General features: G+C 47.2%; 7 protein-coding genes across 7 annotated transcripts; 4 read left to right on the top strand and 3 right to left on the bottom strand.

Moving 5' to 3' along the window:
* Positions 1-16,309: 16,309 nt before the first annotated feature.
* LOC123115490 (pectinesterase inhibitor 8-like) lies at positions 16,310-17,046 on the bottom strand. Its single transcript, XM_044536637.1, has one exon. It carries the CDS (start codon positions 16,967-16,969, stop codon positions 16,442-16,444), a length of 528 nt encoding a protein of 175 aa, XP_044392572.1. The 5' UTR covers positions 16,970-17,046; the 3' UTR covers positions 16,310-16,441.
* Positions 17,047-17,782: 736 nt separating this feature from the next.
* Positions 17,783-18,884, top strand: LOC123110169 (glutathione S-transferase 4). Its single transcript, XM_044530641.1, has 3 exons — positions 17,783-18,039; positions 18,148-18,196; positions 18,332-18,884. Exons 1-3 carry the CDS (start codon positions 17,890-17,892, stop codon positions 18,799-18,801), a joined length of 669 nt encoding a protein of 222 aa, XP_044386576.1. The 5' UTR covers positions 17,783-17,889; the 3' UTR covers positions 18,802-18,884.
* Positions 18,885-32,500: 13,616 nt separating this feature from the next.
* Positions 32,501-33,237, bottom strand: LOC123115489 (pectinesterase inhibitor 8-like). The gene has a single exon (XM_044536636.1). It carries the CDS (start codon positions 33,158-33,160, stop codon positions 32,633-32,635), a length of 528 nt encoding a protein of 175 aa, XP_044392571.1. The 5' UTR covers positions 33,161-33,237; the 3' UTR covers positions 32,501-32,632.
* A 736-nt stretch (positions 33,238-33,973) lies between these two features.
* LOC100037646 (glutathione S-transferase 4) lies at positions 33,974-35,075 on the top strand. Its single transcript, XM_044530640.1, has 3 exons — positions 33,974-34,230; positions 34,339-34,387; positions 34,523-35,075. Exons 1-3 carry the CDS (start codon positions 34,081-34,083, stop codon positions 34,990-34,992), a joined length of 669 nt encoding a protein of 222 aa, XP_044386575.1. The 5' UTR covers positions 33,974-34,080; the 3' UTR covers positions 34,993-35,075.
* Positions 35,076-36,073: 998 nt separating this feature from the next.
* LOC123110168 (uncharacterized) lies at positions 36,074-39,089 on the top strand. The gene is made up of 6 exons (XM_044530639.1): positions 36,074-36,624; positions 36,722-36,787; positions 36,897-36,943; positions 37,072-37,743; positions 37,885-38,383; positions 38,594-39,089. Exons 1-5 carry the CDS (start codon positions 36,499-36,501, stop codon positions 38,267-38,269), a joined length of 1,296 nt encoding a protein of 431 aa, XP_044386574.1. The 5' UTR covers positions 36,074-36,498; the 3' UTR covers positions 38,270-38,383; positions 38,594-39,089.
* A 7,884-nt stretch (positions 39,090-46,973) lies between these two features.
* LOC123115488 (beta-1,2-xylosyltransferase XYXT1) lies at positions 46,974-52,836 on the top strand. The gene is made up of 4 exons (XM_044536635.1): positions 46,974-47,489; positions 50,967-51,056; positions 51,428-51,565; positions 51,638-52,836. Exons 1-4 carry the CDS (start codon positions 47,330-47,332, stop codon positions 52,834-52,836), a joined length of 1,587 nt encoding a protein of 528 aa, XP_044392570.1. The 5' UTR covers positions 46,974-47,329.
* A 1,776-nt stretch (positions 52,837-54,612) lies between these two features.
* On the bottom strand, positions 54,613-57,174 carry LOC123114570 (alpha-1,3-arabinosyltransferase XAT2-like). Its single transcript, XM_044536073.1, has 3 exons — positions 57,171-57,174; positions 56,037-56,129; positions 54,613-55,966 (listed from the first exon to the last, which is right to left on the bottom strand). Exons 1-3 carry the CDS (start codon positions 57,172-57,174, stop codon positions 54,789-54,791), a joined length of 1,275 nt encoding a protein of 424 aa, XP_044392008.1. The 3' UTR covers positions 54,613-54,788.
* Between the last annotated feature and the right edge of the window lie 12,807 nt (positions 57,175-69,981).

Here is a 69,981-nt window from a genome sequence, read left to right as displayed (position 1 = left end):
TGACCAAAGAAAAAAACGTGCCGCGGATCGATGAGGTGGCACAATCCAAACCGTCCCTCCCTCTCCCTGGCTGATGGGCATCATCTATAGGCGCATTCAATTTCAACAGCTACTATTAACTACGGAGTGGAAGTTGGAGCGTCAGTTTCTCACGGTGATTGGCTCAAGCCCCTGCCCACATCCTTAGGGTGTGTTTGGTTGGAGAACGAGGTGAAATGGAATGTCATGGTTCCATTCCATTAGAATGGGTCGGTTCCGTCTCTGTATTTAGTAGTGACAATTATGTGGAATGGAACGGTTCTGTTTTGGTGTTTGGTTCAAGAGATAACATGGAATGAATTTGAATCAAAAAGTTATTTTAAATAGGAATTGTGAGATTACCTCTCACATATAGCTTTTCACATTTGAAAATCCATGAGTTAAGTAAACTTCCAATATTTTCAGAAATAAATATACTGTTAGTATTCTAACTGCAGATAACAAAAGTACATAACCACAACAAAGAGTAGAGTGTAGATAAGCAGAAAGAGGGAGCTTCCAAAACTGCTGTTATGGCTGGACGGAGCTTCGCCGCTGATTGTTGCTCGCTGCCACACAACCAAGAACTTGCACTGCTGCTACTGGAGAAGGCCTGTGAGCGGAGTAGGAGCACAGCTGTGTGGTGGAGGAGGAACTCGATGGTGCTCCGCGTCATGAGCGGGGAGGTCCAATCGAGGAGGCCTTGCTGCGCGTCCTCGCCTTCGCAAAGCACAGATGGAACAGGTCCTCCAGCAGCTGGTGCTACCCGCGCCGGCCGCCGGCGACCGCCTCCCAGGCTGCCGCCTTGCCGCCGATCTACAACTGCACCTCAGATCGGGAGGGATGTCCTCCAACAGCTGGTGCCACCCGCGCCGGCCGCCGTCAGGCGCCTCTCCGGTTGCCGCCGCCTGCCGGTCTCCAGTTGCCGCCGCCTGCCGGTCTCCAACGAAGCCTCGGATGGAAGAGGGAGAGAGACGAGGGGTGGCGGCGCTGAGTGCGGGTCGTGGAAGGGTGGGTGAGAGCGAGAGTCGCGAGCCGTTCCCTGTCGTTCCACCGATTTGGAGGTATTGGTTCGTTCCGCATATTGAGCGAATATACCGTTCCTGGGAACGAGTGGGTTTCAATTCGTTCGATGAACTGGACATATGAATGGGCACTTGGAATGGAACCGACCCATGCCGTTCTACTTCATGACTGAAACCAAACACACCCTTAAGCACCCACGCCACAGCCATGCATGGGACGGCTGGCATTATTAATTGAGATGTGTACCTAACCGGGTGTATTACTTTTTACCTTTTCTCTTTTTACTTCTCTTTTTTGCTATCACCTTTTTTTCAAGTAGGTGATACTACTTGATTCTTTTTCAAGGGCAAAGTCTTATCAACTATGGCTAAGCTCACAGATGCGCGTCTTTGTGTTTTTTTTTCACTTGCTTGAATCGCAACGCGGTCAGGTCCTCATCCTCGTCAGCGTCGTCATCATAGTCGCCTATTCCATACATGATACATGCCTGCAAAGATGCAAATACAAGCAAGCAGTGTTTACTTCTTCTGTATATGCCTTACATACAGGATTCTCCTCCCATAATGATTAATCAATCGTGTTTTTTTTACTATACTAGTAAGTAAAGGGAAGTGAGGAATTTTTTGCATCAGAGGACAGCACGTATGGATCCATCCATCATACAGTGGCAGTACTACTAGTGTGTATACACTAGTAACAGACTAACAAGGAAGGCGTTCATTCATTAATTTGGCATAAAAGATTGCAGCGTTCGGTGGCTAAGGAAGATGACTCGCTGGTGCAGTAGGTAGAGGCAAGAGGCATCTCTGACCAAAAAAAAAGGTTTAGAGTAACAGAACTATGTGGATGCATCCTATCATAAAGAACAGTAACATCACTTCTTAAAGATAGCTAGAATGCAAAGAACATCATTAAAGAATCTATAGAGTTGCCCCAGACTTTAGTTATCACGGGTTATGCTAGTGAGCTAGCTGGTTGAAGGTGCATTCACACATCATTTTTTTTTTTCTATTTTCAGTTCATTAGAGACCATTGCCTCAATATAAAATGAAATAGAAGATCATGCGTATGAGTCAGCCATGTGAACTATCAATATGTAAGGCCTAAATGACATAAACATAAGCAGGAACCCACTGTGAACTTTCGGTATGGAACATTGACTAATTAATGTGTATCATCCTGATTGAATATCTATCAGAAGAGCAGTACACTAGTGTTTTGCATACACTGAAAATTATACATATCCATCGGAAGGGTCTAGCTCTGAATGTTCTGTCCAGAAAAACAGCATGGATGGAAATCTGAAAATGCAGCAATGTACTACTCCCTCTGATTCACAATAAGTCTTGCAGTTTTGACCTAAGGTTGAACTAAACTTTAGTTCAAAACTGCGACACTAAATTTGGATCGGAGGAGTAGATAACACACATATCTTGTAGTGTAACACACATATCCAGTGACCAGCCTAGTTCGGCGAGAAGGATCTCCCATATGGCGCATATTTGCAGGACAATTCATGGAAGCATATTATCCTTTCGGTTCCTCACCCATATCTCGGAGTATTACACAATTCCTGGAACCATGGGAAAATCCATATATACGCAGCCATATAAATGATAGCTACTAGAATAATCACACCCTACTGAGAGACTAGCAAGTGAGTGGGCAGAGGTAGGTGCTACCTGCTGGGAGTCATTACCAGCAGGCACCAGGGACCACGCCGGTCAGGCTAGAGCTCGGGTCCTCATCCTCCTCGGCGTCGTCATCATCGTCGCCTGCTGCATACATCATCCGTGCCTGGAAACAAGAAAATACAAGCAATCAGTGTTTATTTCTTCTCTAGTGATGAAATACTTGAACACAGGGGTACATGTATGCTTTAAAACTGAAAATTACAAAACTGCAGCTGTTCTTTAAGTCATTTTGTGATGACATCATCCAGAGTCTAAACTGATCCGAGTTCACCATATGGACGATTTTAGTTGATTAAAACATGGCTGTTATGTTTAGCGGGTAAACTGTAAAAAAGGTAGTTGATTTGGTCAAAGTTTTTATGTTATACTCCTTCCGTTCCTAAATATAAGTCTTTGTAGAGATCCCACAAGGTGGACTACATACGGAGCAAAATCAGTGAATCTAAACTTGAAATGCATCTATATACATCCACATGTGGTTTATAGTGGAATCTCTACAAAGACTTACATTTAGGAACAGAGGAAGTAGGTTCCTACTATAAAGATGTGATGCTTCTATCCATGTCCACCTACGGGTCTCAAAGTTTTTGGTGGGCATATGGAGGAATCTGCCAAACAACAAGATCAAACAAACTCACTGAAATCAGTTAGCAAAACCATAGGCGTGCCAATACACTATTATTATCTATCATTTATTTTTCTAATAATTTCTGCCCAGGTTGAATTTTATCAGGCCATATTATCTGATTCGCATTTTTACCAGTGGTTCGATTCGGGATGTGCAGTATAATTATACGTATGTTGCAAGAAGAAGGCAGATATGATGATTAATTGAAGTGTGTCATCTCTTTAAATTGGGCAATTTATTTACTGGGGCAAGAAAAAGCTTGAGGCTCGACACACATGGACGGAAAGAATGAAAGAAATCTCAATCTTTGAGGCTCGGCTCGACACACACACATGGACGGGGAGAATGAAAGAAATCTCAATCTTTGAGGCTCGGCTCGACACACACACATGGACGGGTGTCAGGACCAAACTATATTTCTCTTCACGGTCTAGGGATTTGAGGGAAAGAGAAAGGGGAAAATCGCCCAGATCTGGGAGTATTTGTATTAGCTATATGTTTTCTTAGCCTTCACAGCAATTCCATGGAAGATTCAATGTCCAGGCCAGCCACAACCCAGCTGCCTTTTATAGGTGGAAAGCGATCCCGACAACGGGTGAAAAGTAACAGTAACAACTGAAACGGTACAGTGACAATCCAACGGCCTACGACGAAGCGGTAAAGTGAGGTGCGATCTTCACCGTCCATTAACTGGATCGTTTACTCTCAGAACTAGCTACAGCTAACTGAAGGAATAACGCCCTGCGCTGTAGTCCTGACATTGCTCCCCCCTTGAGTGTCGACGTGTCCTCACGGTGTTGCCGCTGCTTCCCGCCAGGCACGAGTGGTGGTGCTGAAAAATTCCGGAAATGTGTATTTGATGAAGTCAGCGTCTTCCCACGTTGCCTCTTCAGGGGGCAGGTTTATCCACCTTATGAGCCATTGTACCACTGGTAGATTCTGTCTTGGCACTTGGCGCACCTCCAATACTTCTTCTGGACCTGTTTTGATTGTCCCATCTGCATTGACCAGAGGTAGGTTTGGGTCAGGAATAGTTTTCTGACCAATGTGTTTCTTCAGCTGGCTAACATGAAACACCGGGTGGATTTGCACATCTCTTGGTAATTGCAATTTGTATGCAGCTTTGCCCACTTTCTGAAGAACCAAGAATGGACCATAATATCTGTTTTGGAGTTTCAGTGCTCCTCTGAACCCAAAAGCAGCAAGTCTATAAGGTGCCATTTTTAAGTAAACTGGATCTCCCACTTGAAAGCTTCTTTCCACTCTCTTAGTATGAGCATATTTCTTCATCCTGTTTTGTGCCAGCAACAAATTATCCTTAAGTTGCTGCAAGATTTGCTCCTTGGCAGTTAAGAAGTCTTGTGCCTCTACATCATCAGGCCCTGGAATTGCTAGCAATGAAATGAGGGGTGGGGGAAATCCGTAAAGAGCTTGAAATGGGGACATTTTAATGGCTGTGTGGTATGTTGAATTATACAAGAATTCTGCTAATGAGAGCCAAGATAACCACTTGGTTGGAGCAAATGTAGTCATACATCTCATGTAAGTCTCCAAACACTGGTTTACACATTCAGTCCGGCCATCTGTTTGTGGGTGATAGGCAGTACTGAATCTCAATTCCACTTTAAGTGCTGAGAATATATTCTTCCAAAGCTGACTGGTGAATATTCTGTCTCTGTCTGAGATGATCAGTTTTGGTGGTCCATGCAATTTAATTATGTTATCCACAAAAGCCTGGGCTACACTTAGCACTGAATAAGGATGAGAGAGAGGTATGAAGTGGGAATACTTAGTGAATCTATCCACAACTACCATTATCACATCTTTTCCTTGAGATTTAGGCAGTCCCTCAATGAAGTCCAAGGAGATATGTTGCCAGGCCATATCAGCCACAGGCAGAGGTTCTAGTAAACCAGGCTACAAACAAATTTCATGTTTTGCTCTTTGACATAAGGGGCAAGCAGCAATGAAAGCTTCTACAGCTGTTTTCATACCAGGCCAATAAAAGATGCTTTTGATCCTATGATATGTTGCTCTTCTGCCTGAGTGGCCCCCTATAGGAGAACTATGCAGAGCAGCAAGTAGTTTATCCTTTAATGCAGGTGCGTTACCTACATAAATCTTCCCTTTGTATCTGATTATGCCACATGATAAGGAGTAGTCGGACAATGAACTATCCTTGCTTAACAGCAATTTCTCCAACAGTTGCAAACTATTAGGATCTTGCTGATAACTGCTCACTATTTCCTCTGCCCAAGCAGGAGTGGCTGCAGAAATAGTCATGCATTTAGGAAGAATTCTTGAGAGAGCATCAGCCACCTTGTTTTGAATGCCCTTTTTGTACTGAATAGTAAAATTAAATTCCAGCAACTTCATCATTAGTTTGTGTTGGACTCCTTCAGTGATTCTTTGATCAGTAATGAACTTTAAGGATTGTTGGTCTGTTTTAATGATCAACTCCTTCCCTAGCAAATAATGTCTCCATCTTTTGAGTGCTTCTAAAATTGCTAAGGCCTCCTTTTCATATGTAGACATAGCTGCATTTCTGGGACACAAGGATGAGCTGTAGAAGGAAATTGGTCTGCCTTGCTGCATTAGTACAACTCCAATTCCCTTACCTGATGCATCAGTTTCCAGTATGAATGGCTTGGAAAAATCTGGCAGTGCTAACACAGGAGCAGAAGTTAATGCTTGTTTCAATTGTTGAAAGGCTTTGGTATGTTCAGGTGACCACTGGAAATTCCCTTTTTGAGCAGATCATGCAGAGGTCTGCATATTTCACCATAGCCCTTGATAAACCTTCTATAATATCCTGCCAGACCCAAGAAGCTTCTGAGTTGAGTTTTGTTCTCAAGGACTGTCCACTCAGCTATGGCAGATATCTTTTGTGGGTCAGTAGCTACCCCATCAGCAGAAATCACATGCCCCAAATATTCAACTTTCTGAGCTGCAAAAACACATTTTGACATTTTGGCAAACAGTTGGTGTTCTCTTAAGAGATCCAGAACCAACTTGATATGTTCCAAGTGCTCTGTGAGGTTTCTACTAAAAATCAATATATCATCAAAGAAAACCAACACAAATTTCCTCAAATAGGGACCAAATATGGTATTCATTAACTCCTGAAAGGTGCCAGGTGCATTAGACAGTCCAAAGGGCATAACCAAAAACTCAAAATGTCCTAAAAATGTTCTGAATGCAGTTTTATGGATATCTTCAGGTGACATTCTAATTTGGTGATAGCCTGACCTTAAATCCAATTTTGAAATATTTTGCCCCATGCAATTCATCCAAAAGATCTTCTATAACAGGTATAGGAAATTTGTTTTTGATTATAAGAGCATTCAGCTTTCTGTAATCAGTACACAATCTCATAGTGCCATCCTTCTTTTTAACTAACAGCACAGGTGCAGCAAAAGGACTTTGGCTGTGTCTGATGAGATGTGCAGCTAGCAACTTTTTGATCTGCTCTTCCATCTCTTTCTTTTGGTTTTGAGGCACCCTATAAGGTCTGACTTGTGGAGGAGATGCTCCAGCAACCATAGGAATTTTGTGATCCAAAGCTCTATGAGGTGGCAGGGTTTTAAGTTCTTCAAACAGATCAGCATACTGCAACAGTAATTTATGTATTTGTGGAGGAGTCTGAAAACCCTTTGGTGCATCCATGAGTATGTTATTGATTTGACACAAGAATACTTCAGGTCCTTTATCCAAAAACTTATCCAATTTCTTAGCAGGTACTTCTTTCACACTAGCTGGATAGTAAACATTGCAGTTGACACAGTCTGCTTGCCTCTATGTGTAAAACTGAATTGTTGTGCTGGAATATCAAATGAAACAGGGCTCACAGCAGTAAACCACTCATATCCCAAAATTGCATCATGACTTGGTAGCGACAGTGTTCTGAAACTGTGAGTGAGTGTCATTTTGGAGATCTGAAACTGACAATTAGGGATGACTGAAGTAGATGTTAATATTCCTCCTCCAACCACTACAATTTTTCTAGGTTTGACAGGCAACAAATTGCAGTTTGCCTTAACTGCAAAGTCCTGATTAATGAAGGAGGTGGTGCTGCCAGAATCTAATAGTGCCACAGCCCTTTTTCCATTGATATGAATGATTACTGTAGGAGTTGGAACTGCTAATTGTTGCCCCATAGCAAAGGCACAAATGAACATAGCCTGATCTCCTTCACTCATTTGCTCTGCTTGTTTTTCTAACTGTTGTTCCTCCACATCATAAGTGACTTGTTCCTCCAGCTCTTGTTGCATGGCCTGAATGTTAGGGACTAACTTACACTTGTGACCATGTACCCACTTATCTCCACACCTCCAGCATTCTCCCACTTTCCTGATTTTCTGTGCACTGTTAACAGGCATTTCAGTGTGTCTAACAGGAATTTGTTGCTGGGTAGGAGGAGCAACATTCTGTTTTTGGATAAACCCTCCATTGCTCTTCTAATAGTAGTTGTTATAAGGAACTGAAGTCCTTTTTTCATTTGCTACTACAGGGGGCTGACAAGGTTCTACATCTTTAGCTAACAATATGCATCAGTCAGAGTTTGTGGTCTCAATGGCCTAATTTGGAACTTTATTCCCTCTCTCAAGCCATTGACATAGCACCTGACAAACCAAGCTTCTCCTAACTCTGGGTTTTCCTCTTGAACATCAGTCATGAGATCCTCAAAAACTTTTGTATATTCTGACACAGTACTATTGGACTGTTTAACTGAATTGAACTTCTCAGTTAAGTCATATGATCCTTGTGCAGAGAATCTCTTAATAATTTATGTGCAAAACTCTTTCCAAGTCACTTTCTTCTTAAGGAGTCCAGATCTTCTAAGCCAAATATCTGCTTCACCCATGATGTATAATTGTGCCAAAGAAACTTTATATTCTTCTGGTGCACCAGACATTTGGAAATATTTATTGCACTGCCTGATCCAACCCACTGGGTCCTCACCTTCAAACCTAGGGAAATCCATTTTAGGTCCTTTTGTTAGAGACTTCATGAACTGGCACTGCATATCCTGTTCATAAGTTCTTGCATATCCTTGCCACAATTGCCTATCTCTGTTCTGCTGATAGTGTTGCTGAAAAGCAGGAGTATAAGTGGGTTGTCTGGCTGTCATTGGTGTGCCCAAAGGACTCGATTGCTCCTGTCTACCTTGTTGTGCAAACCCTGGAGGAACAACTGGTTTACTGGTTCGGATAGGAGGTAAATTATGTTGCTGCAGTTCTTCTAGTTGCCTTGTCTTTTCTTTCTCAGCTTCCAATTGTTTCCTAAGTTGCTCTGTTCACAGTATTTGGTTTTGCACCTGTTCCTGTGAGACTGTGGGTGATTTAGGTCTCTGCTGAGAACTGGAAGGAACATCAATTGTACTTGCATTTGTTGGTGCTTTCACTAATGCTTGCAACACTAAATTGATTGTTGACAGCTGTTTACCCAAATCCAGCACCACTTGCTCAACACTGCCCACCTGCACCGAGATATCTCCCCGTTTTGAACTGATGGAGTGAACATCATCGTGCAGTTTCGCCATATCTGCCTGCATTTGTGCCTGGTCTTTCTGCAGGATCCCGAAATCTTCCCGGAGAGACAGCATTTCCTGCAGATCCACCTCATCAATGGCCTTGGCGCGCCCCATCTCCTTGATCTGGAGCAGAGGCAAGGAATTTTACCACTGGATGACCCAGCAACCCGTGCTCTACTCCCGATCCTTCCGCCACCGCGATCCGCGCCCCCAAGGTACACCGATCAGCACTCAGACGCGGAATTTTACCAGTTAAGCAAGGTGCTCAACCAACCGCTCTGGTTCGACTGATCTGCACCCGAATAACTCGCCGCCGCCAACACCATCGTCAATCGCCGCCGCCGTACGCCGCCTGCAGAGTAAGGGTGGGAATTGGGTGGGTAATCGCTAGGAGATGGACGATTTCGCCCACTAGAAGTTGTTTCCGCCGAGAAATCACTAGCTACTGGTACCAATTTGTCAGGACCAAACTATATTTCTCGTCACGATCTAGGGATTTGAGGGAAAGAAAAAGGGGAAAATCGCCCAGATCTGGGAGTATTTGTATTAGCTATATGTTTTCTTAGCCTTCACGACAATTCCATGGAAGATTCAATGTCCAGGCCAGCCACAATCCAGCTGCCTTTATAGGTGGAAAGCGATCCCGACAACGGGTGAAAAGTAACACTAACAACTGAAACAGTACAGTGACAATCCAACGGCCTACGACGAAGCGGTAAAGTGAGGTGCGATCTCCACCGTCCATTAACTGAATCGTTTACTCTCAGAACTAGCTACAGCTAACTGAAGGAATAACGCCCTGCGCTGTAGTCCTGACAACGGGGAAGAGGAAGGGCAAACCAGATCTTGGAGTCCTTGAGGCCAGGCCGCCGCATTCATGCTGGACCGGCGGCTGCAGGATGCGCCGGCAGGTTCCTGGCGCTAGGTCGCCATGGCGGGCGCTAGGGTTTCGTGCTCCTCCTGCCATGGCCTCGGTGTGGAGGAGGAGACGAATCTGCCGTGGATGGAGGAGTTGGCCCCGGATGGGGAGGCCGATCCGCGACCAGCAGCCGCGATGGAGAGGAGGGGATAGACCCTGGTGGTCGGAGATGTGGTGGTTGGCAACGATGTCGCTTTGGATGTGGAGGAGGAGATGTGGTGGTTGGCGGCGGCGACGGGGGTGGCGCTTTGGATGTGGAGGTGGAGGTGGAGTTGGGTGGGAAGCGGAGCAGGATGTGAGATTTCTTTCGACCTTTTCATCTCCTCTCCCGCTTTCTTCCCATTGGTCAATAACACGCTCCCATGGATCGCTCCCACGGATCGAGCTCTGCGTAATCCATCTCAGCCGTTCAACTCTTAGCGATTCGACGGCCCGCTCCTGATCAATCACGCATGGTTCATTTTTCTTTGTTGTTTGCTTGGTCAATTACACAATTAATACGGTCTCATAGATCGATGCTTTTCCATTGGTCTGCCGCGCCTCCCACGGATCAAGCCGTTTCAAATCGATCCCAGCCACCCAAAACCTACCCATCCAATGACATGCGGCATCTGAAAAAAAAACAATGGTTTGCTCGGTGGAACGAACTCGATGGTTTGTTTCATGCTTTTCCTCTTGTTTGTTAGCTGCTTGCTTGGTCAGTCACCCGCATATCCCATGAATGGATCGACGTATTTCGATTGGCCGCTTGCGCATCCCACGGTTCGAGCGCTCTCAGCCGCCCAACACCTAGTGATCCGCGGCCCGTGACGTGTGTGCTTAGTTTCATGGTACATGCAGTCAGTACTACCCGTCCGTCCGGGCTGATTTGGTGGTTGGCTGTCCAGGTTTATCTGTTGGAAATATGCCCTAGAGGCAATAATAAAATAGTTATTATTATTATATTTCCTTGTTCATGATAATCGTTTATTATCCATGCTATAATTGTATAGGAAACTCAGATACATGTGTGGATAATAAACGATTATCATGAACAAGGAAATATAATAATAATAAATATTTTATTATTGCCTCTAGGGCATATTTCCAACAGATAAACCTGGACAGCCAACCACCAAATCAGCCCGGACGGACGGGTAGTACTGACTGCATGTACCATGAAACTAAGCACACACGTCACGGGCTCACCGAAGCATCGGAGAGGAGGAAGGAGAAACCATGAGGAGATGGGAGGAGAGGAGGGAGGAGGAGCTCACTGGAGAGGAGGGAGGAGGAGCTCACCGGAGAGGAGGGTGGAGGAGCTCACCGAAGAGGAGGGAGGAGGAGCTCACCGTAGATGAGGGAGGAGGAGCTCACCAGAGATGAGGGAGGAGGAGCTCACCGGAGAGGAGGGGGGGGGGGAGCTCACCGGAGAGGAGGGAGGAGGAGCTCACCGTAGATGAGGGAGGAGGAGCTCACCGGAGATGAGGGAGCACCACTCCCACGGTGCGCCATTAGTAGTTTTGAAAAAATTAAAAAAAAAATTACTAATGGCGCACCTTGGTCGTGGTGCGCCATTAGTGTCTACCACACTAATGGCGTACCAACACATGGTGCGCCATTAGTATATAGTAATGGTGCACCACATGTCTGGTGCGCCATTAGTGTCAACTCCATCTATAGCCCTTTTCCTAGTAGTGTTGGATGTGGTTGATAACGGGATCACATCATTAGGAGAATGATGTGATGGACAAGACCCAATCCTAAGCCTAGCACAAAGATCGTGTAGTTCGTATGCTAAAGCTTTTCTAATGTCAAGTATCATTTCCTTAGACCATGAGATTGTGCAACTCCCGGATACCGTAGGAATTCTTTGGGTGTATCAAACGTCACAACATAACTGGGTGGCTATAAAGATGCACTACGGGTATCTCCGAAAGTGTCTGTTGGGTTGGCACGAATCAAGACCGGGATTTGTCACTCCGGTTGACGGAGAGGTATCTCTGGGCCCACTCGGTAGGACATCATCATAATGTGCACAATGTGACCAAGGGGTTGATCACGGGATGATGTGTTACGGAACGAGTAAAGAGACTTGCCGGTAACGAGATTGAACAAGGTATCGGCATACCGACGATCGAATCTCGGGCAAGTACAATACCGCTAGACAAAGGGAATTGTATACGGGATTGATCGAATCCTCGACACCGTGGTTCATTTGATGATATCATCGTGGAACATGTGGGAGCCAACATGGGTATCCAGATCCCGCTGTTGGTTATTGACCGGAGAACGTCTCGGTCATGTCTGCATGGTTCCCGAACCCATAGGGTCTACACACTTAAGGTTCGATGATGCTAGGGTTATAAAGGAAGTTTGTATGTGGTTACCGAATGTTGTTCGGAGTCCCGGATGAGATCCCGGACGTCACAAGGAGTTCCGGAATGGTCCGGAGGTAAAGATTTATATATGGGAAGTCCTGTTTTGGTCACCGGAAAAGTTTTGGGTGTTATCGGTAACGTACCGGGGCCACCGGGAGGGTCCCGGGGGTCCACCAAGTGGGGCCACCGGACCCAGAGGGTAGCATGGGCCAAGTGTGGGAGAGGACCAGCCCCAGGTGGGCTGGTGCGCCCCCCCCCCCACAAGGGCCCAAGGCGCCTAGGGTTTGGGGAGGGGGCTCCTCCACCTTACTTGGGGGGGGGGGCAAGTTTCCCCCTCTCCCCCCCTTGGCCGCCACCCTAGATGGGTTTTTGGGGCAGCCGCACCCCTTGGGGTGGGAACCCTAAGGGGGGCGCAGCCCCCTCCCTCTCCCCTATATATACTTGAGGTTTTGGGGCTGCCAAACACATGAGTTTCCACCTCTCCCTGGCGCAGCCCTACCTCTCTTTCTCCTCATCTCTCGCGGTGCTTGGCGAAGCCCTGCTGGAATACCACGCTCCTCCATCACCACCACGCTGTTGTGCTGCTGCTAGACGGAGTCTTCCCCAACCTCTCCCTCTCTCCTTGCTGGATCAAGGCATGGGAGACGTCACCGGGCTACACGTGTGTTGAACGCGGAGGTGCCGTCCGTTCGGCACTAGGATCTCCGGTGATTTGGATCACAACGAGTACGACTCCTTCAACCCCGTTCTCTTGAACGCTTCCGCTTAGCGATCTACAAGGGTATATAGATGCACTCTCCTCTCTCTGGTTGCTAGTCTCTCCATAGATAGATCTTGGTGACTCGTAGGAAAATTTTGAATTTCTACTACGTTCCCCATCATTATCCGCATGAGATAGTTCACCGGTTTCCGATTGGTCGATCACGCCTCTCATGGATCCATCTCCTCTATAACTCATCCCGACCGTCCACTCAGATTCAGATCATACGTCCCATGGATTGATGCTCTACCAACTGGGAGGTGGGTCAATCACACGCTCGTGGATCGATGGTTGTTGATTGGTTAATCACACCTCTCACACGGATCGCCTCCACCTTCTAGTCGATCACACCCGCATGCTAGGTCGAGATGGTATGCACGTCATGCCCACATGCCTTGTAATAATAAGTTACACAAGATTGAATAACTTATATCTCATGTAACATTGATCATGTACTCGTAGTGGCGTACGCCTAGAGCTTCGTCCTAGAGAACTCATCGACAACCTCCTCATGCTTGTCAAAAAGAAGTTGGAGATTACTATTGTCGATGTTGAGCTCAGCCTTGAGATTGTGGGCGTGGCCGGCAAGCGCGTCGCTGAGGTAGGCCTCGAGAACGTAGAAGAATTCACTTGGCGAGAAGTGCTCGATGATGAAGAATAACTCACTTGGTTGGTCACTGCTCTGTGCTCCATATGGTGTGCTCCCATCTATCATAGTTTCGATCACAGTCTAACGTGGTGGGCACTTCAGCGCTGCTGAGGTCCTACATGTTTTGACCAGATACATGACGTGTGGGTCTCACATGTTTGTTTAACACCGTTTATTACTACGTCAACCCCACATTTCACTATGAGGACCAGATAGTGGGCGGCGGTAGGGGGCGAGATGAGGTCGCTAGTGGGGGTGGCGTTGATGTCAGAGGGTTTAGAGGCTGGCGGCTACCTGAATGTACTGGTAGAGGGGAAGAGAGCTAGCTGGGATGAGCGTCGATATTTTAGGGTCACAACTCTCTCTATCTCTCTCCCCCCTCTCCTTCTTCCTCTCTCCCTCTCCCGCTCTTTCTCTGTCACTCTCTCTCCCTCTCCCGCTCTTTCTCTCTCGCTCTCTCGCTCATTTTTGTTTGAACTTTAGAATCGATCTATGCCTCGATAGGATATTCAGGTGGGATGGAAATATATTCGGGAGATTTAAAAATATGGCTACTCGATTAAGACTGGAATAATGATTCATTTATCACATGTGATTTGTTTATTTCCCAAATTTCCACTCAAATAATATTAACATCATTGTGCTATCTACGATAGTATATATTTGACTCATATATCTCGGTAAAACACGATGATTCCTTGGTGTTAAACATATTATTCTCTCACTTGTGAAACATGCAAGTCCATACTACAATTCTTCAATGTGCAAGCGTAAGAAAGTTCTATTCATAGAGAAATCATCTTAACTAGTTGCGACATGCGTCGGAACACTACGATCTGATTTCACATAATATAATAGCACGCACGATTGCAGTATTTTGTAGGTATGGGTCTTGGCCATTCCAAGATTGAATAACTTATATCTCTTGTAATAGAATCCTATTCCCGCCGTGTCGTACGCCTAGAGCTTCAAGCCGGAGAACACGTGGGTAACCTCCTCGTGGTCGTCGACAGAAACCTAGAGATTACTATTGTCGCCGTTGAGCTCGGCCTTGAGACTTGCGGGCGCGGTGGGCAAGCGCGTCGCTGAGGTAGGCCTCGACTATGAAGAAAAACTCACTTGACTAGAAGTGCTCGACAATAAATTTTAACTTTATTTTTTGTTTTGCATGTGGTATTTTTTTCCAGGAATGTCATGACATATTGTTAGAATGCCAAAAATATCCCATGTTACCAAGAAAATTTTGGCCTAGGATTTGCTTTATTTCTCGCTCCGCCACTGAACCTGGGTGTTGTGTCCGTGCTATAATCGTTGTTCACAGCGAGTGTTAGTCTTCTTATACTTATAATTCTGCCTTCTCTAAAGCTATGGTACGCCTAACCGTACTATCAAAAAAAAAATAATTATGCGCGGTAAAGGGCTTCGAGGGCCAGCCCAATAAGCAAATGCAATAAAAGGCTGGGGTGTGTCCGTGGACGGCGATCGTTCTTGACCCGGTGTTCTCGAGGGCATGAGAGCCCACACAAAGGTACAACTGAGTTTACTCTGATGCCAAAATGTCAATGCTCAATCTCAAGAATAACCTAATCTGGAAAAACTTAAGAATAATCTGGAATTAAACCTTCGGCAAGGAAGAAAATTGTTGTGATTTTATTAGGGCTGGAATTCGAGCCGAGTCGAGCCAGCTCGGCTCGACTCGCTAGAGCTCGTTTCGTTAACGAGCTAGCTCGACTCGATTTGTTACTATAACGAGCTCAAACCCAAGATTGGCTCGACTCGTATAACTCGCGAGCTGGCTCCTTTAGCTTGTTAGGCTCGTTTAAGATATAAACATAAAGCCCTCAAATATGATAAAAATGATTATGTATATATTAAACATATATATCACTATACAATTGTAATTTTCTTGTAACGCGTGAGTCATCTAGGAGGCTAGGCCTTCAACTTCTCGGCCTTGGGTTGTGTGCCTGGGACGTAGGTTGTTTAGTGGCTGATCTTTCTTTGTATTAGGAGTGGCTGATCTATTGTATCGAGCCTAACGAGTTACACGAGTACTCGTGAGATTGGCTCGTTTAACTTGGTCTACAAATGATCTTAAACTAAAGCTCGGCTCGACTCGTTATTCTTCGAGTTCGAGTCGATTCGAGCCGAGTCACGAGCTACTTGTTTAGTTCGCGAGCTTCGAGCTTTTTTTCCAGCCCTAGATTTTATCATGAAAAATGAAACATTGTGATGACTACCACCATAAAAATATATTTTGGTTCGGTCCATTTGCATAATTATGTAGTACATTTAAGAACAAGAAAGACGACACTGCAAAGATAGACATTTTGGTAATGTTTATATATGTGCAATTATATAGTACATTTAAGATCGAGAACAATGCCAGAAATTGGGTCCCTGCCAGCCGGAAACACTTAAGTGCCATTATGTTGAGAGAGCGGTTTTTTTTGTATCGGTCTTTATTGGATTTACCTCTTCTTTGCTCAACTCATCTTATTTTAGTGACATAAGTGTAGTCCATTGAAAGGGTATAAAACAATTCTTTGGTTACCTTACAAGCAAAATAGATATAGCACATTGAAAGGGCATAAGACAATTCTTTGGCTACGTTACAAGCAAAATAAATATAGCACGTTGAAAGGGTGTGCGAAATTTAATGCGCGTTTTTTTGAAAGAGCAGAAAGCAAATCAAGATGCATTGAGAACTCTATTAGGCATGTAATTAAACCCACAACTAACGAAAACATGTTTTATTCCTTGCATGTACCTTACAAAGGTTCAGAGTAGTAATCGCTACAAGTTTGATCCGACCTCTAAACTCTGCCACGATTTGGATCCATGATGCTATTCATCACTTGATAAGGTTAGTGATGGCCGTGCAGACTATCGCTGTCTGCACGGAGTAGAGGCTACGTTGCTTGAGAGGCGACGGGACGGCGACCTTAACAAAGGCATCATCGCACTGGTGCGCCAGGGAGACGGCCTTTGCGGCCTCCTCCTTCCCCGCGGCGTAATTTCGGCCGTTGATCTCGTCGTAGGCTCCGGCAAACGTGAACTTCATGTTGTCGTACAGCCCCTGGCATTGCCCAAGGGTCACCTTCGTCTTGGCATCCATGCCCGGCTTCGCTAGTAGGCGCTCGATGTCGTGGATGGTGCCATAGGCGTTGTTGACGCCCATGTTAGCCGCTATCTTGGCCAGGCCCCATGTGTCTGCGTCGGAGCTCTGGTAGTGCTTGCTCAACTCCGACACGCAGAAGACGTAGTTGACATGCGCGTCCTCGTCGGCCGCCGCCTTGCAGGTTGTTTCCACGGTCGCGTCGACACCGGCCAACATGAGAAGGATGGCGGCGGCGACCATAAGAGCCGCCGGTGGCCTCATGGATCTTGCTGGTTGTATGTGGATGGGGAGTGATGCTAAGATTGGGTAATTTTGTTTGCGCCGCACAATACCATTTGGAGAAAGCCTACAAGGATGTCTATTTATAGGCAGGGCACCCTGAGGATGAGCACAACTATTTACAGGTTACAGCTATATCTCGGATATTTTTGTCAAATACTAATATTTATTTCATTTATTTAGGCTAGTAATTACGATATTAACTGTCAGTTACATCTTGTTTTTTTTCTTCTTCTAGAAACGTCAGTTACACATTGTAAAAATGGCTATGAGTTACACAGTTTTTCCATGGATGGGCTTAAGCCCGACCCAAAAATCCTACGCCTGACCCCGGCCCAAATAAAATGGCAGTTTCCTATTATAATTGCAAAAAAATGTGCTTCGGCTGTAGTGTGCATTGTTTTTTAGCATCAGTACAGACACAAGTGTTTATATACACACGCATACACTCATCCCTATGAACGCACACACGCACACCCTACCCCTATGAGCGCCTCCGAGAGATACCACTGTGGGTTGGGGATACAACTGTCCACCTAACCATCTCAATGGGTAGTTGAGATGGTTAGGTGGTGTTGGGTTCGCGGAGTGTGCATTGGTTGGTGGCTTGTTCACGTGGTTGGCTTCCTCAAATATATTTACTTGGCACGATGGACCAATTTTGCTCACCTACCATTGGATTGCGCTGCACACGCAAGCAGTGACGATCGGCGTCGCCTAAAAAACAGAAGTTTGACTGCATACAGGGAACCCCAATACTCCCAGCTAGAATATTGTTTTGGATTTGGATTGGACTGCCGGCGTGCTAAATGAACAACAGTGCTACTAGTGCTCGATGATGAAGTACATAAATGGACCCATAGCAGTGCACTGCAAACACAGAGGGAGAAGAAGAAGAAGGGATGGAGCCTATGAAGGTGTACGGCTGGGCGGTGTCGCCATGGATGGCGCGGGTCCTCGTCTCCCTGGAGGAGGCCGGCGCCGAGTACGAGCTCGTGCCCATGAGCCGCAACGGCGGCGACCACCGGCGGCCGGAGCACCTCGCCAGAAACGTACGTGTGCTCCGCTAAGCTTCTCCATACCTGGTTCATCTTTGCTACTTGAGCTCTGTTGGAAGCAAGAAACACTAACACTACTGTTCCCTTCCAACCATTCCGCAGCCCTTCGGTGAGATCCCGGTGCTCGAAGACGGCGGTCTGACGCTTTACCGTAAGCCTTCATGTTTTCTGTTTTATTTTTGATTCAGTAGGCATATTGTTTTTCTACCAATTATTAAGCAATTTGGTGGGCGTGATAAAAAAACCCGAGGGGTACTGATTTCTCTCCGCAATTTATTTTCTTGAGAATCCCGCGCCATTGCAAGGCATATTCTCCGCAAACACAAGCCCGGGCTTCTAGGAGCAGGCAGCCTCGAGGAGTCGGCGATGGTGGATGTATGGGTCGACGTGGATGCCCACCAGCTGGAGCCCGTACTCAAGCCCATCGTGTGGAACTGCATCATCAACCCGTTCGTCGGGAGGGACGTCGACCAGGGCCTCGTCGATGAGAGCGTCGAGAAGCTCAAGAAGCTGCTGGAGGTGTACGAGGCAAGACTGTCAAGCAACAAGTACTTGGCCGGGGATTTCGTCAGCTTCGCCGACCTCACCCATTTCTCCTTCATGCGCTACTTCATGGCGACGGAGCATGCGGTTGTGCTCGATGCGTATCCGCATGTGAAGGCATGGTGGAAGGCGCTGCTGGCAAGGCCATCGGTCAAGAAGGTGATAGCTGGCATGCCTCCGGATTTTGGATTCGGGAGCGGGAGAATACCATGATAAAGCATGCTTGTTTGTCTATGATGCTCTGATTATCTTTACTGAACCAACGGAAAATAAAGTAAGCAAGATATTTATGTGTAGGGCGTGGATATCATATGGCTTGTTACACGAAACAGAGTTTTCCCCGCTTTCTATGTAAAGTAAACATCACCGAACAATCCGATGCAAACTCACACCATCACAACACAATATACACACCCAAGCCTGGGACAAAGGCACTGAAATAGCAACACCACCCATACAACTCCAAGCAAATATCAAGTGTACAAGAAGCACTGCTAAGAAGTTGTCCAGGCACTCAAACGTGGACAAGCCACTGCAACGAGATGGAGCCGAGCATGACGAACCCTAGCCTCCAAGGCGGTGCCTTTAAGAAGGAAACAACAGCGGAGTGCCACCGCCACCTCATCCAAAGATTACCCACCCCCCCTCCTTCCCCACCCCCCCCGGAGAACCATGATGAACAATGAGTAAATGCGACGACGCCTTCAAGAAGGGGACGGCGCCAGAACGCCATCGCCGCCGGCTTGACAAGTCAGAACAAGTTTTCACCCCGGCCATTACTCATCAGCACCAAGACATGGTACGGTCAACCGCACCACCGCCATTGAAAGCCATACCCCTTCCACCATGCTGCCCACATGGAAATGGTCGTCCGAAAGCGCCTAAGCTGGGTGCTCCGCCCACGAGCACCCACTAGTAGAAAAATGACCTAATGTTCAGCCCTTCAGTCCCGGTTTATAAATTAACCAGCACTAACGTGACCATTGGTGCCGGTTCTAATGGCTATGCATTAGTCCCGGTTCGTGTTGAACCTTCAGTACCGGTGATGGGGTCACGTACCTAGGGTAGGGTCATTGACCTGATCTAAGTACCTTACCCAAGGACACCCTTAGAAGAGGTCGCCTTCCAGTCGACCAACGAGGGACTCACTCGACTAACTTGAAGGACTCGACCACGAAGACTCACTCGACCACCAGAAGGTCAAGAGGCACTCTACACTGCAACGGCCTGTAATTAAGTAGACTTTATGGTAGTAAAGACACTTTATGTGGGGCGTTATCAGTAACGCCCCGGACTTAACTCACCTTAAACCCTCTCCTACGTGGGCTGACTGGGGTCCCGGCGCACTCTATATAAGCCGCCCCCCTCCACAGGTAGAGGGGTTCGGCACCTTGTAACTCATATACTCATAATCCACTCGACCGCCTCCGGGCTCCGAGACGTAGGGCTATTACTTCTTCCGAGAAGGGCCTGAACTCGTACATCCCTTGTGTTTACAACCTCTCCATAGCTAGGACCTTGCCTCTCCATACCTACCCCCCACTCTACTGTCAGGCTTAGAACCACGACAGTTGGCGCCCACCGTGGGGCAGGTGTTTTAGCGATTTTATGGAGAAGTTGCGATTCTTCCGAGTACTTTCATCATGGTGTCTGCTGGAGTTTTGGTCAAAGGTCGAGAGATCTGTCTCGGCACTCTCACCTTCATCGCCGACGACTCCGCCTGGCTCCAGGAGGCTCCACTCGACGTTGATGCGCTCCCCGTCCGCGGTGCGACGCATTTTCGCGCACGTGTCCGCAGTGTTCTGCTGCGACAACCGTCGACCCCGTATCGGACGACTCCTCCATTGTCCACCCTCCCGGTCTCCCGCCAGCGCAAGCGCTCGGGCCGGTCGAGGCTTCAGCGGTGGGTGAGGCACGCGGTGGCTCGCCAATCGGCCACCACCCAAGTTGCGGCAATCGAGCCCGACGAATCTCTCTACGGCTTGTTCGATCTGTCGACTGGCTTCGTAGAGACTGCAACCGAGTGCGGTAGCAGTGATCCAGCGGCGGAAATCTTGATGGTCGACGGACCCCGCAGTCCCCCTGGCTTCGCCCGTGATGGTGGAGCAGGTGACGGAGGCGACCCCGCACGAGGCCACGAAGAGTACCAGCCCGAGCCACTCGACTCTCTGCAAAGAGAGGAACTTCGCCGCAGGAACGTGGATGCTCTGTGTAATCCCATCGCAAGAGAAACCCCCGAGGTTCGTGCCTTGGAGGAGGCGCGTCTGGCCAATTTGGCCGAACGCACTCGACTGGAGAATCTTCAGCGAGCACTCGACGAGCGCGCGCGGCAACGAGTTCCCGACACCAGTCGACGTCAACTCTTCCCGCCGACTCAGGTATATCGAACCCCAATCCAGAATTTAGCAGCTGCGACCCGTATAGCAGAGTCCATCCAGCCTTCGCAGTCGGAAGCTGGCAGAGGTTTGCTGCAGATCAGGGATCTGCTCCGGGCAGCAGGAGATCAGAATTCAGCCGTGTCTCAGTCGCGCAACAGAATTCACAGTCGATCCGTCACTGCGAATACGGTTCAGTCGGCTCACAGCCCCAGATCGCCTCCACGGCGTGAAGGGCGCGAGAATCGGCGAGATCAATATGGCGACCGACTCGACCGAGATGATAGGCGTCGAGTGCCCAATTCCCCTCCGAGGGGTGGGTCTTACGCTCCTCGGTAGCAAGATGATAGGCGTCAGTACAGTACAGGGCGAAGGGTTCCAGTCGACCCCAGAGAACCAGGCTTCGACGCGCGATCCATTATCGTGCAAGGTTTGGTCGACTGGAACAGAGCCCATCGAGGCGGACTCGACAGAGATGCACCCACAAGCAGTCGAGTGCATGTTTCTGGTCCTGAATGTTTCAGCAGAGCTATCAGAGCCGCAGTTATCCCTCCCAATTTCAGGTTGGCAACAGGAGTCAGCAAGTTCACTGGTGAGTCTAAGCCTGAAACTTGGCTTGAGGACTACCGAGTGGCAGTTCAGATTGGTGGTGGGAACGACGAGGTGGCCATGAAGCATTTACCCCTCATGCTGGAAGGTTCTGCCAGGGCATGGTTAACTCAATTACCGCCTAGCAGCATTTACACTTGGGAAGATTTGTCCCAAGTGTTCATCAGAACGTTTGAAGGAACTTGCAAGCGACCAGCTGGACTGACAGAGTTGCAAGTCTGCGTGCAGAAGACCAATGAGACTCTCAGAGAGTATATTCAGAGATGGATCACTTTGCACCACACTGTGGAGAATGTGTCTGATCATCAGGCAGTCTGCGCCTTCAAAGATGGCCTCAAGAACAGAGAACTGAGTTTGAAGTTTGGTCGAACCGGTGACATGACCTTGAGTCGGATGATGGAGATTGCTACCAAGTACGCCAACGGCGAAGAAGAAGACCGACTCCGAAGCGGCAAGCACAAGCCGAGTCAGTCGGAAAAAGGAAACACCAGTCGGAAACAGAAGCGGAAGGCTGAACCGGCAGCTCCAGGAGAGGCTCTGGCCGTGACTCAGGGAAAGTTTAAGGGGAAACCAAAAGGATCCTGGAACCCCAAGAAGGTAAAGGATAAAGAAGGGAACGACGTAATGGATATGCCATGTCACATCCACACGAAGAAAGACGAAGAGGGGAATATCATCTACCCGAAGCACACCACTCGCCAATGTCGACTCCTGATCCAGCAGTTTCAGGGAAAACAGTCTAAGGACAAGGAGAAGGAGTCGGACAAGGCTGAAGACAAGGAGGACAGTGAGGAAGGATATCCGCATATCAACTCCACTCTGATGATCTTTGCAGATGTGGAAAGCAGGAGTCGACTGAAAGTCATTAACCGAGAGGTGAACATGGTTGCCCCAGCAAAAGCAAATTATCTGAAATGGTCTCAAATACCCATCACATTCGACCAATCTGATCACCCGACTCATATTGCCACCCCTGGGAGGCAAGCTTTGGTGGTCGATCCAGTTGTTGAAGGCACTCGACTGACAGAAGTGCTGATGGACGGTGGAAGCGGGCTGAATTTGTTGTATGCAGACACACTGAAAGGAATGGGCATTCCGATGTCCCGACTGAGCACTAGTAACATGAGCTTTCATGGAGTTATACCAGGGAAGAAAGCCGAGTCACTCGGCCAAATAGCTTTGGACGTGGTGTTTGGTGATTCGAAACATTTTCGCAAAGAAAAGTTGACGTTTGAGGTCGTGGATTTTCAGAGTGCATATCATGCCATTTTGGGGAGACCAGCTTACGCACGGTTCGTGGCTCGACCATGTTACGTGTACCTCAAATTGAAGATGCCCGGCCCCAAAGGAGTGATCACTGTCACCGGTGATCGGAAAAAGGCAGAAGAGTGCTTTCAGAAGGGCACAAAGATTGCCGATTCCCAGGTGACAGCGGTCGAGTTCGAGGAATACAAGCAAAACGCAGATCCGAGTGACTTGCTGCGATCAAAGAAACCCGCCACAGAGTCTGCATTCCAGTCGTCCGGTGAGACGAAGCCTGTTCACATTCACCCGACCGACCCCGATGCAGCTCCGACCCGCATCTCCACAACACTCGACCCAAAATAGGAAGAAGCGCTCATCCAGTTCCTCCGTGAGAACTGGGACATTTTTGCATGGAAGCCCGCTGACATGCCAGGTGTTCCCAGGGGACTGGCTGAGCATCGCCTAAGAGTCAACTCGTCTGCAAAACCAGTCAAAGAGCATCTTCGGCAGTCCGCCGTCCAGAAGAGAAAAGCCATTGGTGAGGAAGTGGCTCGACTGTTGGCGGCAGGATTTATCCGAGAGATATACCACTCCGAGTGGCTCGCTAATGTCGTCATGGTTCCTAAGAAGGACAAGTCGCTCCGAATGTGCATTGATTTCAAGCACATCAACCGGGCCTGCCCGAAAGATCATTTTCCTCTCCCTCGCATAGATCAAATTGTTGACTCGACCGCGGGATGCGAGAGGCTGTCTTTTTTAGATGCCTACTCTGGGTACCACCAGATCCGTCTGTACGGACCCGACGAGGTAAAAACAGCTTTCATCACTCCATTCGGGTGCTTCTACTATATCACCATGCCATTCGGCCTCAAGAATGCCGGAGCCACATTTATGCGAATGATTCAGAAGTGTCTACTCACTCAAATCAGTCGGAATGTGGAAGAATATATGGATGATATCATTGTCAAGTCACGAAAAGGTTCCGACCTGCTCGCTGATCTCGTCGAAACATTTGCCAACCTCAGAAGATATGATATCAAGCTCAATCCATCAAAGTGCACATTTGGAGTTCCTGGTGGCAAGTTACTCGGTTTTCTCGTTTCCGAACGGGGAATCGACGCTAACCCAGAGAAGATTGGCACTATTCTCCGAATGAAACGCCCTGTGCGAGTGCACGATGTCCAGAAGCTTACTGGATGCTTGGCCGCATTAAGACGATTCATTTCACGACTCGGTGAAAAGGCATTGCCTCTTTACCGACTGATGAAGAAGACAGACAAGTTCGAGTGGACTCCAGAAGCTGATGCAGCGTTTGCCGAGCTAAAAGCTCTGCTCTCCACCCAGCCGGTGCTTGCTGCTCCAATCAGCAAAGAACCTCTGTTGCTCTATATCGCAGCCACAGGACAAGTTGTCAGTACTGTGCTTACGGTCGAGCGGGAAGAAGAAGGAAAAGCTCTCAAAGTTCAGCGCCCAGTGTATTATTTGTCTGAAGTCTTGACTCCATCCAAGCAGAGATATCCTCATTATCAGAAGCTTGTGTATGGAATATACATGACCACAAAGAAGGTTGCTCATTATTTTTCTGATCATTCCATCACAGTCGTCAGTGACGCTCCACTATCAGAGATTTTGCACAACAGAGATGCAACTGGTCGAGTGGCCAAATGGGCGATTGAACTTCTTCCCCTTGATATCAAGTTTGAGGCAAAGAAAGCCATTAAGTCCCAGGCAATAGCAGATTTCCTCGCCGAGTGGATTGAACAACAGCAGCCGACTGAAGTTCACTCGAAGCATTGGACCATGTTCTTTGATGGCTCTAAGATGTTGAATGGTTCCGGTGCTGGGGTTGTCCTGGTTTCCCCCACAGGAGATAAGCTCAGATATGTGCTCCAGATTCACTTTGATTCCTCCAACAATGAGGCAGAATATGAGGCCCTCTTATATGGGTTGCGCATGGCCATTTCACTCGGCGTCCGTCGCCTGATGGTCTATGGCGACTCGGATTTAGTGGTCAACTAGGTGATGAAAGAGTGGGACGTGAGAAGCCCAGCCATGACTGGATACTGCAGTGCAGTGAGGAAGCTGGAAAAGAAGTTCGAGGGGTTGGAGCTCCATCATATACCCCGACTGAAAAATCAAGCAGCTGATGATCTAGCAAAGATAGGTTCCAAGAGAGAAGCCATTCCGAGTGGTGTGTTCTTGGAGCATATACACACTCCGTCAGTCAAAGAAGATCCTTTCACCGAAGAAACTCCACAGCCCAAGAGTGCCACAGATCCGACTGAGGTTGAAGTCCCAGCGGTGGTCGACTTGATCATGGAGGTCTTGGTGGTCATTCCCGACTGGACAGTTCCATACGTCGCGTATATCCTGAGAAAAGAGCTTCCGGAGGATGAGGAAGAGGCTCTACAGATCGTCCGTCGATCTAAGGCCTTTACCGTAATCAAAGGACAATTGTACAGAGAAAGCGCGACTGGAGTTGGTCAGAAGTGCATAACACCAGAAGAAGGTCGACTCATCCTCAATGATATCCACTCGGGAACCTGTGGTCATCATGCGTCCTCTCGGACCATCGTGGCCAAAGCATACCGAGCCGGATTTTACTGGCCAAAGGCGAATGAGATGGCAAAAGAGATAGTGGATAAGTGCGAGGGATGTCAGTTCTACTCGAATATGTCGCACAAGCCTGCGTCGGCTCTGAAGACCATCCCACTCGTCTGGCCTTTCGCAGTATGGGGACTGGACATGGTCGGTCCTTTGAGAATAGGACGAAGTGGCTTCACGCATGTACTAGTGGCAGTCGACAAGTTCACCAAGTGGATCGAGGCTAAACCAATCAAGAACCGTGACACCGGTACTGCTGTTAGCTTCATCAGGGAACTAATATTCAGATATGGAGTCCCGCACAGCATCATTACGGATAATGGGTCGAACTTTGACTCGGAGGAATTCAGAGATTTCTGCAACTCCCAAGGCACACGGGTCGACTACGCTTCAGTCGCCCATCCGCAGTCGAATGGACAAGCAGAGCGAGCTAATGGACTGATTCTTAAGGGATTGAAGCCCCGACTGATGCGTGATCTCAAACACGCGGCTGGAGCTTGGGTCGACGAACTTCCCTCAGTGCTTTGGGGGCTGCGGACCACACCTAATCGGTCGACCGGAAGAACTCCATTCTTCTTGGTCTACGGAGCTGAAGCAGTCTTGCCGAGTGATCTTCTCCACAATGCTCCTCGAGTTGAAATCTACAACGAAGCAGAGGCTGAACAAGCGCGGCAGGACGCAGTCGACCTTTTAGAGGAAGAAAGGGAGATGGCTCTGATCCGCTCGACCATCTACCAACAAGATTTGCGTCGTTTCCACGCCAGAAATGTGAGAGGTCGAGCCTTCCAGGAAGGAGATTTAGTTCTCCGAGTGGATCAGCACAAACCACACAAGCTTGCTCCTTCTTGGGAAGGTCCCTTCATCGTCACCAAGGTTCTCCACAATGGGGCGTACCGTCTTTACAACGTCGAGCATAATATCGACGAGCCCCGAGCTTGGAACGCGGAACTACTCCGCCCATTTTATACTTAAGTTTTATCACTCGGATGAGTTGCAATAAAGTACTTCTGTAGTTCATGGACCTCAAAATAATAGTGTCATAGTTCCTCCATAATTTCTGTCACTTTTTATTTTTGTCCAATAAAATTCCCCTTCAGTGGGTGACTTAGCCGCGAATCCGTTTCGCCTAAGTTTGTAAAAATCTTACCGAGTGATGAGCCAGACTCCCACTCGGAGGCTTAGCCGCGAATCCGTTTCGCCTAAGTTTGTAAAAATCCTACCGAGTGGTGAGCCAGACTCCCACTCGGAGGCTTAGCTGCGAATCCGTTTCGCCTAAGTTATCAAAATCCTACCGAGCGGTAAGCCAGACTTCCACTCGGAGGCTTAGCTGCAGTCCAAGGACTCGCCTAAGTTATAAAAATCCTACCAAGTGAAGAGCAAACCTCTCACTCAGGGGCTTAGCTGCAGTCCAAGCACTCGCCTAAGTTACAAAACTCCTACCGAGTGAAGAGCAACCCTCTCACTCGGGGGCTTAGCTGCAGTCCAAGCACTCGCCTAAGTTACAAAAATCCTACCGAGTGAAGAGCAACCCTCTCACTCGGAGGCTTAGCCGCAGTCCAAGCACTCGCCTAAGTTATAAAAATCCTACCGAGTGAAGAGCAAACCTCTCACTCGGGGGCTTAGCTGCAGTCCAAGCACTCGCCTAAGTTACAAAAATCCTACCGAGTGAAGAGCAACCCTCTCACTCGGAGGCTTAGCTGCAGCCCAGTGCTAGCCTAAGTTATCAAAATCCTACCGAGTGGTAAGCCAGACTTTCACTCAGGGGCTTAGCTGCAGCCCTGTGCTCGCCTAAGTTGTAAAAAATCCTACCGAGTGAAGAGCAACCCTCTCACTCGGAGACTTAGCTGCAGTCCAAGCACTCGCCTAAGTTATAAAAATCCTACCGAGTGAAGAGTAAACCCCTCACTCGGAGGCTTAGCTGCAGCCCAATGCTCGCCTAAGTTATAGAAATCCTACCGAGTGGTAAGCCGGGCTTCCACTCGGAGGATTAGCCGCAGCCCAGTGCTCGCCTAAGTGGACTAAAGAATAAGTCGATTGCAGTAAAGGCGCCTTGCTTTGAACCTGCAAAAGACATTTCGAGCCAAAAGCAATCGTATTCAAACACCAAATTCGAGTTTGAATCGATATCTAAAAGAACCGAAAGTGCTCAGGCGTTAAGCCTGTTAAGGTTTATCGGTTACAATTTCACTCGGCATACCGAGGCAAATTTAAAGCGTCGAGCCAGAAGAAGTTTTTTACCCCTCCTGTGGAGGGCTGGAAGGTGCAACGAATTCATCAAGGTTAATTCCGTCGGCGATCCGAGTGGCAGCCGCAAGGAAAGTTTCCATAAAGGACCTGAAGTCGTGTTTCTTGGTGTTGGCCACCCGAAGGGCCGCCAGCTTCTCTTCTCGCGCATCTTTACAGTGGACTCGGGCCAGACACAGAGCAACATCTGCACCACACCGAGCCGAGGACTTCTTCCATTCCTGCACTCGACCAGGGATCGTGTTCAAGCGGGCCATCAGCGACTCAAGGTCATTCTGAAGTGTCTCCTCAGGCCAGAGCGTCGAGTCGATGCGAGATGTGGCGGCCTTCAGCCTTGCGAGATAGTCCACGACAGCTGCAACACGAGACTCCAGTCGGAAAACATCCATGGCAACTTCGTCGTTCACCGGAGAATTGACGGGGTCGAGGTTTGGCTCCAGCCGGCTAGTTTCTTCTTCAAAGTTTTGACAAAATTCTGCAAGGATCATCACTAAGTCAAGGGGATGGTCGAATGGAAAAACCACAATTGGAAATGTTTGCCGAGCATAGAGGTTTACCTTCAAGCATAAGAAACAGCTTCTTGGCAAGACCACTCAGGAAGGCCTCCAGATCATTTTTCTTCCCAGTCAACTTACTGACTTGGTCGGTCAGGGCAGCTTTATCAGTTTTTAGTCGACTGACCTCCTTGTTGGCGATCCCAAGAGCAGCTTTCAGATTGGTATTGTCTTGTTCAAGCTTGGTGACTGAAGCTAACTTCTCGTCAGCAAGCTTGATCTTCTCAGCTAGTTCGAGGTCTTTCTTCTGTTGGGCCTCCCTTACCTTACCTGCAAGTTACAGCAAGATCAGATTTTAAAACAAGCAAGGGGAAAAGCAGTCGTCAGGGTCTCACCAAACATACCTTCGGTCTCCTCCTTTGCCTTCGTCAGCTTCTCCTGAACCAGCTTCAAGCTCAGCTCGAGTTGAGTGTGCTTGTTTTCCAGCTCAGAGTAGCGAGCCACAAGATCACAGGAGTTCTGCGAAGAACCAATCGACTAAATGTCAAATATAATTCACTTCCGAGTGAAAAAGGAAAAATCACACGTTTCTAAGACTACAGCCGAATACAAGCATTCGACTGTAGTCTCGGGGACTACACCCAGTGGGTGCACTCAGCGTGCCCCCACTAATCCTGTTGAAGACAAAGTCGACCAGTCGACCTCAAAAAAAAAGAGAGAGATGTATTCTTTAAGACTGTAATCAACTGCAAGCAGTCGACCACAGTCTCGGGGACTACACCCAGTGGGTGCACTTAGCGTGCCCCCACCGGTTTGTGAAATCCAGTCGACATAGTCGACTAACAGAAAGATTGACATCATAAAGCCTAAGGCCGACTGCCAGCAGTCGGCCTTAGCCTTGGGGACTACACCCAGCGGGTGCACTCAGCGTGCCCCCGCTAACACGGAGTTTAATCGACACACCCACTGGGTGACTACTATAAATTCCGGAAAGGAAAAGTTTTTGGTAGCATATCCAACAGAACAAACGGTGGTCGACTGACCTGAACATTGCTTTGGAGGGCAGAACTGGCGTCATAAGCTGCCTGGCTCGCATCCCGGATGGTCTTCAACTGCTCCATCATGATTCCCGCCTGGCGTATTGCCTCCTTCGCCGCGCCAGCTTGGTCCTCTGGGACGTGGTGCATCGTGAAGAGGGAGGGCTGCTGAGCACTCGTCAATGGATCTGCGAAGGACACCGTGTGTCGAGTGGTGTTCTCTTCCTCCGCAATCAGAATCTCAGGCGCCGTCACATCCTGGGGCACCTTGCTGGCAGACGCTTTCCTACTCCTTCTGCGCTTCAGCGGTTCCTCATCCTCATCATCATCAGGGAGATTGATAACAGCGTTGGGTGGAGCTTCGGAGAAGAATCAGGATCAGAGATCGCGAGTCAGTCGACTAAAAACGGCGTTAAGAATATAGTACCTGGTTTTGAAGTTGCTGCGTCCTCCATCTCATGGTCATCAGCCCGGGCTGAGGTCTCAGAAGTAGCAGCACTGCAACTCCAAAGAATCAGTCGACTAACTTCAGCGTCAACCAGAGACAAAGTTCACACAAAATAAGAAGACTTAAGCAGCACGATTACCCTGATATGGTGGGGATGGACACCTTCATCTTCGGCAGGAGCTTGATCAGCTTCGACGAGGCCGCCCTGGGTTGCTTCGGCGCCTTTTCAGTCGGCACTGGAGAGGTGGTCCGAGGGCGTTTGGTCGACTGAGCGGCGGTCGCAACCCCCTTACCACGTTCAGTCGAAGGGTCGTGGACAAGCTTCGACCGCCTTTCCGAGCGCGGTGGTACGACCTCCTCCTCCTCTTCTTCCTCGTCTTCAACGTCATCTTCATCATCGTCATCATCGTCATCGTCATCATCATCCTCTACAACGTCCGAGTCCCATTCCTCCTCTTCCTGGCTCTCGCCCCCACTCGCCTCACCCTCCTCAGTCGGAGCTTGTGCCCCATTGGGCATCGAATACATCTCGGTGAGGGCCTAGCAGATATCAAGACAAGGATCAATCGACCAGTCGGCAGGATAAACAGAAATGAATGTGACAAGAACACAGTGGAGAGCAGAGCAAGCGTACCTTATTTGGATCGCTGTTGTGGTCGAGTGGAGGAATCCTTCTGGCTCCGCGTGGGTTATCCTTGTTTCCAGTAACGGCTACCATCCATCTTTCCAGAGTGACATCGTCGACTGCTTCTGGATGGACTCGAGTCTCGTCTTCAGTCCCACAGTACAACCACATGCAGTGACTCCGGAACTGAAGGGGCTGGATGCGACGCCTAAGGAAGACCTCCACGAGATCCATGCCCGTCACTCCCTCCCGAACCAACTGCACCACGCGCTCCATCAACATCTTCACGTCAGCTTTCTCCTCCGGAATCAACTTCAGAGAGGAGGGCTTGTTCACTCGGTCCATGGTAAACTGAGGGAGTCCACTCGACTGCCCCGGTGTCGACTGGTCCTGGCAGTAGAACCAGGTCGACTGCCAGCCTCTGACTGACTCGGGAAAGGTCATGGGCGGGAAGGTGCTCTTGTTCCTCACCTGGATCCCCAGACCCCCACACATTTGGACGACTCGGGTTCTTTCATCGCCTGGGCTCGCCTTCTTCACGGTCTGAGAGCGACACATGAATATATGCTTGAACAAACCCCAGTGCGGTCGACAGCCCAGGAAACCCTCACACATGGACACGAACGCGGCAAGATAGGCGATAGAATTTGGGGTAAAGTGGTGGAGCTGCGCTCCAAAGAAGTTCAAGAAGCCACGGAAGAAAATACTCGGCGGCAAAGAAAATCCACGATCAACATGGGTGGCCAAGAGTACACACTCACCCTCTTCTGGCTGGGGCTGCCATTCCTTCCCCGGAAGCCTCGCAGCTCCATGAGGGATCAAGCCCTCGTTGGCCATGTCGAGGAGATCTTTTTCTGTGATGGTCGACTGGATCCAGTCTCCTTGGACCCAGCCCTTCGGCAGGCGGGATCTGGACGAAGACCCGCCGCGGCTGGTAGATCTCCCCTTCGCCTTCTCCGACGCCGACGCCTTCTTCGCACGTTCCAGCGCCGCCGTCTTCTCCTTGGCCATGGTTGCCGGCGAGATGCGCGAGGGGAAGTTGTGCGGGGGGCAAGAGCGAGCGCGCTGGACGGAGACGAAGGGAGCAGAGAGAGAGAGAATGCTGAGGCACAGTACAAAAATCCTCACCGGGCGCATTTATAAGGTCCTTTCCGAGTGGATGACAGGTGGGCCCGGTCGATCTAATCATATCCAGGAACAGTTATGCAGACGGGATACGTGGCGAAGAAAGCGGCGCGGAGATCAAGGCGTCTATGTCCCGTCCCATCTGAACGCCACGGTCCGCTCCGCTTTGCGCGCGTCCCCAAATTTCGCATCCCGCAGAATCCGCGAACAGCAGATCAGTCTGTCAGACGCGGAGTTTCCCGCGATCCGTCGCTCGGGGATCGTCGAAGTCCGAAAGATCACTCGACGAAAGAAGAGAATGGATCGAGTCGACTGAAGACAAGTTGCTCACTATAGACGAAGAGATTCTTTGGTCCAGAACAACGCACAACCAGAGCGCAAAGGTTAATCGGAAACGACATCAACTCCTTCCTCACTCGAAGCCTCAATCCATTCGGGGGCTAATGATGGGGTCACGTACCTAGGGTAGGGTCATGGATCTGATCTAAGTACCTTACCCAAGGACACCCTTAGAAGAGGTCACCTTCCAGTCGACCAACGAGGGACTCACTCGACTAACTTGAAGGACTCGACCACGAAGACTCACTCGACCACCAGAAGGTCAAGAGGCACTCTACACTGCAACGGCCTGTAATTAAGTAGACTTTATGGTAGTAAAGACACTTTATGTGGGGCGTTATCAGTAACGCCCCGGACTTAACTCACCTTAAACCCTCTCCTACGTGGGCTGACTGGGGTCCCGGCGCACTCTATATAAGCCGCCCCCCTCCACAGGTAGAGGGGTTCGGCACCTTGTAACTCATATACTCATAATCCACTCGACCGCCTCCGGGCTCCGAGACGTAGGGCTATTACTTCTTCCGAGAAGGGCCTAAACTCATACATCCCTTGTGTTTACAACCTCTCCATAGCTAGGACCTTGCCTCTCCATACCTACCCCCCACTCTACTGTCAGGCTTAGAACCACGAGGGCATAAGACAATTCTTTGGCTACGTTACAAGCAAAATAAATATAGCACATTGAAAGGGTGTGCGAAATTTAATGCGCGTTTTTTTTGAAAGAGCAGAAAGCAAATCAAGATGCATTGAGAACTCTATTAGGCATGTAATTAAACCCACAACTAACGAAAACATGTTTTATTCCTTGCATGTACCTTACAAAGGTTCAGAGTAGTAATCGCTACAAGTTTGATCCGACCTCTAAACTCTGCCACGATTTGGATCCATGATGCTATTCATCACTTGATAAGGTTAGTGATGGCCGTGCAGACTATCGCTGTCTGCACGGAGTAGAGGCTACGTTGCTTGAGAGGCGACGGGACGGCGACCTTAACAAAGGCATCATCGCACTGGTGCGCCAGGGAGACGGCCTTTGCGGCCTCCTCCTTCCCCGCGGCGTAATTTCGGCCGTTGATCTCGTCGTAGGCTCCGGCAAACGTGAACTTCATGTTGTCGTACAGCCCCTGGCATTGCCCAAGGGTCACCTTCGTCTTGGCATCCATGCCCGGCTTCGCTAGTAGGCGCTCGATGTCGTGGATGGTGCCATAGGCGTTGTTGACGCCCATGTTAGCCGCTATCTTGGCCAGGCCCCATGTGTCTGCGTCGGAGCTCTGGTAGTGCTTGCTCAACTCCGACACGCAGAAGACGTAGTTGACATGCGCGTCCTCGTCGGCCGCCGCCTTGCAGGTTGTTTCCACGGTCGCGTCGACACCGGCCAACATGAGAAGGATGGCGGCGGCGACCATAAGAGCCGCCGGTGGCCTCATGGATCTTGCTGGTTGTATGTGGATGGGGAGTGATGCTAAGATTGGGTAATTTTGTTTGCGCCGCACAATACCATTTGGAGAAAGCCTACAAGGATGTCTATTTATAGGCAGGGCACCCTGAGGATGAGCACAACTATTTACAGGTTACAGCTATATCTCGGATATTTTTGTCAAATACTAATATTTATTTCATTTATTTAGGCTAGTAATTACGATATTAACTGTCAGTTACATCTTGTTTTTTTTCTTCTTCTAGAAACGTCAGTTACACATTGTAAAAATGGCTATGAGTTACACAGTTTTTCCATGGATGGGCTTAAGCCCGACCCAAAAATCCTACGCCTGACCCCGGCCCAAATAAAATGGCAGTTTCCTATTATAATTGCAAAAAAATGTGCTTCGGCTGTAGTGTGCATTGTTTTTTAGCATCAGTACAGACACAAGTGTTTATATACACACGCATACACTCATCCCTATGAACGCACACACGCACACCCTACCCCTATGAGCGCCTCCGAGAGATACCACTGTGGGTTGGGGATACAACTGTCCACCTAACCATCTCAATGGGTAGTTGAGATGGTTAGGTGGTGTTGGGTTCGCGGAGTGTGCATTGGTTGGTGGCTTGTTCACGTGGTTGGCTTCCTCAAATATATTTACTTGGCACGATGGACCAATTTTGCTCACCTACCATTGGATTGCGCTGCACACGCAAGCAGTGACGATCGGCGTCGCCTAAAAAACAGAAGTTTGACTGCATACAGGGAACCCCAATACTCCCAGCTAGAATATTGTTTTGGATTTGGATTGGACTGCCGGCGTGCTAAATGAACAACAGTGCTACTAGTGCTCGATGATGAAGTACATAAATGGACCCATAGCAGTGCACTGCAAACACAGAGGGAGAAGAAGAAGAAGGGATGGAGCCTATGAAGGTGTACGGCTGGGCGGTGTCGCCATGGATGGCGCGGGTCCTCGTCTCCCTGGAGGAGGCCGGCGCCGAGTACGAGCTCGTGCCCATGAGCCGCAACGGCGGCGACCACCGGCGGCCGGAGCACCTCGCCAGAAACGTACGTGTGCTCCGCTAAGCTTCTCCATACCTGGTTCATCTTTGCTACTTGAGCTCTGTTGGAAGCAAGAAACACTAACACTACTGTTCCCTTCCAACCATTCCGCAGCCCTTCGGTGAGATCCCGGTGCTCGAAGACGGCGGTCTGACGCTTTACCGTAAGCCTTCATGTTTTCTGTTTTATTTTTGATTCAGTAGGCATATTGTTTTTCTACCAATTATTAAGCAATTTGGTGGGCGTGATAAAAAAACCCGAGGGGTACTGATTTCTCTCCGCAATTTATTTTCTTGAGAATCCCGCGCCATTGCAAGGCATATTCTCCGCAAACACAAGCCCGGGCTTCTAGGAGCAGGCAGCCTCGAGGAGTCGGCGATGGTGGATGTATGGGTCGACGTGGATGCCCACCAGCTGGAGCCCGTACTCAAGCCCATCGTGTGGAACTGCATCATCAACCCGTTCGTCGGGAGGGACGTCGACCAGGGCCTCGTCGATGAGAGCGTCGAGAAGCTCAAGAAGCTGCTGGAGGTGTACGAGGCAAGACTGTCAAGCAACAAGTACTTGGCCGGGGATTTCGTCAGCTTCGCCGACCTCACCCATTTCTCCTTCATGCGCTACTTCATGGCGACGGAGCATGCGGTTGTGCTCGATGCGTATCCGCATGTGAAGGCATGGTGGAAGGCGCTGCTGGCAAGGCCATCGGTCAAGAAGGTGATAGCTGGCATGCCTCCGGATTTTGGATTCGGGAGCGGGAGAATACCATGATAAAGCATGCTTGTTTGTCTATGATGCTCTGATTATCTTTACTGAACCAACGGAAAATAAAGTAAGCAAGATATTTATGTGTAGGGCGTGGATATCAAATGGCTTGTTACACGAAACAGAGTTTTCCCCGCTTTCTATGTAAAGTAAACATCACCGAACAATCCGATGCAAACTCACACCATCACAACACAATATACACACCCAAGCCTGGGACAAAGGCACTGAAATAGCAACACCACCCATACAACTCCAAGCAAATATCAAGTGTACAAGAAGCACTGCTAAGAAGTTGTCCAGGCACTCAAACGTGGACAAGCCACTGCAACGAGATGGAGCCGAGCATGACGAACCCTAGCCTCCAAGGCGGTGCCTTTAAGAAGGAAACAACACCGGAGCGCCACCGCCACCTCATCCAAAGATCACCCACCCCCCCCTCCTTCCCCACCCCCCCGGAGAACCATGATGAACAATGAGTAAATGCGACGACGCCTTCAAGAAGGGGACGGCGCCAGAACGCCATCGCCGCCGGCTTGACAAGTCAGAACAAGTTTTCACCCCGGCCATTACTCATCAGCACCAAGACGTGGTACGGTCAACCGCACCACCGCCATTGAAAGCCATACCCCTTCCACCATGCTGCCCACATGGAAATGGTCGTCCGAAAGCGCCTGAGCTGGGTGCTCCGCCCACGAGCACCCACTAGTAGAAAAATGACCTAATGTTCAGCCCTTCAGTCCCGGTTTATAAATTAACCGGCACTAACGTGACCATTGGTGCTGGTTCTAATGGCTATGCATTAGTCCCGGTTCGTGTTGAACCTTTAGTACCGGTTCGTGGCACGAACCGGTACTAAAAGGGTGGTGGCAGGCTGACGCCAGGCCGGGGCCCCACGAGCCCCTTTAGTCCCGGTTTGTGACACGAACCGGGACTAAAGGTCTAACCTATAGTGCCGGTTTGCATCACAAACTGGGACAAAATGGGTCTGCCCTTTAGTCCCGATTCGTGTCTCAAACCGGGACTAAAGGTCCCATTTTCAAACACTAACCCCAACCCCTGATCGCCTTTTCAGTTTTGTAAAAAGTAAAAGAAAATGATAAAAACTTCAAAAATTAAAATCCTTCGTCATGTAGTTATGTTACTACATCTACTAGTTAGGAAAATTAAAAAACTTAAATTTGGACATGTTTTGCAAAAAAAAGTGTTATGAAAATGTAAAACGACTATATCTTTTGCATACTATATGTTGTATTAGTACTGTTGGCTATGTACTAGTACTACTGTGCTTATCCCGATACCTTTTTGGTACTGTTATCCAAGCTTTGTTGCAAACTTGTAACTGCTAAAAATTTACGAGTCCCTTTTGATGCCTTCTGTATTTGATGGAGTTACTTTAGTTTTTCACAAATATGCTTCTAATAATAACTCCCATGTCCATGTTCTTTTCTTGCACCTGAATTGTATAATACTGCACAGTATTATTTTGTGTCATCCTAAACTTTGTTTTTCATGCGGATTCTGCAAATTTTCCATCTTTATCAGGATAATTCTGCACGCTGTTGGATCTTTGAAAAAAATCAACTTAAAGAAGCTCCCGTGCACACAAATTTCCCAGAGCTAAAAGAATCAATAGATGTAAAACTGCGACTCCTTGACTCCTTGTTGACCTTCGCCTTTCTCCTGAATGTGTGAGCTTGTATCATACTAACTGGTATATCAAATGTTCATGCAGCTCTCAGTAGTATCTCATCAATGCTTTGGTCTTACACTTGCACCTGGAGAAGTAATGATTGCTGTGGTATGCTGTAGGTTGTTCCTTAAATTTGACATATGTTGCTCAACTGCGAGTTTTGCACTTGAGCTTATGTACATAAGCTACACCAATTGATGGATATTGTCTCTTTCAGGTCCGCAGCTTGGATCCAAATATGCTAGATCAGATGTATCAAGCCAGGTATTATTTATGAGCTTAGTATAGGAAGTACCGGAGCCTTGTAATAGAAAAATCTTCATGTATTGACTGCTTTGAGATAAAGGTTCATCAATTCATCATGGTAACATTTTGGTGAACAAAAACAACAGGACACAAAAGGCAGTGGTTGAGTTCATTTGGATTAGTGGTCAGTTCCTTGGCATTCCACTAAACAAGGACATTTATATCTCCAACAAACAATCTGCAAAGTCATCCGAGACTAACTTCTTATGGTGGGGTTCCAACATTCTTTGGTCACTGAAGAATTATGAAAAATGTGAAACCAGACTTGTCTTATGGGATGTCATAGCTGCTTTACAAGTGCTCATGAAATCCGCACCAGCATTTCTGGAGACACTAATGCATAAATGGGTCTCAGATTTGTTTTCAGATGACCAACAACGTGTTTCTATCGATACCCTGTGTCAGTGTAGAAAGGACATGATGTCCAATGTCAGCTCGCGGAAGCTACACCTGCTGAATATCATTTGTAGGAAAGTAATGCTTCGTGATCCTGCTGGAGAAAATGGTAATAGCACGTCAACTGATTTGTGGAGCAGTCTTCTGTTGAGCAGCGAAAGAGAGCTACGAGAGAGACTTGTGGCTTTCACTTTTGCTGCTGCCTTGAATCGAATGTCATATTTTCGCAAGGGCGCATGTGCTGAAAACATGTGGTTTCCTGTTGGTGTTGCCCAGATGCGTTCTTGGGTGTCTATGAACAGTGGAGGAGTGCATAATCAGCTCAGGTCTCTCAGTTCGACAATTAAACGTCTTGGAAGCAGGTATCCAGTTTTTACTAGATTTATTGTTCATCTACTCTATAAGCTGATTCCATTACTTCAAGGACCTAAAGTTTTGTCAGTTCATTGAACTGTAAAATTGGGCATTCAGTATATCTGCTTTAAATTGTTTTTCTGTTGCAGGATCATGTGTGAATACTCAGCTAAAGAAACCTGTGCCTATTGCTCCGCACCGGTTCACTTCGAGTCACCTGACATAGCCTTGTGTGGAAGTGTTGATCCTGCTATTGTTCCCACAGAAAGGCACAAGCTGTCAAGATGTGCAGCATCGATGCGCTTATGCTCTGTTCTGGAACCAACCTGGTACTGTGTATGTTGTGGAGGAATGGTTGATAAGCTTGTGCCCGAGACCTATTTCACCATGAAGACATCTCCCTTGTTGGATGCTGCCGATCCAGATGATGAATCGTCACTTTATTCAGCACCTGCTGTTCCTCGTTGCCCCTTCTGCGGCATACTGCTGCAGAGGTTGATGCCAGAGTTCCTGCTCTCCGTCTGCCCGGTATAGAAGCTAGTGGGACTTTTTTTGCTCAAGTGCACGTCGTCTCTTTTTGCATTATTGTGCGTTTGTTCTTTATTCCTAGAGGCTGCCAAAAAAGGATGGAAAGCAACGTCATCCTGTGTAAGTCCTGAATTTCTCTTATCTATATATGTTTGAATTATTGAGCTCCAAACACCCTTTTAACATGTGATTAAGAAGTTTCTACGGAATATGACCAGGAACAATATGAGCTTTGTCTTCCATACAGCATGCACATTATGTTACTCGACTTTTTAATAGGCCTGGCTTTTGGTTGATTATGCCACTGAGTTTCTTATAATGGTATTTCAGCGACAGTTGTTCTTGGGGAGATGCTTGTTTTGAATATTATGTTGGTCAGCGCGTGCAGTGGCATCTTTAGCTTCGGCAGAGATCGAGGAAGAGCCAGATAGTCTAAAGGCAAAAGGAAATGGTTCAATAGGAGACAGCAGTGCACAATCTTCATGTCCCATGTTGGAACATGACCCATAGTTGTCGTGTTAGACAAGAGGCTTCTAGGACTCGTAACTGATTAAGTGTTTTAGCATATGATGTTCACAAGATTACTTTACATTGCTGAGCCGTGAACATAAGAGTTCATGTGTCGATTTATAAGATTTTATAGGGTTTTCATGTCTTGATTTATAATGATTTGTCATTTTAGCTTTTGGTGAGGCTGTGCTCCTGCCGTTGCCCGTCAATTTTTCTTGGCAAAAGTAGTATGTGCTATAACATAGTAGTATATACAGAGGTGAGGCTGGGGCTGTGAAGTATATTTGTTCGATTTTGGAGGATCATAATCCACCATCTGCCGGGTACTATCTTATTTTGTGCTACTTATGCTGGAATGTTTAAAGCCTGCTCCGGTAACTAAATAGTGGCTGGTGACTCCTAACATCTAGTGTCTGGCCACTGAATTGTATGAACCTGGACAGTGGACACTAGGAAACATGACGTCACTCAAGGTACTTGATTTGTCAAACAACAATCTGAATAAAACTGGAAACCTTCAAAATCTTCTTAAAAACCTTCGCTATTTGATATAGTGTTGATGGAGGGGTTACTGCAATGCGCACATGAAAAGTTGCTGGAGCTGCATTTCACTGAAAATGATTTCATAGGGATCCTGCCAAATTTTATAGGGGAACTCAGTAGCTTGAGCATGCTTGACATGCCTAGAAACAATCTTGTCGGGCTTATCCGGAAAAGGCTTCCGCCCCCCCTTTATAAATAAGTCCATAACCAATACAAGTGGAGATACAAACACACACACCCTGCTGGGATACCAGCCAGGGTTTATGAATTTGGTGCATTTAACCATCCTGGATCTCAACGAGAATCAGCTCTACGAGAATGTAACAACTGAAAATTACTGCACTTACTGCTCTGACTTATTTGGACATAAGCGCAAGAACTTGATCGGAATTATACCGGCTGAGCTTGGAAAACTGAAGCATTTGGCTACCCTTTCTCTCGCGGACAAACACACACACACAAAAAAACTGGATCTATACCGAGGTTATGCATTCAACTAGCTTAACCATCCTCAGGCTCTCCAGTAATCACTTCAATGGAAGTTTACCCGCTGAATTAGGTTCTCTGAAGAATCTAGTTTTCCTGCAACTAAACAACAACCTTGGCAGTGTGATTATGGAAGAACATGTTGCAAACCTAATACATTAATGTTCATCAACTTGTCTTCCAATAATTTGAAGATTTTAGTGGATTCAGATTGGCGTTCCCCCTTTATGTCGCTACAATTTGCAAATTTTGCATCTTGCCAAATAGGTCCTCTCTTTCCAACTTGGCTTCAGCAGCTACGGGGAATCTCTGAACTTGACATTAAAGCACTGTTTAGAGGACAAACTTATTGATTGATTTTGGTATGCTTTCGGTTTTGGAGAGTGCTTTTTCAGCACCCGGGTGTCTAGGCACCCTCCTATCAGCATCGTCCGTACAGAAATGAGCTTCTCGTGATGTGCACAGTTCACAGAACTTTTGCAGTGCGTGAGATGTAATCACTCTGTATTAATCTATAGTGGGACCTCTCAGGCAGACCTTTTACAGAGTCTCACGTGAACCTGCTCCCTTCACCTGCACCTCTCTCCTAAAAAAGTTTCTCTCCCGTAGTCACATCAGATGCATGCAGCCTCCTCACAAGTTCTCTCTCATTTCTCACACATAGTTCTCTTACTCCCTCCGTTCCATAATATAGTGCCTATAAATTTTTGTAAAAGTCAAACGTTACAAACTTTGACCATATTTATAGGAAAAAATAGGTACATCTAGAATACCAAATGCACATTATTGGATACATCGTGAGTTATATTTTCAGGATGTACATGCTTGGTATTATAGATGTAGATAGTTTTCTCTATATACTTGGTCAAAGTTGACAAAGTTTAACTTTCATAAAAATCTATAGGCAATACATTGTGGAATGAGGGAGTATTTTTTAGCCTGTCTCAACTTCTCAAGTCACACGCAACCTTCTCTTACTCAAAGTCAAAGTTGTGCTACTCCATTAAAAAAAAGAAGTTTACTGCTTCACTGTTCCTTTCACTGGTTGGAGAAAAGGAATCTGTCCCACACTGCAGCATGCATTACTGTTAATGTACTTTGCAAAGTGCAGTGGTTGGAGAGAGAGAATGCTTTTTCTAATAGAGTGAGAGAGAATCTGCAAGTGTGCATGCGAGCGAAACAATGGAGAGAGATCATCCAGTCACGTCACGTGACAGAGAAACATCTTGTCAAACTTGTACTACATATTTTGGACAGCGGTCTGGGACCATTGCATGCCTCGAGCCTAACAAAAGCCTCCCTAATTACGCTGCTGCTGCTGGAAATCGACTGCAACTCGATAGAGCCTGGCACGAATCTTGTTGCCACTGGATAGACGAGATAGGAGGGTGCCGGGACTCCCGGGTGCCATCACACCTTTCTCTTTTGGTATACATTTTCACAGACAGCTCTTGACATCTCTAATAACCAAATAAGTGGCAGTTTGTCAATACATCTACTCCCTCCGTTTCTAAATACTCTATAAATCTTGGTAGAGATTTCACTAGATGGACTACATACGGAGCAAAATGGATGAATCTACACTTAAAATGCATCTATATACCTTCGTATGTGGTTCATAGTGAAATCTTTACAAAGACTTATATTTAGGAACGGAGGGAGTAGATGGCATGTCTTTTAAAAGACTCTACCTAAGTTCAAACCGGCCCACTGGTTCAATGCCTTGGTTGCTGACAAATATCAACATGTCGACATCTCCAACAATAACTATTCAGAACTAATACCTTCACATTTTGACGCTCCCCTGCTTCAAATGTTGCTTATCTATTCAAATCGAATTCGTGGGTACATTCTAGAATCTATTTGCAAATTGCAACAGTTATTGCGTCAAGATTTGTCGCACAATGTTTTGGCGGGTGAAATTCCACAATGTTTTGACATGCAAAAAATACAATTTCTTCTGTCCGGTAACAACAGAAAATTCCCGACATTTTTGCAGATTCACAGATTTGGAGTTATGGATCTTGCATGGAACAAATTGTATGGAAGATTGCATACATGGATAGGAGTATGGGGAAATTATGTTTGTACTTTGGACCACACTGCAATTTTTTCTGATAATATTCCAATCAACGTAGCAAGCCTTATATGTTCAAGGGAAAAAATTGCACTCTACACAAAATAGCGTCGCCCATGAAAATATGCTATTAGCGCGCTATTAGACATTGTATGCTGATCAATTTAGCGAGACAACTCTCTACACGCTATAACGTGCTATTAGCGGCACTATAGCGCACTATTTTCTCCAGTGCTTATTTATCTTCAATGCTTGGATCTTTCATCCAACAATTTCTCTGGTGCAATACCTTGGCATCTATCAAAACTAACATCTATGACAAAATTACAAAAGGAATTATTGTATATGACCAATGGACATATTGGAGGCATCGGAATTGACAGTTGTTCCAAGGTACCAATTGAGATGGGGGCTAGTCGCCTCAGAGAAATATTATCAGTAGTTACAAAAGGACAACAACTTGTATATGGTAGAACACCTGTATATTTTGTGAGCGTTGATTTATCCAATAACTCCTTGACTGGTGAAATTCCTACGGGGATCACTTCCCTTTTCACACTAATGAATTTGAATTTGCCATCGAAAAAATTGAGTGGGCATCCCAAACATGATTGGAGTTGTGCAGTCATTGGTATCTCTCGACCTCTCCCAGAATAACCTCTCCGGAGAAATCCCATTGAGCTTATCAAGTCTTACATCTTTGGAGGCCTTGAACCTGTCCTACCACAATTTGTGTGGAAGGATACCCTCTGGCCACTAACTTGACATCCTCGACGTTGACAAGTCGTCACTTATGTACATCGACATCAATGGACTTTGTGATGTGGGCCTCTCAATAATTGTCTAGGAAATAGTTCTTTTGTCATCCATGGTGATCTTAGAAGCACACTAGTAGAAAACGGGTCACCAGTCTCGGTTCCAGTGGCCTTTAGTCCCAGTTCAGCAATCGGGACTAAAGGCCCCCATTTTTAGTCCAGGTTGTCTTACGAACCGGGACTAAGGGCTCCACGTGGCCGCTGCGGGGTGCCCAGGGAGAAGGACCTTTAGTCCTGGTTGGTAACATCACCCGGAACTAAAAGACAGCCACGCGTCAGCACCTGCCAAGCGCTGGGTTTTTTGTTTTTGTGGATGGAGGTGTTATGGGTTTTGGAGGGTTCAGGGGTTTCATATTGTGTTTTCCCCTTTTCTTTTTGTGTTTACCTTTCAATTATTTTACATTTAGGGTTTCATTTATATTTTATGTTTTCCATTCAACTCGACTCTAGCTACTACATATCGCAATGATGGAACCTTTGCACAACATCATCATGAACATATATATAAAGAAGTGACCTCTCTTTCAGCGTGCTTGGTCGAACAAAAAGTTTTCGTATATCTATTCGACGCTACTATATATAGTACACGATCATGCATATATACAATATAACATCTCTTACGATCCCTAACATCATCTACCAAAATCGCATTGCAATTCTCGATGGTATTCTCCGTATGTAGGTATGGCGTGGTCACCAAAGAATCCGGTCAATTCCTCCTAAATTCCTCGTATGTGATCATTTGGTAGGAGTTCGTCCTGCTTCCGCCAGATCTAATTTAAAGAAGGGGGTCGATAAGTAAGAGTATCGAACCCAACGAGGAGCAGAAGAAAATGACAAGTGGTTTTCAGTAAGGTAATGCCTGCAAGTGCTGAAATTGTAAGTAATAGAGTAGTTTCATAGCAAGATAATTTGTACCGAGCAAGTAACGGTAATGGTAAAAAAAGTGCAGCAAGGTAGCCCAATCCTTTTTAGGCAAAGGACAGGCCAAAACGGTCTCCTATAATAAGCCAAACGTTCTTGAGGGTACATGGAAATTTCATCTAGTCACTTTCATCATGTTTGTTCGATTTGTTTTTGCTACTTTGATAATTTGATTTGTGCTTAGGTGTTGTTCTTACTTGAACAAACCTCCTACTTATGATTAACCCCCTCGCAAACATCCACAAGTAAGAACAACACCTAAGCACCGATCCACACCTACTTCTGTCAGCTCAATGGACTCCAGATATACCACAAGGTGAAGTGGATTGATATCTCCTTCCATAAGGACCACTAGGGTCTTGATATTTTGGTATCCCAACACATGAATGTGGCGCTTGTGTTGAGATAGGTGTGGAAGATCCTTACAGATGAAGAGGGCTTAGAGCATCCCCAACAGCAACCCTAAAATGCAGTTGTGCCCCAAAAACCAATATTTGGGACCCAAAAAACGCCTCCAACCGTATACGACGCCCAGATTTTTTCAGGTTTTGTCAAAAAAAATCTACAAGTGATGCAAATATACATCACCACTAGCAGCGAACCAAAGCCAAAAGGGCTGCAGGGGGAACCCCAACCGCCCTAAGCGAAAGTTTCAGCCACCGACCCGCCTACCACCACGACTGTCGCGGGCCACCGATAACACATGGAAGGCATCTTCGATGCCATGCCGACAGCACCAGCCTCCCCGCTACTCCCACCGCACCCACAACCATCCCCCCCGTGGTTCCCACTGGCGGTGGCAATAAGCCAAAGGCCGTTCGCTGCCACGAACTGCCGCGGTGTCTGGCGAGGATGCGGCTAAGGACCCCTCCATCGCCGCTAAGGCTCCCCCATAGGTGAAGAAGCTCACAAGGAAGAGGACCAGCAAGATCAATCGACCATGGACGTTACTCGCGAGACGAAGAACAAGGCGACAAGGGTGACGGCCCTGTCGCCGCCTATCCCTTCCATGGCGTCAATGGCTCCCCCGAAACCGCCTAGGTCCTTTCCCCTCCCCTCCCACCCCCTTCGCCACAACAGTTCGCATCCCCAACGTGACCGGTGAAATGACCAGGAGGTAAACATTTTTTTTCATTTTTCAATTGATTTTCACAGGATTTCACATTTTTGTGATGTGATGTGATGTGATGTGATTTGTGTGTGTGTGTGTGTGTGTATGTGTGTGTGTGTGTGTGTGTGTTTTCTACAAATTTTATATACGTAGTGTGGACTATGAAACTTTTTTGCAATACACTTTTGTTGCATCTCAAGATTGTGTGTGTGTGTGTGTGAGTGTGTGTGTGTGTGTGTGTGTGTGTGTGTGTGTGTGATACACATAGCTTCTGGTTTTAGCCTTAAATACAAACTTGAAATTAAAATATTGTGGATTTCAAATTGAATTTTAAATATTGTTGATTATGTGCGTTGTGATGTTGGAAAGGTTTAATTATCAATATGTACGTAATTGTGGAGATGAGAAGAAAAAGGCAAAATTATAGGGCCCTCGTTTTAAGCCTGCTAGAAAAGTATAAACTTTTCTCGTGACCAAAAACTTCTCCGTCCTCACCTAAAGTGGTTTTGGGCACCAAAATATTGGGACGCTGTATATGTGTTCCATCAAATTAGTATACTCTCTTTTTTCTAGAATACGCAAGATGAGTGTACAGAAATCCAAGCCAATGCATGGATCTTTTTAGTACTCCCTCGGTTCCTTTTTACTCCACATATAAGTTATAAGTTTTGGTCAAAGTCAAACTACACAAAGTTTGATCAAATTTATATTAAAAAATATGAACATCTACAATGCTTAAACTATATAATATGAAAATACATTTTATGGTGCATCTGAAAATGTTGATTTCATATTGTGAATGTTGATATTTTTTAATATAAAGTTAGTCAAACTATGCAAAGCTTGACTTTGACCAAACCTTATATGCATACTAAAAAGAAACGGAGGGAGTACTACGTTTCTTCAACCAACGACTGCAGAATTCAAATTCATTGGCCTTTGGTCATCACAAGTCAAAGTAATGCAAACCGACCCGACGTCCGAGGTGTCGTCCCAGATCCTTCTACACCAGTCCGCACCTGCACCCACCTCTGCATATGGTCGGCATGGCACAACTGGTTGGCCTCTGCATCTGGTACCGGATCGGGTCGGCGGGCGCACGTTGGTCACCAGCGATGGCCGGGGACGAGACTTGCCTGCTCCCACGTGTGTGCCCATCCGTGCTCCCACATATGTGGCATGATTTGATTGGAACAAAATAATGCCCGGTCCCACCCCCTTAAAATCAGGGGGAAGATGATTAGATTAGAAAAAAAAAGATAACCGTAGGATGAAGTGGGAGCACGGATGGGAGCATGAGGAGGGAGCAGGAAAGCAGGATGCGATGGCCGGGTTCTCATGCCCCACATTAATGGCGTGTTTGGCGGGTTGACCACCTCGGGTCCCATCATCACTTGTCTAATTACAATTAACTGCACCAGCTGATCGTCGAACAGAGAGCCGTTTGCCATACTATTCGTGTACTATTCTAATCCAATTCGCTAACTTGCAGGAGTAAGAGCAAGTATAATAGAGCTGAGTCAGCGGGCTATAAGAAATAAATTAATATATTTCTGCTTAGTTGGAGGAAAGAGAAGAGGAGAGAGAAGGTAAGCGGGCTCTTCGTGAAGAGCCAGCTCTAGCACGTGCTCCTAGGAACTTTGTGAGAATAAAATATGGGCCACATAATAAAAAAGTAGTACACTCTTTTAATCTACTACTCCCTCCGTCCGGGTTTATTAGGCCTGTTAGCATCACAAGCCTATCCCTTTTTATAAGGCCTCGCTTTGGAAAGGTGCATGCATGCAACCATTTCATTGGTTGCATTGAAAGCCATTGTTGTTGATGCCATGGCTGAAAAATTAATACACTTCATGCGTGCTTTTTCATTGGCTGCATGCATGTGAGAGAGTGCATTGGGAGTGGAATGGAAGAATTAATGTGAGCAAATTACTATGTGCCTTGGTCTAAGAGAAATTGTCTTTAGGCCTAATAAACCCGGACGGAGGGAGTATTATACATGTTGGCTATAAGATGGCCTATAGATGACATGGCACTGGCTTATAGCCAGCAACTGGCTATACTATTAACCATGCTCTAAGAACGAAGCTAGGTGCGAGTGGATCCATGCGGGCTCACCGCCCAACCCTTCCTAGTTTAACCTCTTACTGGAACCACGCACATGGAGATCACAGACGCTGCTTAGGCGCCCGCAGTATATAAACACATACATATGCGCCACAGGCAGAGGTTACCCAACACACACATTTAGAATCTAGTTTGAGCACAAGGAGAGAAGAAGAGTCTACACAGCACATAGGTTTAGAATGTAGTTAGAGCAGAGGGAGAGAAGAAGATGCTACTCAGGACACAGATTTAGAATGTAGTTAGAGCAGAGGGAGAGAAGAAGAGGTTACCCAGCGCACAGATTTAGAATGTAGTTAAGAGCAGAAGGAGAGAAAAAGAGGCTACCAAACACAAATTTAGAATGTAGTTACACCAGAGGGAGAGAAGAAGAGGTTACTCAACACATAGATTTAGAATGTAGTTGGACCAGAGGGAGAGAAGAGATCAAGGGACGGAAGGAGAAGCGACCGTCGGCCAGTCAGGGCGGCGACTGGATGGCTCCCAACTCGTTCTCGGCGCCGGCGCAGGCGGTGAAGGGCGTGGCGAAAACGTTGGCTCACCGCCGCCAGGCCGTCGTTGGGTTCCTGTTTGCTCTCATCGTCATCCTCGTGCTCCACACCACCGTGGTGTTTGGCCCGTCCCGGTCCACGAATGACATTGATTAGTGCTCCCTCCGTTCACAAATATAAGATGTTTTGGATATTTCATTATAGACTACATACATACTGAAATGAGTGAACGGAGACATTAAAATGCATGTATATACATCCAAATCAGAAAATAGTTTGAACATCTTAGAATAGTGAATGAAGGGGATACTTAGTAGTGGTAATCTTCTTCTGTTGTCAGTTATCTATGATCTTTTGTAGTGGGATAGGGTAGGTATATGATGCAACCTCTTCTGTTTGAGGTTCGATCTCGATTGTGTTGTTCTAATCCCCATCTTATGTGAGCTCGGGTGAATGGTAAAAAAATTCAAAGGAAAAATCTGATTTTGTTGTGTGAAAAATTGACAAATGTTTTAATATAGCTTGCAAAATTTCATCCTGCAATGACGTGGAAGACGTGGCAAAAAATTCGATAACATACCATTTTGGAGCATCAATTTGGTTTGCCATATTTTCCACAAATATCATCTAGTGATGAAATTTTGCAAGCTATGAAAACATTTTTCAACGTTTGACACAAAAAAAATCAGAATTTTTTGATTTCTTTTCCTTTTTATTTGATTTTACTGTTCACTCAATCCCACATGAGCTTGAGATCAGAACAGCCGCCTCCGGTCCAACTTCCACTTTTCTCTCCATGTTTATTTCCTTTAGTACTGGCATGTCTTGGTTTCTCCCCACTAACATATTCTCTTTCTGTCCATTATTTGACACAAGTTGTTTATGTGCTGCGGACCAGTGTTTGCGTGGTGTGTAGTTCTGCAGTGTTTCCTATAGAATCCACCCCCGATCCATACTTACCTAGTATTTCTTCTAAGTGATCTTTGTTAGAGATATATTTGGGATACATGTATTTGGTAGTCTAGGATTTGTAATCCGTCTCCTACCTTATCTCCCAGAGAGGCATCTTGCCCTCCAAGTCTTGTACTCAATATATACTCGCCCTCGAGGCTCAGTAATACATCCATCATATTCCGCAACAATCTCTCTTTCTCCCTTCTAACATGGTATCAGCCTAATCACGATCCAAATCCTAGCCGCCGCCGCTTTCGCACTCGCGCGCCGCCCCCGGGGCGGTCGGCCTCCATGACCGCCGCCGGGGGCCGCGCCGCCCGTACCTAGGGTTCGTCCGCCGGCCGTGTTGGCCGGCTGCCCTAGAGAGTCTTTTTTTTTCGATCCTTTAATCCGGGTTTTCTCTCTCTCGCCGGTCGCTTTGATCGGCGTTTTTCTTTTTGGTTTCCCGATCTGCTTGATCGGTTTGCGTCGCCCGCCGCCGCCGTCGACCCCGTGCGCCTCTACTCCGACTTCGGCATCGATTACACCGGCGTCTTCACCGACCCGGCAGCCTCGCGCGTCGTCCGCGCGTCTGCCCGTCGGTCGCCCCGACCCGGCGGCCTCGCGTCATGCGGCGACCAATCATAGCCGCTGTTCGCGCGCCGGCCCGCCCGTCGATCTACGCCGGCCGTCACCGCCCTGCTCCGACCGGGACTCCTGCATCACCCCGACCCGGCGGCCTCGCGTCATGCGGCGGCCAATCATAGCTGCCCTGCCGCCCGCCGTCGCCGGCTTCATCCCGGACTCCGCCGCCACCACTCCTCCACCGAGCGGCGTCCGCGACCTCGCGCGCGATCGGCTTGATCACCCACTCGCCGTCGCGATCCGCCTCGTCTACGCCGCGCGACCGACCTGGCCCGTCAGTTACGCGCGCCTCCGCAGGTCCCGTGAAGATTGTCCCCGAGTTCAGCGCGCCTCTTCATCGATCGAGCATCGGGCTGCCGCTGCGTCGCCCCGTCGGGCCGCAGCGCCGCCGCCCCGTGGTTCTCCTCGCGGCTTCATCGACTCGTGCGTCGCCGCTGCGTCGCCCCTTCGGGCCGCAGTGTCGTGATATGCGGTCCCCGCCGCCGCCCCGAGGCCGTCCCCGCGGCTGCACCGACTCGCGAACCGCCATTGCGTCACCCCTTCGGGCCGCAGCATCGTGGCCCGCGGTCCCCGTCGCCGCCCCGAGGTCTTCCCGCCGTCGCCCCGACCTGCCCGCCGCCACTACGTCGTCCCTTCGGGCCGTAGCGTCGCGACATGCGGTCCACTTCGCCGTCACCGCGCGTCGACCTCCTGTGGTATGCGCCGCGCCGTCTCCCTTGGCGCGGGAACGCCACCGTCCGCGCCTGTCTTCGTCATGCTGTGAGGGTTCTTCGCCTATTTCGAGCATCGCCGCCGCACTCCTAACCTAGCCGCCGCTGCCTCTGTCAGGCCGCCGCCGCGGCTCTTCTTTGGCCGCTGACGCCGCTATCTCCGTAGCCGCCGTCGCCGCCCGTCCACCCCCTTCGTGTTCGTCCAGCACCAGCCCGTCGCCAGCGTCGCCGTCATCTACCCCGACCGCTTCATCTACTCCGACAACCGCGGGTGACATTGGCCCCGCGCCGATTGGCGCCGCAACCATCGTCGAGTCCTTCTCTGTTGGCCTCTCCGACTTCTTCGATATGGCGTACAGCTCGTGCAGGTCCCAGTCTACGCATGCCCGGTGCCGGCAACACCGTTGCGTGCCTTCGTCCACGGCGTGTTCCCGGGCCCGGCAAGCCTGGTGCGGCGCTTTGTCAACTTCGTCTTCATCCGTCTACGCATGCCTTGTGCTGGCAACACCGGCGCGTGCCTTCATCTACGATGTGTCCTCGGGGTTGGCAACCCCGGCGTGACGCGTCGTCAACACGATTCTCCTTCCCGGCGCACCACTTCTTCGACACCACTGCGCCCATGACAAACTCGGCGCCTCCTTGCGCCCGCGGCTCCACGGCGACTCCCTCGACACCGGCTACCCCGACTCGACATCGACCACGGCGTTCTTTGCACGACTACCTCGACCACGGCTACACCACCCTACGCTCTCGGCTATGTCGACATCGGCACAAAGGGTTATCATCCGCTTGAGTAACTCGTCGGCTTCCTCTACAGTCAACGCGTCCGCGAGGCGACACTGTCCACGACGATCCCGCTACGACTGCGGGGGGATGTCAGCCCGTCGGCTGCTACTCTCTCCAGTCTGACCGTCCGCGACGCTCCTGTTGTTCGCAACGCTACCGCTACGACTGCGGGGTGATGTTAGAGATATATTTGGGATACATGTATTTGGTAGTCTAGGATTTGTAATCCGTCTCCTACCTTATCTCCCGGAGAGGCATCTTGCCCTTCAAGTCTTGTACTCAATATATACTCGCCCTCGAGGCTCAATAATGCATCCATCATATTCCGCAACAATCTTTCTCTCTCCCTTCTAACAATCTTATATTTCTTTACGAAGGTAGTACTAACTGAAAGTTAACGCTGGGCAGTACTGCCAAACAAGCTACAAGATTCGCTCATGGAGTTTCTAGTCTCAAAACGGGATCACATATATTTTATAAAATTTGTGAGTCGTTTATTTATATACATGATTTACTTTAGGATAATATATGCTTGCTTCTTCCTATGTGTGTAGTCGTTCTGCAGTCTACATCGGGCGAGCAAAATGCCAGGACCTCTTCTCCTCAAGCGTTGTTGGCGCCTAATAATTCTATTCAAGGTATATCAATTACTACTGCGCGTCGGGTCATATTGTTACATAGCACAGGTATCAGGGTAGTAGATATGTGTATGAAACTATGAATACGATTATACCAAATTCATAGTTGTAGATACATATACCAAATCCTAGGTATTTTGTTCAGTTTTGCTAGAACTCATCTAGAGGAGATATAATTTGGTCTTATTCATCTTTTATAGCCATTGGATATGTGATGTTATAAGATGCGTGTGTGCTGACGTGGGTTGTATTTGTTCTTATTTTCAAAGTGAATGAGACCAAATTATGTCTCATCTAGATGAGTTTTAGGTACTCCCTGTTTTGTTTGTTGATTGGCATACTAACATTGACAACTGCAGTACATGACATAGATAACGGGCAGAAGGACGACACAGCCAAGAACGATGGGGAAAGAAGGGACCAGTTAGGCCAAACAGTAAAAAGTGATGCTAATGACAAGATGCAGGAAGATCTCATTGGGCAAGTACTCGATGGAGACGTCAAACATGGTAGGTTGCGCTTAGCTTGCTTCTGTTCGAATGCCATTTCATTCATCATCTGAATCGGCCGCGTGCATGCAGGTACTCCGCGGAAGCCCATCTGCGACCTCTCTGACCCTAGGTACGACATCTGTGAGATCACTGGAGACGCCCGTGCCATCGGTGCCAACCGTACCGTCCTCTATGTCCCGCCAGCCGACGAACGCGGCACCGATGGCCCGGAGTGGGCCATCAAGGACCAGTCCCGCAAGAACCTGGGGGACATCAAGGAGGTGAAGGTCAAGACCCTGAGCGCCGCCCAGTCCTTGGTGGCGCCAGAGTGCACCTCTCGGCACACTGTCCCTGTCGTCGTTTTCGCCATGAATGGGATCATAGGCAACCCATGGCACGACTTGAGCGATGTCCTGATCCCGCTCTTCATCACCACCCGCGCCTACGACAGCGAGGTCCAGTTCCTTGTCACCGAGCTCCAGCTGTGGTTCGTGGACAAGTATCGTCTCATCCTCACCAACCTGTCACGCTACGACATTGTCGACTTCAACAAGGACGCTGGTGTCCGGTGCTACCCGCATATCATAGTCGGCCTCCGCAGCCATGGTGACCTCGACATCGACCCAACCCGCACGCCGCACAACTACACATTGCTAGATTTTCGCCTGTACATCCGGGAAGTCTTCTCGCTTCCGCCGGAGAGCCGAGGAACCCCGTACAAGGAGGCCAGTAAGAAGAACGCAGCCAACGACAATGGCACTGTCACGGAGAAACCAAAGCCGCGGCTCTTGCTCATCAATCGCGGTGAGAGCAGGAAGTTCGTCAACCTTCCGGAGGTCTCCGCGGCGGTGCAGGCAGCCGGGTTCGAGCTGCTGGTCATGGAGCCAAGCCGTGACATGAGGCTCGAGGAGTTTGCCCGGGCGGTGGACTCGTGCGACGTGCTGATGGGTGTGCACGGGGCGGCGCTCACAAACTTCTTCTTCCTACGCACCAACGCGGTGCTGCTGCAGGTGGTGGGGTTGGGCCTGGAGCGCGAGGCCTTGCATTACTACGGCAATCAGGCCAAGGCGGTGATGGTGCAACACATCCAGTACTTCATCAGCGCCGAGGAGAGCACGCTCTACGAAAAGTACGGCAAGGACCACCCGGCGGTAAGTGACCCGGACTCGGTACACAAGCAGGGTTGGCAAGGTGCAAAGCGGTACTTCTGGGCGGAGCAGGACATCAGACTCAACCTCACCAGATTTGCTCCCACGCTGCATCAGCTGTTTCAGACGCTCCGGGAGTAGAAGAAATACTTCCTCCGTCTCATAATGTGAGACGTTTTTTAACACTTAGTGTCTGTCAAAAAGTGTTTTATATTATGGGAAGGAGGGAGATACTACTAGCTAGTACTATGTCATATTTCTAAATGTAAGACGTTTTGGCAAATAGGTGTAGGGTTACAAGGAGCGAGCTTAAAAGCACAACATGGAAGCAGACAAATTGCTTCTTTCTTGTTGTTTCAATCATCAGATCATTATACAAGAATTAAGCACAAGGGAGGTGACAACTAATTAACATGCGACATACAAATCGATCCACCGGAAACAAGACTTAAGCACGTGCATATGACATCGACATCACCTCCTTTTTGGTCATGGGTCATGACTCGTGACATCGGCATGACCTCCTTAACTACCCTTATATATTTTTTCTTTGTTTATAATTACAAATAAGTCAAATTTGTACTGCAAGTGCTTGAAATGTTTGGAAAATTGAGTTAAATTGTTTTATTTTTGGTCTTTATTCTATGTTTAGGTCTAATCTAAGAAATGGAAAGGAATTGCAAACATCTCTAGGTTCCAGGACTCTCGACCCGACCATGAAGATTATTGCTATTTTAATTTTGAATAACAAATGAAATCGAAAAACATGAAACTTGGCATAGTGCCCTCATATGGGATCAATATGTTGCGGTACCAAATTTATAAAGTTTCTCAATAGTTGTCGCGTAGATTGCTTAAAGAACATACCATCTTTGAGAAAGAATTTACGTTTTAATAGGGAACATGTTATGGTTGAAGGCAAAGTGGTGGCTGCTTCATCGCTTGAGATCGAAATTTTGTCTACTCAATATACATCATTACGAAGGTGTTTGGTTGGGCTGTGAGCTGTGGAAAAGCTGTTGTGGGCTGTGAGCTGTGGGAAAGCTGATGTGATGAAAAAGCTGTTGTGGGCTGTGTTACCGTTTGCTAAACTGGCTGTCTGAGCTGTGGCTTTCGAGTAAAATGTCAGGAATGCCCTTAAGATGTTGAGATGGTGTTTATGTACTGATATAATGATAATAATTTGTTATAGACATGTCTCACTAATTTTTTAGCAATCATACGTATGCTGGAGGTAATTAAAATGTGATAATTGTGAACGAATGAAACTACAAATATAAAGTTAGTTCTTCATACATTACCAAGAGAATTAAATTGTTCATACATTACCAAGAGAATTAAATTGTTCATACATCACCGGCCATATATCTATACCAAAAGACACCACTTAATTTCCCACATCTATACCAAAAGAAGTTACTTGTTCATGCATCATCAGTCACATATCTATACCAAAAGACATCACTCCTCTCGCGGCAAACAATGAGTCCGCAATGTTATCATGAACATCGATCATGTTTACCGCGTCAAGTAAAGATGAGGCGCTATCGCCTTGTAGTTGTACAGTCTGTTGCACCGCATGTGGCATGTAGTCCTCATCCGCGTCACACGTATCGAACTATTTGTCACTAACTTGGTGTCCCGAATATAGTTGTGAAGCACCATACAAGCAATAATCTTCTTTTCTCTTCTATGCTTGAATTTTGGCACCATCTTCAAATGCGCCACTTTTTCTTGCACCCACTTTTTGATCCTAACCGATTTTGATGTTGCAAGTTGCAAATTGAACTCGGACATTATTTCTAGGGTGTAAAGTGTGTTTCCCTCAAAATATACAGTCCATAAATCATTAATAAAGTGCAGCTTCTCATACTTTATTTTTTGCATATCTTTTGCCGAGTGCTTTGTTTCGGAAGCTTGAAGCATGTTACATCGTACGCACAAGTTATTGTTTTGAAAATGAGCAAATTTGTTGTTTCAACCTTCTTGTAATCTACGCCCTCCGTTCTGAAATAGAATATAAAGTTAGTACAAAGTTGAGTCATCTATTTCGGAACGGAGGGAGTATTTCCTATCCTCTATTTACCGAGCGTTCAAAGCAGCTGGTGTAGAGTGGGAGTAAATCTGGTGACGTTAAGCCTGATGTCCTGCTCGTCCCACAAGTACTTCCTTAACAACTGCCACCCCTGCTTACGTAGTGCCTCTGGGTCACGTACTGCCAGGTGGTCTTTGCCATACTTCTCATACAGCGTGCTCTCCTCCACGGTGATGCTGTACTCGATGTCCTGCAACATCATGTCCTTGGCATGCACGCCGAAGTAACTCATAGCCTCCCTCTCTAAGCCCCATGGCACCACCTGTAGCATGACCGCGTTGGTGCGGAGGAAGAAGAAGCTTGTGAGCGCGGCCCCGTGCGCGCCCATCAGCACGTCGCACGAGTCCACCTGCCGAGAGAATTCCTCGAGCCTCATGTCACGGAGCGGCTCCATGATCAGCACCTCGAACCCGGCAGCCTGCACCGCCGCGGAGATCTCTGGAAGGTTGACGAACTTCCTGATCCCGGCGCGGTTGATGAGCATGAGGCGAGGCTTTTGTTCCTCCATGCTAGTGCCACCATTTTTGTTCTTCTTGTTAGCCTCCTTGTACGGGATTCCTTGGTCTTCTGGCGGCAGTGAGAAGACGTCTCGGATGTACATGCGGAAGTCCAGCATTGTGTAGTTGTGCGGCGCGCGGGCCGGGTCGATGCTGAGGTCGCCGTGGCTGCGTAGGCCGACTACGATGTGTGGGTAGCACCGGACACCAGTGTCCTTGTTGAAGTCAACGATGTCATAGCGTGATAGGTTGGTGAGGATGAGGCGGTACTTGTCCACAAACCACGGCCGGAGATCGGTGACGAGGAACTGGATCTCGCCATCATAGGCGCGAGTGGTGATGAAGAGCGGGATCAGAACGTCGCTGAAGTCGTGCCATGGGTTGGACGTGAGCCCGTTCATGGCGAACACGATGGCCGGGACAGCGTGCCGGGAGGTGCACTCCGGCGCCACCCGCGACTGGGCGGCGCTCAGGGTCTTGACATTCACCTTGTCGATGTATCCGAGGTCCTTGCGAGACTGGTCTCGGATGGCCCATTCCAGGCCGTCAGGGCCGTGCTCATCGGCAGGCGGGACATGGTACACGGTAGAGTTGGCGCCGATGGCACGGGCGTCCCCAGAGATCTCGCAGATGGCATACCTAGGGTCCGACAGGTCGCAGATGGGCTTGCGTGGAGCACCTAATTCAGAAGATGAATGAAATGAAATGACATATAAAGGGAAGTGAGTTTCTTGCGGAAGCAAGCTAACCATGTTTGACGTTGCTTCTATTATTCCCATCACCCTCTTGACCGAGTTCTTGCCGAATGAGCACTTCGTCCAACTTGCCACCAGCATCATTTACTGTTTGAACCAGGATAACCGCAAGAGATTAGAGCATAGTAGCACAAATAATAATTATGTCAACATAGGATCAAGAAAGTAATTATGCCAACATAAACTATAGATGCACCCTAAAAAAAAGAGAAAAAAAAACACAGATGAGTTAGCAGTTTTATTATTCAGGTCGGTCCCATCTATTAAGTTTTTGTCTTCGATTCGTTCTTTCCCCATCGTCTTGTTGGTTACCTGGTTAAGGCTTGCTAAACATTTAATGATTTTAAAATGTTATATTATAGCTTGCCACAGAACGGTTTAAGTCATATTTTGCCACAAAACGGTTTAAGGCTTTCTAATCATAGCTTGCCACAGAATGGTTTAAGTCATATTTTTTCAGTCCCTCCACTGGATCATGTTATATTATAGGTGTGTTGGTTCAGTATTTTTTTCAGGATTTTTGAAAACTTTTACACCGTCGAAAACCTTAACTAGTTCTATGGCAAGCTATAGATCTTTAGATATAGATCCTACAATGGATTGTATCTAAAAAAAGATTTTCATTTAAATATGTTTTGTGAGAGAGAAAAGTATTACTAGTTATCTTTGATTGACGCTAAGAGCTATAGCTAGATTAAGATATGGTAATTCTCGTTTTTTCTCATTAAATAGGGTGCCACATCAGATTTTTTGCTTAGGTATCATGATTAAGGTATATTACAAGGTGGAGAAGGCTGCTTTTAAATATTCAATCTTAAAATATATATAGCCAGAATAAACATACAATTAGTATGCACTAGTAAAATGTATATATTTTGAAACATATATAGCTAGATTAGTGTAACAAAAAGTGTGCACACATGGAACTGTGTAACAAGGACACACATCATCTCTCTCTAAGGAAGTATTTTCATAATAAAATGCATTTTTTCAGAAGTCAATTTTTTGACCAAATTTATAGAGAAACACACCTACACCTACAAAATTGTGAAACTATGTAGCATAATAGATGCAATGATATATATTTTAGTTTAACCATACTCTCTCTCTAAAAATGTATGGTCGTACACATATCTGTCACCTACTAGTACATATGCTAAATCAGAATATAGCGAGACACGTAGTAGTAATTAATATACCTTCAGTAGAATGATTAGGCGTCGAAAACACTAGAGGAGGAGCAGTCCTGGCACTTTGTTCGGTACGCTCGCCCGGCGTGGGCTGTAGAATGACTGAACATACAAAGAAACAAGCATATTACTATGAAGAATTTCGTAAATAAATAGATGTTACAAATCTAAAAGGAAGTGGATGGTCTCGTTTTGAGAGTACTTCCTCCGTTTCGAAACAATAGAAGTTCAAGAATAGTCCTAAGTGAAACTTTTTAAAGTTTGACCAAATCTATAGAAAATATTGTAAAGGTTCATAATATCAAGTATATATAGCATGGAAATATATTTCATAATAACGAAGCAAATTTGGTGTTATAAATATTTATATATTTTTATATAGACATGGTCTACTTAATGAAGTTCGACTTAAGATAATCATAGAACTTCAATTATTTTGCACTGGAGGGAGTAGCAAACACTATGAGTGAATCTTCTAGCTTGTTTTAGGGTACTGCTCAACGGTAACTTTAGTACGAGCTTTTCCGCAGAAAAAGGAACTTTTGTCCTCAATAGATAGTTGGATTTGGAGCTATCGGATTGCATGGGAACTGAAGAGTAGTTGTTCCACAAAAATGGCGTGGCTATATGTGGTGCATTCTTAGTGAACTTAAAATTAGTTTTTTAAAATTCATGAATATTTTGTTGAAATTCATCAACATATTTTGAATATGCGGACTTTTTAAAAGATCATGAACATTATTTTATTTCCCAGATATATATTTTCAATCGTGAACAATTTTTTAATACACTGACATTTTTTGAATCCATGGACATTTTATGGTGTCCCCTACTTTTTTTTCAAATCATGAACATTTTTTTAATTCATGCACATTTTATCATTCTTGAACAATTTTTTTTTCAAAATTCGTAATACTTTAGAAATTTGGAGCTTTTTGAAAATCCTTAATTATTTTGGAAAAGGAAAATGAAGCCAAAAAGAAAAAAAGAAATAAAAAGCAGGGGGTGTCCCGCCCCGCACATGGACTGACTCAAGAGGGGGCACGTGGGAGCAGGGAGTGCGCGTTTTGCGTCTTGGGGAAGCGCTCTGTGCCAAATATGCGCTCCCGCCATCACGCAATATTTATCGCAAACACTACAACTATTTCACATATTTCACGGTCAATGTGTGTTGTGGGAGAGGGGACGCTTCTGCGGACGTTTAGAGGATCGGATCAGGTAGGTCTGGCTGTAGATGGTCTTAGGCTCCGTGAGTGTGTGACTTTTGGGGGCATCACCCTAGCCAAACGCAGTGCAGCCAGTGCTGATGGGTTGGCAAGTGTATGATATTTTCATGTGGCTCCAAGAAATCCGAGCACAAATAGCACAGCTACTTTTAGTAATTCAAAGTATAATTAGCTTATGTACACATAAACGATTTTTTGTCCAAAAAGACCACATATCGAACGCAATTGACACAAAAGACTACCCCTGAGTCACATTACCAAAACAGACCAGCTGGGTCGTGGCGGCAGGCACGGCAGCCGACACGTGGCGCCTGCCGCCACGCGCGGAGGCGGCAGCCCCTGCCGCCACAGGCCCCGGCGGCTGGTGGCCTGCCACAGGATTCTGCGAACGCAGTGGACGCGCGACGGAACGGAGCACTGTGCAGATGGCCCTGCCGCCTCGTGGTGTGGCAGCAGTACTGTAGCTAATAATAATCAGGCGTAGTTACTAATAGTACATGCATGGGATTCTCTCGAATGCGATGCGTGCATGCAACCCAGAAATAGTACTCTCTCTCTTGATTATTAGCACTCTCTCCTGCCTCTTGCATGCATGCATGCATGCAGCGATGCATCTCGCGTGGAGAAGCCGCAGTCCAAAGAAGTATACAGTCTTGCACAGTGTTACCGCCACAAATAGAAGGCGGCAGGGCCCACTTGCACAGCCTCCTTTCCGTCCTGTTCGCTGAATCCTGTGGCAGGCCACCTGCCGCCTGGGCATGTGGCGGCAGGGGCTGCCGCCTCCAGGCGTGGCGGCAGGCGCCACGTGTCGGCTGCCGCGCCTGCCGCCACGACCCAGCTGGTCCGTTTTGCCAATGTGATTTAGGGGTGGTCTTTTCTGTCAATTGTGTTCGGCAAATGATCCTTTTTGACAAAAAATCCACATAAACTGCTCCTCGGACTTAACCAGGAACATGCAATAAAGCATGTACGTCGCCAACAAAATGTTGTCAGCCATAGGCTACTAGCAGATGGGTAGATCAGGTCCCAGAATTGTTGTATGGCTCATGAAAGGACCTGATGAGATAAAGGAGTTGTGCTCCTTAGACTGTAATAATGCAGCCGGTTAATTGATGGAAGTTTTTTTCACCGCAAAGAAAAAAAAGCACTCCTCTTGTACGTTATGACTAATATCATATATCGAACCAATCTATGGTTGGATGGTTAGAGGGACTGCGGTATCCGCAACCCACTAGGGTTCAAATCCTGGTGCTCGCATTTATTTTTGGATTTATTTCAGAATTTCCAGCAATGCACATTCAGTGAGAGGAGTTCCCGTCGACGACGAGATGTCTATGATGACTTCGTAAATTTCAAAATGATATGCCGACTCGGTCTTTCAGAGGTGCTCATAGGGATAGGGTGTGCGTGTGTGCGTTCATAGGGGTGAGTCTATGCGCATGTATATGAGCGCTTGCGTGTACTGTGTTAAAAAAAAATATCGTGCATCCATCTCGAAACACACATTAGCATTTTAACCAATAAACATTATTCTTTTAATAATTATCAAATCTAGATGCTCTTTGGGTGTCTTTTTTCTAAAAGAAAAGTGGTACTCTAACACGTACGTACGCTCTTGTATGACTGAGAACCGCACGCAGGAATTTAGATAACCGAGATAGTAGTAGAAGAATGTTACCACTACAAAGTGTTACACTAACCAAGGGTATTCGTGAACCGGAGCAGGCCGGACACCGTGGTGTAGAGTACGACGCTGACGAAGAAACCGAGCAGGAATCCGAGCACGGCCTGGTGGTGCCGAGCCAGCCTTCTCGCCACGCCCTTGGCCGCCGTCGACGACGATGAGGACCAGTCGCCAGCCATCCCCTGGTACGTGCGTACCTTCTATATCTGTCTGTAATTAAGCAGGCTCACCTTATGCGACGGGTAACGACGTCTTTTATGCAGGCGCTTAAGCATGCAACGTATTACGTGCCTAGCGATCCATTTACAAGTGGTTCTATCTAAGAGCTATACTACTTACGGTGAGCCCACGTCGATCCACTCGCACATAGCTTAGCTTCATTCTTACTACTTCTACTAGTAGCTACTATGACTTTGATAGTATATTGTTCAGCGTAACGTGCCGGTGGAGATCTCCCGTTCTGCAAGTCTCCGGCTTATCCCATTCCGCAGGTCTCCGTCTTATCAACGACTTGTTCCTTGTCCTCTCTTGAGTAGAACTTTTTTAGTAGTACTGTGTGACAGGGTCGTAGTAACGGGCTATCCGTTCGACGATCGGCGCAATTAATGTTGCCATTAGATGTGATGGGGATTAGTGACACCCGAGGTCAAACCCGAATACACCATTAATGGGGGTGTGAGAACCATGAATTGAACTGGCCCTCAAGTTCTGAGACAATGCTGCCATTGGGATAAGAATGAAAATGGAGTGGAAAGTTTCCGTTTCTCCAGAGAAAAAATGGAAACGGGAGAAAATATGAAAAACGGAAACAAAAATTTGCAAAACGAAAATGAAAATGGATAATTTTTGTGTGAAAACGGAAACAAAAATGAAACGGTGTTTTCCGGTGGAACAGACGTGGAAAGGAAACTTTTCGTTTTCTTGAATATGGAATTTCTGTTTCTATTATAGGCCTATGGTTGCTTTGTAGCCCAACTATCAGACAACACAAAATGACACAATGAGCCGAATGAGCAGAATGGATCATTTGAGTACCAAATTCTACTAACACGCGTACTCAACTAGACCCTATATGGAATTGTCCAGTATTGCTACAATACTATCCTAAGTTGGTAACACAACCATATTATTTTGTAGCCATGTTAACAATTCATTAAATTTGTTTGCTTTTTGTGTGTATTTATTTATGATTCAAGGGGGTTTTAAGTTCCGGTCAACAAAACACTTATGTTTCCGTGTCCGCTATGTTCCGGCCCGTGTCCGTTTTCGGTAGTATCTGTTTTTATATTCATTTTCGGGGTTTCTGTATTTGTTTCCGCTTCTGCAAGAAAATATGAAAACAAATGTGATAGCACCCAGTTTCTTCTATTTCCGCTCCGTTTTCATCCCTACACTGGGATGGTCTGGAATGTAGGCTTTCCTTAGGCTAGTCATAGTGAAGAGTAAGTTAGGCCCCTCCCAATGCCCCACCTTGTACAGGTGCTAAGCCTTTCACGTAGGCAAAAAATCTGATGTGGCAAGTTATTTAAGAGGAGAGAGATGAGTGTGGTGCCCCAGGAAGAGACAATGCTAAGCACGTAAACCTAGGCAAAACATTTAAAGGAAGGAAGCCCACCTATACATGAAGAGCTTTAGAGCATCTCCAACAGACGCCCTACGGAGCCGCGTGCTAATTTTTTTTTACATTGCCAAAATAGCGTTTTAGCATGCCGGATGACCGAGTATCTCCAGCAGACGCCCAAAAATATACTGCTGAGCTAGTAACAGTAGCATCTCCAACAGGCATCCAAAATTAACCACACGCGCCCGTACCTAGCTTGCCGCCATGGTCATGGCCATGCCCCGCCGCCCGTGGCCTGCTCCCGCCGTGGCCGTGGCCGCGCTCCACCCCTTCGTGGCCCGCTGCCGTTGTGGCTGTGGTCGTGGCCGCGCTCCGCCCTGCCTTGGCCTGCTCGCCCCATCGTGGCCCCCGCCCTACCGCCCGTGGCCATGGCCGCGGCCCGCCTCGCCCTGCCACCGCCGTGGCTGTGGCCGCTCCCGCGCCCTACCGCCAGTTGTCGTGGCCGCGCCCGCGCCCCGCTGCCTGTGGCCGTGGCCGCTGTCCTCCCCGCCCGTGGCCCGCTGGCGGGGTGGCACGCGCATGGGAGGAGGCCGGTGGTGGGCGCACGCGAGGAGGACGACAGCGGGCGCACGCAAGGAGGCCAACAGCGGCTGCGGGCGCATGTGACACTTCTCACGTGCGTGAGAAGTTCAGCGCGCTGGAGCTCATGCGCTAAATATACAGCTTGCGATCCAGTTTTGTCCGGCGCGCTGACCACTTTTTACAGCGTGCTCTATTATGCAGCATCCGCTGGAGTGCTATTTTCAACTCCGCGCGCGCTAAACTTGCAAATTTTTGGGTAGGGCGCTAATATTGGGCATTTGTTGGAGATGCTCTTAGTTGCTAAATCATTAAATGAAGCAAGCTTAGCAACCATAAGCTAAGCACCTATGCATTGGAGAGTATAGTTCCTAATTTATTTAATGTGCTTACCACCTCATCTAAGCACACATGCATTGGCAGCAGCCTTAGGGTAGTAACATACATATGTTACTAGTCTATGTTACTACCTTCATAGTGGGTACTATCATAGGTGTGGTAACATCACTAGTAGAAAACAGGGCTTTGGTTTGGGCCTGGCCAGCCCATTAGTCCCGGTTCTTCATGAACCGGGACCAATGGGGGGCATTAGACCCGGTTCATGAGCCCAGGGGGCCGGCCGGGGCCTCGTGGGCATTGGTCCCGGTTCGTCTGGACCCATTTGTCCTAGTTCTAGGCACGAACCGGGACCAATGGGCCGCGCTCCTGGCCCACAGCCATTGGTACCGGTCCGTGCCACAAACCGATATAGAAGGGTGGGATTTAGTCCCGGTTCGTGCCACGAACTGGGACAAATAGGTTGCCTATATATACCCATCGCTGCGGCAGAGCACTCTATTTTTTCTGGCCGGCGAGGGGAGGGCATTTGGGTGCTCTAGCTCACCTCCTATGCACATGAGGTGTTCGATGAAATGTCCGAGCCACGCTAGTTAGTCGTTCTTCTCTCGAAACTCGACCTCCGAGCTCCATTTTCCCCGAGATTTGTCTAGGTTTAGCGGTCCGTCACGTCCTGTCCCCGTCTTCACCGTCGTCGATCGCCCGCGCCGATCTCGTCACCGGCACCACCGTGGTGAGCCTCTTGTTCTTATATTCTTTCTGAAAGAAAAAAAAATTCTTACTTCAGATAGATACTTGTCTAATTTTCTTACTTTTATTATTTCTTGTTATTACACAGTGCGATGGTTTTGGTGTCCGCCCCTGTCGGCCCTCGTCCTGTCTATGATTTGGATGTGGTATATATTATCTTTTGATAACTATTTGGTTTATTTATTGTTTATGACAATTATGCCGACCAACGTGACATATATTTTATTTATCTAGGAGGTGGTTGAACCGGAAATTCCAACTGACCCTATTGTCGAGAGGTTAAATTTAGTTGAAGAAAAAAACAATTACTTGAAGGAAAAAATAAGAAAAATTGAGGAGGAGAAGATGATATTGGAGTTGCATGTTGCGGATGTCGTCGATGATCACAAGATCAAGATGGATGCAATGCGGTTGAAGATTAGAAAGATTAGAAAATATGCCATTCATACCGAGACTTGGTATCATTATGCAGTTGGATCAGTTGTTACCTTGGTTGCGATTATGATCACATTTGTTTTTGCATATAAATGTTTTTCATAATTTAAATGTATGGTTTAATTAGATGCTCCGGAGAGCTATATGTTGCACATGCTATGTAGGTGAAATCTCTTTGTAACAGACGAGTTTCCGTATGAAACCCTGACACTTCGAAGTAGATTGTCGGTTTTGTACACGAAGTGCATCCAGTTTGTATCGTAAGCCTCCGTACTTTCTTGCACATGCTATGTGGGTGAAATGATGATACCATGCCAACTTGGAACCTTTTCAGAGTTCATTTCATATGCTTTTAAATTTCATGGTCTTATAGCTCAAAATAATCAGTAAATGCATGAAAAATAACCACTAAAGTCGGAAAGGGTTGTAAATTGATGACGTGGCTTTGAATGGTGCATTTTGAACACAGAAAAACTATGGAGTTCAAATAAGTTCAAAAAAATGAATCCCTTTGTAATAGACGAGTTTCCGTATGAAACTCTGATACTTCGAAGGAGATTGTCTGTTTTGTACACGAAGTGCATCCAGTTTTTGTCGTAAGCCTCTGTACTTTCTTGCACATGCTATGTGGGTGAAATGATGATACAATGCCAACTTAGAACCTTTTCAGAGTTCATTTCAAATGCTTTTAAATTTCATGGTCTTATAGCTCAAAATAATCAGTAAATGAATGAAAAATAACAAATGAAGTCGGAAAGGGTTGTAAATTGATGATGTGGCATTGAATGGTGCATTTTGTCACTTTTTAATGGATTTACCCCGTGGAACCCGAGGTTTTTAGTGCATACAAGTATTTTTGTTAGAGTGACGGTGGTTAATTAAAGGAATACCTATAGTCTTCCCACTACTTGATAAAAGTATCTCATGACTATCAGTAGAAATGATCTTTCCCTCGCGTTCGGCTATAATGGAAACCCTCGAATCTAGAGCTGTTTGGCGTTCCAATCCAGTTCCAACAATGCATTTCTCGGACCGAGAAAGCGAAACTGCTTGGCGCTCCATATTAGAATTCATACATAGAAAAACTATGGAGTTCAAATAAGTTTTAAAAAATAAAATCCCTTTGTAACAGACGAGTTTCCGTATGAAACCCTGATACTTCGAAGGAGATTGTCTGTTTTGTATACGAAGTGCATCCAGTTTTTGCCGTAAGCCTCTATACTTTTTGCACATGCTATGTGGGTGAAATGATGATACCATGCCAACTTGGAACCTTTTCAGAGTTCATTTCAAATACTTTTCAATTTCATGGTCTTATAGCTCAAAATAATCAGTAAATACATGAAAAATAAGAAATCAAGTCAGAAAGGGTTGTGAATTGATGATGTGGCTTTGAATGGTGCATTTTGAACACAGAAAAACTATGGAGTTCAAATAAGTTCAAAAAAATGAAATCCCTTTATAATAGACGAGTTTCCGTATGAAACCCTGATACTTCGAAGGAGATTGTCTGTTTTGTACACGAAGTGCATCCAGTTTTTGCCGTAAGCCTCTGTACTTTCTCGCACATGCTATGTGGGTGAAATGATGATACCATGCCAACTTGGAACCTTTTCATAATTCATTTCAAGTGCTTTTAAATTTCATGGTCTTATAGCTCAAAATAATCAGTAAATGCACGAAAAATAACAAATGAAGTCAGAAACAAAATAAAATAAAATAAATAAGTAATTTGAAACAAAATAATATAAACTTTAATAAAATAGATAAGTAGAAACAAAATAAAATAAAAAATAAAGTTTAATAACATAAATAAAATTTATGAAACTAAAATTATCAAAGTATTTTCTGTTCAAAACATTATAAGAAACCTCTAGTATTATTGAAACTAAAATTATATAAAATTGATGTAACTAAAATTATCAAAGTATTTTCTTTTCAAAATATTAAAAGCAAAAAGAATTTTCATAAAGAACTTTTTTTGTTAGAAACTTTAATAGAAAAAAGAATTATCATAAAATAAAATTAATAAGTAATTACAAACAAAATAAAATAAAATAAATAAGTATTTTGTTGTAAGTACAAGCAAAACAAAATAAATAATAGCAAAAAGAAAACAAAAAAACTGGAAAAAATAAAAAAAATTGCCACCAACTGGGCCACCACGGCCTGAATATGATTAGAAACCCATCCATGGGCCAGGATTCAGGCCCGCAGTAGGCCCAGAAGGCCCAACAGGCATAGTAGTAGCAAGTAGGCCCGTAAGCTTGTAGTGGAGAGAAGCTCGAGAGGGGTGCGGCAATGGGGCTTATAAACCACTGCGCGCCCCTCTCAACTAGCAAGGTGTGACTAAACTTTGGTCGCGACGCGGGCAGCACAGGGGCTTTTGGTCCCGCTTGGTGGCACCAACCGAGACTAAAGGGGGTGCATTTGTACCGATTCGTGGCACCAACCAGTACCAATGCCCACCCTTTAGTCACGGTTGGTGCCACCAATCGGGACCAAAGCCCTCTGCTTCCCGCCCTTTGGGCTGCTGAAAAGTGACCTTTGGTCCCGGTTGGTGGCACCAACCGGGACTAAAGTCTTTGCTATATAAGCAGCACTTAGCAGTTTCGACCAAATCCCCCACTTCTCCCCCGACGCCCCTGCTTCTCCTCGTCGCCGTCGCCGCCCCTGCTCCACCTTGCTGTCGCCGCCGCCACCGACGCCGTCAGGCTGCTCGCCTTCGCTGTCGCTGCCGCCACCGACGCCGTCAGGCTGCTCGCCTTCGCCGTCGCCGCCGCCCCCTATTTATATGTGTAGTTAATTTAGATGTTGTAATTTGTTCATAAAAATTGTGCACTTTTGTATAGAAACTTTTTTTTTCATATGTACGAAAATGTAGAGTGAAAACGAAAACAAACATATAAGAAAAATGAAGGAAAAAATGAAGAAGGAAAAGAAAACCGCCCGGCTCGGCTACCACCGCATTTTCATAGTGTTTCCACCGCATTTACATGAGGGGGGACGTCGGAAAAAAATAAGAATAGGAAGAAAAAGAAAAAAAAAGAGAAGAAGAAGGAATAGAGGAGTGGAAGACTTTTTTCTTCTCCTCCTCTTTTTTTTATTCTTCTTTTTTATCGCGAACTAGGGCAGAGGGTCGAGGGTCGGGAACTAGGGCAGCGGGTCGAGGGTCACCCTCTCGACTGTGATAAATTATACCACGGGAGCACCCCCGACCCCTTGGCCCTCTCGCTCGACCAGAACTCTTGAGGACACCCAAACCCTAGAGAAAAAATGATGTTGGTCTCCTACCCCCTCCCGCCGCGCCCCTACTCGACAAACTCTCTCGAGCCCACCCAAATTTACCAAGTTAAAAGAGCATTGTCGTCGAGGCCACCCCAAACCCTTGAAGCGTTGTGTCGAGGCCACCGCAAACCCTTGAAGCATTGTCGAGGCCACCCCAAACCCTAGAGAAGCAGCATCGAGGCCACTAATATGATTCCTTATTGTGATTAGCTAGCTAGTTCTATGTTTGCCACTAATGTATATCCATCTGTCAGGTTTGAATAATAATTGACATGTCGTAAATATTTGCAGAAACTATGGAGCACCCCCGAGACAAAGCAACAGAAGCGATGTCGGGGGACATAATCGCACAAGGAAGTGATGTCATTGCGTCGTTTCTCAACGACACCGATGGTCAGGAAGCGGTGTTGGGGGACATAATCGCATAAGAAGAGGGCTATGATTATGATGGCTCCGGTGAATCAATGGAGGTACAAGAAGGAGACCGTGATAACGGCTCCGGTGACCGAACCGAGTCCGGCCAGGTATATACATATTAGTTAAGCTCGTGCTAACTAACTAATTGATGCATTCATTGTTTTCATGTGTACACATATTAATTAACTCTCGTCTTTCTTCTTTTCTCTAGCCCTCCGGATCTAGCTCAACTTCGGTAAAGAAACGAGGGCCGAAGAAAAAGTTGCGCTCGAATGAAAGGTTTGAGATCACAGCAATCGCGCGCGATGGCAAACCAATTGAACCCATCCGGACAAGGGATGCCTTTCGTGCTCAGTGCTGGGTTCTTGTTAGGGACAAGATCCCGATCAGTATCCAGCAATGGTTAAAGCCTAAGAAGGAAGACTTTGAGGTGTCTTATGTCTCCGATATGCAGAAAGAAGATCTTTGGACGACGCTTAAGACAAATTTCACCCTACCGCCAGAGGAGGATCCGGAGAAGCGAGTTAAAGAGCAATTGATCAAGTCTCATGCTCTTAAGAAGATGGCAGAACTATTCAGGGGGTGGAAGAATGAGCTGAAAACGTTTGTCGACAAAGAAAAACACCAGAATTCATCGAAAAGTATGAGAAGATTAGAGATCAATGGCCCGCATTTGTGGCCCACAAGACATCATAAAAGAGTAAGAAGATGTCAGCGACAAACAAGATTAATGCCGCGAAGAAGAAGCATCACCATCGCACGGGGTCAGGTGGTTACCTCAAAGCCCAACCTTTGTGGGACAAGGCTGAGAATGACCTGATTGCTAAAGGGGTCGAACCAGAGACATTGAACTGGCCAGACCGTTGCCGGACTTGGTTCTTCGGGGTTGGCGGAACCTTGGACCCTGTATCAGGGAAGTGCGTTTGGACGGAAGAGCAACTGCGAATACCCGTCACGAGGCTTAAGGAGTATATCGTGAAAGCGCAGCAAGGGACGTTCATTCCAGACAGAGAGAAGGACGAGCTCACAATGGCCCTCGGGAATCTTGAGCACCCTGGACGGACACGAGGCACACCAGGCTCCTTTCCGTGGAAGGCTGGGTTTCCAGATGCAGGGGGTTACAAAACCCAGGAGAGGAGGAAGAAAGTGGAGCATAGCCAACTGCAAGCGCTGCACGAAAGGGTACAAGGGCTAGAGGAATGAGAAGCACATCGCAGCAAACGACCTGCCGAAGCTTCCCCTGAAGCTACCCTGCCATCTCAGGGGAGAAGCAGCATGGCTTCCACCAAGCAGACTCAACAGCTGGAGCCTGTCTTCACGGCTCCTGCTAGCTACCTCATGGATGCTATCACGGAATCTCAACATTGCCTCCTTATGGCGCAATGGATGACATTGAAAGTGAAGGCCACTGTTGGCTCTGTTTTACCTACTGGACCTGGCACAACCTACCACGGCCGGTCGATTCCAGAAGGATATGCTAGGGTGATGATGGATCAAATAACAGACGGATTTGAGGACCTTGAGCTTGACCACCCTACGGGTGAAGGGGAGATTCGGCTGGGTTCTTCTTTGAAGACTCCATGCCTATGGCGGAAGGAGCTCATCAACCTTCCGAACTGGATGCCTCCGCCTCCTCCTCCTCCTCCTTCGGCGAGTCAGGGCACTCCGCGTCCTCCGGCGAGTGATCAGGGCACTCAGCCTCCTTCTCCGGCGCGTGGCGGCACTCCGCCTCCTTCTCCGCCAGCGCCGGTGCACCCAAGCAGCCAGCCTCCTCCTTCTCCGCCTCGTCAACAAGGGCGGAAGAGACCCGCCGCCGCTCCGGCTGCTCCGGCGCGTCGTCCTTCTCCTCCTTCTAGTAAGAAAGGAAAGATAGCCGCAACCGCTCCGTCTGCTCCGACGTCTAGCAGTACAGCTAGAGGCAGGCAATACAGATATAGTCCTTCTCCGAAGACTCCAGAGAAGTTACCATACGAGAGGAGCCAGGAGGAAAACGCGAAGATCGTGCAAGCCGAAGTGACCAACTTCTTTGAAGGGGTCAAAGCAAAGAAAAATCCACCTTCGGAGGAGAAGATAGATCCGGTAAAAGCGAAGCGTACTCTGGCTTCCCTGACGAAACCACCAAAGTCTCCGGTGAAAGAAAACCATGAGCGCATTCTTACAAAGTCATTTATCAAAGCGGAGCGGTCGGGAAGTACTGTCAGTGGTCAAAGGTTAGCAGAACGACGAGCTGGGAAAAAAGTTTCCCAACTCGGCAAACAAGCGAACCAATCATTGTCCCCGCTCCAGGTGTCTAGCGTCGTCCCGAATCATCCGAGCGGGACGGTGCCCAATTATAACGATCTTGGAGATTACCTGCCCGACGATGCACATTTTGATTTCTTGGAGGTGGACGAACACAAATACATGTACGGTAAGCCTCTCGTCAAAGATGAAAGATCTCTAACAACGATGATGCGAAGATTCCATGATTGGT

This window comes from Triticum aestivum, chromosome 5B (genome assembly GCF_018294505.1).
Source record: "Triticum aestivum cultivar Chinese Spring chromosome 5B, IWGSC CS RefSeq v2.1, whole genome shotgun sequence".
Classification (NCBI taxonomy): domain Eukaryota; kingdom Viridiplantae; phylum Streptophyta; class Magnoliopsida; order Poales; family Poaceae; genus Triticum; species Triticum aestivum.
The sequence above is the reverse complement of the archived record's forward strand: the minus strand, read 5'-3'. Positions and strand labels throughout refer to the sequence as shown.

Coding starts and splice junctions, on each gene's coding strand:
- LOC123115490 (XM_044536637.1), bottom strand. CDS start 16,969: ATGAGGCCACCGGCGGCTCTTATGGTCGCCGCCGCCATCCTTCTCATG.
- LOC123110169 (XM_044530641.1), top strand. CDS start 17,890: ATGGAGCCTATGAAGGTGTACGGCTGGGCGGTGTCGCCATGGATGGCG. Junction 18,040..18,147: donor CGGAGCACCTCGCCAGAAAC/GTACGTGTGCTC, acceptor ACCATTCCGCAG/CCCTTCGGTGAGATCCCGGT. Junction 18,197..18,331: donor CGGCGGTCTGACGCTTTACC/GTAAGCCTTCAT, acceptor TATTTTCTTGAG/AATCCCGCGCCATTGCAAGG.
- LOC123115489 (XM_044536636.1), bottom strand. CDS start 33,160: ATGAGGCCACCGGCGGCTCTTATGGTCGCCGCCGCCATCCTTCTCATG.
- LOC100037646 (XM_044530640.1), top strand. CDS start 34,081: ATGGAGCCTATGAAGGTGTACGGCTGGGCGGTGTCGCCATGGATGGCG. Junction 34,231..34,338: donor CGGAGCACCTCGCCAGAAAC/GTACGTGTGCTC, acceptor ACCATTCCGCAG/CCCTTCGGTGAGATCCCGGT. Junction 34,388..34,522: donor CGGCGGTCTGACGCTTTACC/GTAAGCCTTCAT, acceptor TATTTTCTTGAG/AATCCCGCGCCATTGCAAGG.
- LOC123110168 (XM_044530639.1), top strand. CDS start 36,499: ATGCGGATTCTGCAAATTTTCCATCTTTATCAGGATAATTCTGCACGC. Junction 36,944..37,071: donor GATCAGATGTATCAAGCCAG/GTATTATTTATG, acceptor CAAAAACAACAG/GACACAAAAGGCAGTGGTTG. Junction 37,744..37,884: donor ATTAAACGTCTTGGAAGCAG/GTATCCAGTTTT, acceptor TTTCTGTTGCAG/GATCATGTGTGAATACTCAG.
- LOC123115488 (XM_044536635.1), top strand. CDS start 47,330: ATGGCTCCCAACTCGTTCTCGGCGCCGGCGCAGGCGGTGAAGGGCGTG. Junction 47,490..50,966: donor CCCGTCCCGGTCCACGAATG/ACATTGATTAGT, acceptor TTCTTCCTATGT/GTGTAGTCGTTCTGCAGTCT. Junction 51,057..51,427: donor GCCTAATAATTCTATTCAAG/GTATATCAATTA, acceptor TACATGACATAG/ATAACGGGCAGAAGGACGAC.
- LOC123114570 (XM_044536073.1), bottom strand. Junction 55,967..56,036: donor TAGAAGCAACGTCAAACATG/GTTAGCTTGCTT, acceptor CTTCTGAATTAG/GTGCTCCACGCAAGCCCATC.